The sequence below is a fragment of the Apium graveolens genome, chromosome 9 (genome assembly GCF_009905375.1).
Source record: "Apium graveolens cultivar Ventura chromosome 9, ASM990537v1, whole genome shotgun sequence".
NCBI classification, from domain to species: domain Eukaryota; kingdom Viridiplantae; phylum Streptophyta; class Magnoliopsida; order Apiales; family Apiaceae; genus Apium; species Apium graveolens.
In genome coordinates, this window is record NC_133655.1 from 249238298 (window position 1) to 249299836 (window position 61539).

Below are 61539 nucleotides of genomic sequence, written 5' to 3' on the forward strand. Positions count from 1 at the left end.
TGAAAACGATTCTTTTGATTCCCATTTCCAGGATTAAACTTCTAGAATTTCTGACCAGTATTACTAACATTTTTCCAAATCTTCCTCTAAACTTAGAGCTTCCTTGGTCTTGTTCTGAATCCTCAAACTTCCTTTTCTTCCCTCCATTTTCCCTCTTCGTTGCTTCTCTTTTTCCTTCTACAATCATCGCCTTCTGTACCACAGCAACATATGTCCTTATCTCGAGAAGATCCACTTGACTACGAATCTATGGCTTAAGTCATTGTTGAAATCTTTTAGATTTCTTAGCTTCTATATTCACATACTCGGGCACAAACTTTGCTAACTCAGAAAACTTCACTTCGTACTCTGCTACTATCATATTCTCTTGCTTTGTATCTAAAAACCTCATATCTAACTGGTCTTGCATATAACTCAGTAAATACTTTTCTACAAATAGTTCCGTAAACTTCTTCCAAGTAATAACTTCTCCTTCTTCTTGTAATGCTTTGGTAGATTCCCACCAATAGCTAGTCTCATCCTTCAAGTAATAACTTGTGTATTTCTTCTTCATCTCGTCCTTAACTTCTACTACCTCAAAGACTTTCTCCATTTATCTTAACAAGGACTGAACTTTAATCGGATCGGGAAAACCTACAAATTCCGGGGATGGACGGATTGAAAGTGTTTGAAGTTTCCAGATCTCGAGGGTCGAGGGTTATTGCAAAAGTTAAAAGAGTCGGTTCATCATAGGGGTGTCTTAGTTTTGCTCTTGGTTTTGAGTTTGAGTTTTCTTCTTCTTGGTGATTTGGTGAAATGGCCACTTGATAAACCTGATGAGCAGTTATTTAAAAATAATATAACATGGCTTATATAGCAATAATTATTCTTTTAGGACTAGTTTTATGATTTTTAGGTTTTACCCCTTTGCGCATGCAATCCTATTACTACATAATTCGCTCACCGGTTATGGTTCTCACATGTCATAAGATTTGTCATCACAAAGGTGTTAAATATGATTTCATGGAAAACATGTTATACAAAATAGTTTATGAAACTCAGGGATCCACAATATGGAAACAAGGTACATAGATAAATAGTTTGAGTACAACAACGTTCTGGAAACGAAATACAATAACATAGCAGGGTTAAAAAGAGGAAAAAATGGAAAATATCCCATATCTACCCCTAACTTCTACCTAGCTACTACTGATACAACCGACACTAAGTTCTAAATCACAATACAACATAAAGGGATCCCGGCATCTGACCAAGTATCCCAAAGCCTACCGGTGCTGAAAAGAAACATCAAAAACTACTACTATAGGCTCTATCAGATGTCCCATCTGAACTCACACCAAAACTACACATGGCGATCAAGAACCTCCCTCAACAAAGAAAGTATCCAACACAATATCTTATGAACTTTGTGGGCCTCAACATCAGTATCACTGCAAGAAGGTCCCTCCTCCAACCGTCTACGAGCAACCTGCTCCACCATCTCAATACGAACACTCCACTCGGGCTCTGGAACCAACATCTGCAGCCTAGACTCTCGGGACAACCTCGATGCTACATGAAAGGGACCTAATATGTTCATTCCCATCGCAAAGGGGATGGGAGAGCTAGTGGACATGAGCCTCTCCAGGGGTTGTCAAACTACAGGAGCATGCCTCTAGCATCTATCACACTTCTTTACATAAGCCTTTGCATTGGCTAACATTTTTGGCCAGTAGAACCCCAATTGGATTATTTTGTGAGCGAGGGCCTTGCCCCCCAAGTGCTGCCCATAAATCCCTTCATGGGTTTCCTTAAATGCCTTCTCTGCATCGTGAGGTCTCAGGAAGGTCAAATATGGGATCACGAAAGTCCTTTTATAAGGAAAGTCTTCGATCAGAGAGTATCTCAATGATCTTACTGACAACTTGTGTGCCTCTTGGGCATCATCCGGGAGCCAACCTGTCTCAAGGTAGTTCTTGATGGGATCAATACAACAGCTAGTTAAGCCAATTGGCGTTATCAAGTTTATGACATGAATTGTTGAGGTCCTTAGGACTTGGAAGTAGATACTTCTTTGATAGCTCTTGATTTCAGATGAGGCGAACAGGGCTTTGGATGTAGTGTTCTCCTGTCTCGGAACATGTTCTACGTACCATTCATCAAATAGAGTCAGTATTCCTTTCACGGCCCTTAGGTACTTGACCATGGAGTCATTTTTAGCTTCAAACTCCCCATTGACTTGGGCAACAATGATCCTTGAGTCTCCATAAATTTTAAGACTCTTGGCCCTCACAACTCTAGCTAAGCCTAAGTCGGCTATCAATGCTTCGTACCATGCTTCATTGTTAGTTGTTGGAAATTCCAATTTCAAAGCATACTCAATTACAAACCCCTTGGGGCTTTTCAAGACTAGGCATGCACCACTAGATTTTATTTTGGATGCTCTGTCAAAATGGAGAACCCAAAACTCTTTTAGAGTCAAGTTTTACTCTCTTTCTGGGGTTATTGTCTCTTGTCCCTGACTTTTTGGTTGTTAATGGTGCATTCGACCATGAAGTCTTCTAATGCCTGAGCCTTGATGGCTATTCGAGGCTTGTACTTGATGTCAAATTCATCCAACTCAATCACTCACTGATGAGCCTTCCACTGGCTTTCAGTCTATGAATGATGTTCCTTAAATATTGGCCCGTTTGGACTTCAATTTTGTGGGCTTGTAAGTATGGTCACAACTTCCTCAAGGCTATTATTAGAGCAAGTGCAAATTTCTCAGTGGTGGAGTAGTTCAACTCCTCTCATTGGAGCACCCTGCTCACATAGTAGATAGGTTTTTTAACCTTCTGTTCTTCTTTTAGAAAAATGGAACTCACGAATTGCTCAAAGAATGCGATGTACAAGTTATGAATGTCCTCCGAACTCGGTTTGGCTTTCAGATATGCATTCAAAATTCTTCACTTTCTTCAAGGTATAAAATAAGTGTAGGCATTTGTCTCTTGACTTGGAGATGAACCTCCATAAAGCTGCAATCCTCATACTCAGCTTCTGAATGTCCTTTATGGAATGTAGTGCTTTCATGTCTAGGATAGCTTTAATTTTGTCGGGGTTGGTCTTGATTCCTCTCTTTGAGACCATGTGACCCAAAAAAATTTCATACCCAATACTGAAGGCGCACTTCACAGGATTTAACATCATCTTGTGGTGCCTCAACACTTCAAATGCCTCTCTGAGGTGATTAATATGGTCGACCTTGGCTAGACTTTTGACTAATATGTCGTCAATATAGACCTTCATAGTTTTTCCAATTAGATAGGCGAATATCTTATTCACCAACCTTTGATATGTGGCTCATGCATTCTTAACTCCAAAAGCCATAAAAAGATAGTAAAAGACATCAAAGTCAGTCATGAAAGATACCTTGTAAGTGTCGTTCTTATGCATTTTAATCTGATTATAACCGATGGAGCCATCCATAAAGCTCAGTATCTCGTTCCAACAGTGGCATCGAGCAGGGTGTGAATCCTTAATAGGGGTAGTAGTCATTGGGACATGCATCTTTCGGATTAGTCAAGTCGATGCACATCCTCCACTTCCCATCGGCTTTCTTGACCATCACGAGGTTAGCCGAGCACTTGGGGAATTGCACTTCTTCAATATATCCAGCCTCTAGGAGCTTCTCAACCTTCTATTTAATGGTTTCTGGCCTATCAGGGGCATAGGTTATATTCTTCTTCTTGATAGCCTTTCGAATTGGATCGACTTTCAACTTATGAGTTATTAGGTCGGGGTCAACCCCAGGTATATCGAATGTTGTCCAAACAAACACATCACTATTCTCTTGCAAGAACGTTGTCAATCGGCCCTTCAAGGGCTTGTCCAAAGATTCTCCAATATATGTGACCTTATCTGGGTCTAAGGAGTCAAGGGGAATTGGGAGCAAGTCCTCACTTGGATTTTCTCGATATTCTACATTCTCGTGGACATCCATGTCTTCTATTGAATGGACCTGCTCCTCTTTCCCATCGGGCATAAGTGATGCTACATAAAAACTTCAGACCATTTTATGATCTATGTTCTCTTCTCCGACACCGTTTCTGGTTGGGAGCTTAAGTACCATGTGGTAAGTCGAGGGCACGGCCTTAAACACATAAATCTCAGTTCTCCCCCTGATTGTGTTGTAGGTAGAGTCTTCCTTGACTGCCTTAAATTTTAACATATGAGTGACCTATCTGGGCTTTTCCCAAATAGTCACGGGAAATTGAATCGTTCCTTCTACTTGACACTCCATTCTAATAAACCCGTAAATGGGTGCACTGAATGGAATTATTTGGAAGTCAGTGTACCCCATCCTTAGAAATATGTCATGGAACAGAATGTCTACAGAAGCTCTATTGTCAACCAGGATCCTTTTGACATGACAATTTCCAATTATCGGGGTGATAACCAGGGGTTCATCCTCGGGAAATTTTAAACTATCAAGGTCGGGGTCGCCGAATTCAATTGTCATCTCAATCATAGCACACTTGGATGCATCTCCGACTACACTCATCACATCTTTAGCATAAGCCTTTCGAGTGTTCTTTATTGTCCTAGAGGTCATTGGCCCTTCGGAGATCATATTGATCACTGGCTCTTTGGGCTGTGGATTTCGACCTCGGTTGTTACCCCTTGATCATCGTCTTTCTTGTGGCCTCCGCCATCATTGCCTTTAATGAATTTTCCACATTTTCCTCATCATAGGAGATACTCGATCTCGTCCTTGAGCTGTCTACATTCGTTGGTGTCATGACTTACATCCTTGTTGAACCTACAAAATTGGTTCTTGTCCCTCTTCTCGGGGTATCCCCTTAGTGGCTTCGACCATATGAATTCCTTGTCTTTCTCAATTTCCATTAGTATTTGGCTCTTTGGCATATTCAGCCTTGCCTATGTAATGAATCTTGGTTTTTGGTTCTTTCTGGAAGAGGGATCAGAGTTCTTGCTGGTTCGAGGATACTTGTTCTTGGCATCATACTCTTGTTCCGTCTTCCACTTCTTGTTGCCAATGGGTTCATTATTTACCATCATCTTCTTCATGCTTTGCTCCACCTTGATGTACTTTCCGACCCTATCTTGAAGCTGTAACATGCTTTTGGGGGGCGCATAGCTAGAGATATCTTGAAGAACTTGTCTTTGGTTCCTTATTATAGGGCTATCATAGTTACCTTATCATCAAGATCCGGGATCTTTAAGGCTTCATTTGTGGATCGATTCATGTAGTTTCTTAAAGACTCATTCGCTCCTTACACAATGCCCATAAGAGAAACTGAACTCTTCTTATGCACTCTGCCACTAATGAACTGCTTGACAAAGGCTAGGCTCAGTTATGTAAAAGAACCAATCGATTTGGGGTAGACGACTATACCATCTTTGAGCCATTCCAGATAGAGTCTGGTGAAAGGCCCTACAATTAATAGCGTCGTTTACGGGCTGCAGTAACAAAGCATTGGAGAATGTCCTGACATGATTTTTGGGATCTCCAGTACCATCATATGCTTTGATGGTGGGCATCTTAAACTTCCTTGAGATGTGAGAATTCAATATCTCCTCAGTGAATGGAGGGTTTGGATCATCAGGATCTTTTAGGGGCATCAAGTCATTCGGGTCATTCCTTTAGGGGACAACCCTTTTCCTTGGTGTTGGACCTTCTAGGTCTGTGACGGGTAGAAAATCCATTGGTCCTGCTGCAGGTTGGGGTCTTTGTGTCTGATGCATCTCCAAATTATGCTTCAACCTTTGGATTTCAGCTTCATGAGCCCTAATATTCTCTTTTACATCTTGGGGAATCGTCCCTTAGGTGCTCCTGGGCTATTAATAGCCACTCGGCATTGGCTCCTTACCAGAGCGTCTCCTTTTTGGTGCGGTTTCCTTGTCCAATGAGTTGAAGTCTCTAGCAGAGTAAGGTCCATAGTATTCTCGATTCTCGGTATACGGGAACCAAGCCATAGATGTATTGGGGCATCTGCCCTTGTCCTTCGACTTGGTTTGAGAGACCACTTCCTCCAATTTCAGGGTACAGTGGCATCCCATAAGGTGGGTTGGTGGTCCATGGAATCACGATCATTGAGTAATCATACCCAATAGGTTGAGAGTTTATCGTTTCTTATAATTGCTGAAGTTGGGGATTCGTCCCTTGAAAAGTTAGGGGATTCGTCCTTAGGGGCGGATCTTGGATCGGGGGATTCGTCCCTTGAGCTTGAGCATCAGATACCCCTACTGGGGTCCTCCTACGGTGATGGCATAGGTCGAGTGTGGAGGGATCTCCACCGTGGATGAGAGCATCTGCAATGGAATTGGGTCATCAGCTCCATTGTTACTTCTGTTCTGTGTGCTCAACATGGTTGTTATTTTCCCACAGACGGCGCCAAATGTTGTGGAATAAAAACTAGGCTTGTGATTGTATTTAATGCTAGGGTTGTTGAGTTTCGAGCTTTAATGGATGTTCTCGCGGTGGAGACTAGTTGTCCTCACAAGATGCCTACGTATCTTTATGTTGTAGAGAATCAAGCCAAAAATGTAGTTCTAGGTTGAAGGGTAGAGCCCTTTATATAGATGTTGACTCTATTATTAGACTAGGTTAGAGAGACTTAGCGGACATGTCTCCTACTTGGATGATAATTAGGACTTCTCTAGATGGTGGATTCTGGATCCTTCCTAAGAGGAGTCTGTTTCCATGTTAGATACAATGTTGGTGTCATTATGGACCTCATTCTCAAGTCAGCTCGGTGGGCCTATCACGTAGCTGATTTTTGGGTCATGGGAAGCACGACCCATCTTAGGTCATGGCCATCATGGTCTACTCGGACTATTAGGAATATTATCGGGTCATGGCCCTGACGACCTAATTTAGGCTCGGCATCGCGTGCATTATCCAGTCGACTTTAGGACACAATTAGTTCATCATTAGTTGCGTTTTTCAGGGATTACTTTCCATCCATATCAAGGCGTTTCCACAAAAATTTAAGACCGTCTCATACAATTTGTTTCCTTCGTTATGCATACCTGAAACTTCATTTTGTTATTTCTGCATAAACATTGTAACTGTAACTTAATTTATTATGACAACGTTAATTTACCCATGATATTTATATATTAAATGTTAGTTTAAAATAAATAATGTATTATCAATTTTAACAAAATTTTCTAATTAGTAGGTCACTTATCAACTTTTACAGATAAAATTTTTCACAAAATTCTATACTATACATATCTACATATTTTTACAATTATAAAGTTATGCTAAATATTGATAAAATATAAATCAATGTGTTTTTTATTAAATTAACATAAAGATATCAAACATTAAAGTACATCTACAAATTTTTTAGCTATAGACGGTTCGCCCCTGGCTGCGGAATATCTAGCATATTTTGTGACATCTAACTAAGTTTCATGGCTGCGAAACTTTGCCAAAAATTTGGGTATTCTGTATTATATTGAAAGTTCATTAAAGATATTTTGTGAGAATAAATCAGTAGTGCAGTATTCAAACAACAATTAGAAGAAATAAAATATATTGACATAAAGTTCTCAGTTTTTAAAGAAAAGATATATAGTTTATAGATTTCAATAAAATATAATGAGACTAACTCTATGATCTTGGATCCCGCCACTAAGGCGTTAGCATCTAAGATTTTTCACAAGCGCTTATACGAGTTTTACCTTATATGAGTTTTATCTTGTGTGACATTTTGATTTAGTGAGATTTTGTATTTTGGTATTTTATGTAAGAAATATTAAGTTGTTCATGTTTTGCAGAATACGGTTGCTGAAATTTTAATTTATTAATTGTCACTTTGTTTTTGTTCAATTTTTTTGCGGTTTAACATTGAATTGATGATATTGAAATCAATCTCACTAGAGATTGACTAAGAACTAATTAAAAATAGGCATTATATAGATCAAATTTAATATAATTTTCATGTCACTCATCCATACTTAGATTCATGTAGTTGAATATATATGTGTGGTGATCACATAAGGTTTAGTCACGTAAAGTTTTTGAAAAATGCCGCCAGAATCTCATGCATATGAAATTGACACACCGAATTGTTTTGGTGAAATTTAAGGACGATGAATTTTATAAGGGTGCACACTAGAAATTTGTATATATATAATTGATTATGAATTCATATGCAGCTTAAGTGGGAGTTTTTAATTATTATTTTTAATAAGAAGTAATTTTGTCAGCTACATATTATTATATCAATTATATAATTTATTTATTTTTATTGGGTTAATTAAGTGATCAAAGAATTATAATTCCTGATATATCATGCATACATAAAGTCATTCTCTACCCATTGGAAGAAGAAAACTCATCCTAAGAAGTGTTCGGTTGAAAAATACAATAATCAAGAATATAACTTTGAATCAAATACCATCGCAATCATCACTTAATAGATTCAAGTATGCTTCTTGTTAAAAAATATAAGATCATGTTGAGACCTTCCTCTACAAGCTTAATATTTTAGACGAACTGGTTACTTTTCATGGTATCAAAACTCGGCTTAGGAAGGAACTCGAGTTTGAGTCCTCCCATCCCCATTTATTTAATTTAAATATTGGTTGTTGGTATTAGTATTGGTATTGGTTGTATCTGTTGTGATCAATCGTAACGAAATGTATCGTACGATTAAGGGGGAGTGTTGAAGAGTATAAGATCTTGCTGGGAACTTCCTCTACCACATTAAAGTTTTAGTGTAACAGGTTACTTAACACTTTCTCTTACGATTTAATTTTGCTAATTTATTATGATGTTACGATCCCTATCTCTATTAGAGAAAATTAAGATTATGTAGAATTTTTGAATGTTATCGATAAAAAAGCTCATATTCTTCAAAAAAAGAGTTTTAACAAAACTACACTTCAAACTTGATTCTTATATATAGTATATGTAGTCATGAGCATCTCCAATAATGTGTACTTGTTAGGTATAATACTAACGTGTATAAAAAGACCACTTCAACGAAGTCACCTGTTAGCTATAGTTTTAGATAACGAAACAGACGTGCGATCATATTTATTAATTCTTCTGTCATAATATATATTACTTCACGTCATCCCATAAACAGACGTGCCTATATTTTGTTCTAAATATTGTTTTTATTCATTTAAAATATATAACATACTATCTTAAATCATTTTTTCAATATTTAACTTAAAATGTTTAAGGTACTTTTAAATATGTAATATTACAATGTACAAATTATATATATATATATATATTATCATTATTATATGTAGATAAGGTACTATTTATATTTTTATTTATAAAATAATAATGTTATGTAATATTAAGTGTAAAAAAGTTATTTTAGTTTTATCCAAATTTATAAAAAAATCTATTTTTTTTTGAAACGCAAATATATTAAAGGGCCAAGCCCAGACCAACTTATATAAAAACCAGCCCAATTGGAAAAAGGGCCAGCAGATAATCCAAACCAACTTTAAACTACGGTTCGTGCGATACACGTGTTTTGATTAATATTTATATATATATTTTTTTTATTTTGTATAATTTTATTAAAATTCTATATAAATATTAAAATACTAAATAATAATTATATAATTATAATTTCATTATGTATAAATTCAAGTAAGTTCAAAAAGTATAAATAGTATATGATTGATAACATCTTATTCATAAATAATAATGTAAATGTTTGTTCTTGGTAAGATTCGAATTTAAAAAGTTATATGTATCTTTATAAATATTTGTTGTTAAGAAAATTAGAACATGAGAACTTATATGTATCTTAATAAATAATAATATAAATATTTGTTGTTGACGGGATTCGAACCTGAGAACTTGTGGAGTGTAATTTTTTAGTATTTGGATCTAACGGCTCTGATTATTTGATGAAGAAGATCTAACGGTCGTGATGGAAAATGATAACCAAAATAGGGGTTAACCAAACTACAAATTATATCTCATTACAGTTATTATAGTATAAACTAGCTTTACAACCCGTGTGATGCACGGGTCTTCATTAATATTTTTATATTACTTAAATTTATAATAAAATAAAATTTGGATCATTACCTTATTAGTATATTTATAAATAATAATATAAATATTTGTTGTTGGCAGAATTCGAACCTGAATCTTGGATAATGTATAAATAATAATATAAATATTTATTGTTGATGGGGTTCAAATATGAGAGTTTTAGTAGTGTGTAAATAATAATATAAATTTTGTTGTTTTCGAACATGTGAGTTCGAGTAGTGTATATTCATTTAGTATTTGAATTTAACGGTCATGATCACTTGATTAAAAAGATCCGACGGTCATAATTTGGGATAACTAAATGTTATGGATAAAAAGCTAAGGTTATTACTTGCTGTATTTATTACTAAGATTCGGGAGCTCAAGGCCTTTAATGGCTGCTCTCGTGTTTCGTAGCTTAATTCTGCCTTTACGATATGCCTACGTATCTCTGTGAGTTAGAGAATCAAGCCAAAAAACGTAGTTCTGATTTGTGGGGTGAGACCCCTTATATAGATGTTGGTGGTCCTTGAATTGGACTTGGTATAGGAGACTTGGTGGGCAAGTCTCATAATTAGAATGGACTTTGGAGTCCTAGATAGTAGGAAACTGATTCCTTATCCTTTTAGGTCCCCTTGAGGCTTATCTATAAGGATTTATATTCTTATCAGGACTCTTCTCAACAGCTGATTTTTCCCTTATTAATTAATTACGAAATTAATTAATAATCAGGGCTTTTGGGCCTTTTTTATTCGACCAGACCTGATCTGGTCCATCGGGCTTAACCTTTCTGGTCTGAATATCAAACACCTTCTTATTGGGTCCAGCAGCCCATTATCAGGATTTATTTATCCCTATCATTTGCCCCCCAACTTTTGGGAAACATTGATTATGTTTCGCAGAAGTTAAGTCTATTCATTCCCTTACAGGGTTTCGTTCTTGCGTAAAGTGTGGAGCGACCTACACGTTTATAACGAATTTTTCCTTTTAGGAATTATTTTGATTTCCAGGAATTTTTCCCTTATTTCCGGGATTTTTCCCTAATTTCTGGAATTTTCCCTAATTTTTCTGGGATTTTTCCTTATTTTCCTGGGATTTATCCTTAATTTCTGGATTTTTCCCTTAATTTCTGGATTTTTCCCTTAATTTCTGGGATTTATCCTTAATTTCTGGATTTTTCCCTTAATTTCTGGATTTTTCCCTTAATTTCTGGGATTTATCCTGGATTTATTCCTTATTTCTGAAAATATTAATATTTTTCAGAAACTATTTAAGGAATTTCCTTATTTTTTTGTAATTTTCCAGGATTTTTTCTTCCCTTTTTCTTCCTTTTTTCTCTCTTTTTTTTTTTTTTTTTTTTTTTTTTACAATTTTCGACCAGGAATCCATTCGACCAGGATCCTGGTCGAATTAGCCCCTGCTGTGCCTTGGTCGAAGGATTTTCGAGGAGATTCCATTCGAGCAAGAATCCTGGTCGAATTTCGGCCAGGATTTCTCCCCCCCCCTTTTTTTTTTTTTTAAATATTTCGACCAGGAATTTTCGACCAGGAATTTTTTTTTCAACTTCGGTTAAGATTTTCGGTCAGGATCTCCATTTTTTGACCGAATTAACCATCATCTCTTGCCTTGGTCGAAGATATTTCGAGCTGGATCATTTCGACCAAGATTTTATCTTGTTCCCTGGTCGAAAGGATCAAGGAACAAGGTCGAACATTATTCTGGCATTTCGGTCAAAAAACAATCATTTTCGACCAAGATTTTTGGTCAGAATTAATTTCTTGACCGAATTAGCTTCTTTTATCAGCCCTGGTCGAGGGAAATTCGACCTCAGACCATTCGACCAGGATTTCTCTGTGTTTTCTATTCGAAAGGGTCAAGAATATATACATATATTTTTTTTGTATATACTTGGATTTAAGCTCTTAATTCTGGGCTAAGACTTGGGCCCATTTTAACTGGGCCTATTTTCTTATTTGGCCTACCCTTTTTTCTGGGCTTCAATAGAAAAACCTTGGGCCCATTTTTCTTGATCCAACTAGGTTTTTGCAATTGGCCCATTGTTTTAACTGGGCTCCCTTTCCACTCTTTTTTCTTAAACATCATTTGGGCCTCAAACAGGGCTTTTTAAACACTTGGGCCCTTAACCGGGCTTGATTTTTTCTAAAATTAGGCCCTTTTCTGAGATGGGCTTTTATTTTCTAAGCCCAAATTCCAAATCCTTCTAGGGTTTTTCTGGATTCTTCCAGATTCTTCAAAAACTCAAGTTTTCTTCTGATTTTTGCTAGAATTCTCTTGAATTTTCCAGGAACTTCCTGGATAATTCCAGAACCTTCTAAGTTTTGGGCCCAAATGGGCTTTTTTAAGGCCCATTATCCCCCTTCCTTGGCTATATAAAGGTGGGGTGAGAGTTTGATTTCTCCACACCTCTCATTTCACCTCTCTACTCATTCTACAACTTCTCCTCATCTTCCTCCAACTTTCTAACCTTTCCTCTCTCAAATCCCCTCCTTTAGTTTTCCAACCTCTCCTTCCTAGCTTTACTAATGGCTGACAAGAGTTCTGAGAGGGCGGCCAAGATAGCCTCGGCTTCAAAACGAGGTAAGGATATCGAGATCCGTTCTTCATATATGTCTTTACTTGATATGATTAACACTAGGGGGGATGAATATCCCTCCACTGCACATCTCGACTCTTTTAATCATTGTAATACTTGGCACAACATAGATTTCAATAAACTAAATGCTCGTTATAACGTCCTTCCTCCCCTTAGATTAGTTCCAGTCTCTGGTGGTGATCGTACTTGCCACTGGAGACCCGATACTCTCTTCATTTACACAGATGCCCTTAATGCTGGGCTTAGGTTTCCTTTTCACCCCTTTATTCCTCATCTTTTGGCTGATTTACAAATCAACCCGTGTCAGCTTCCTCCAAACGCCTGGAGGAACATTCTATGTTTTATGGTCTGCTGTCTTAGGGAGGGCTTTCCTCTTTCTGTAGCTGTTTTTAGGAAAGTCTTTCAGTGTTACAATAGTTCTTCCAGCATCTGCGGCTGGGTCTATGTCAAGCAAAGGCCCAAAAGCAAACATATCTTTAACAGTGCCTCTATTCCTGATAATAATCAAAATTGGAGGAATAGTTTCGTCGGGTTACGTTGGGAGAATGGTGACTGGGGCACACTTTTTCGATCTTCCTTTGGGAAGGTCAGTGATGGTAGCCTCAAATCCATTCACTTAACTCCTGAAGAAACTATTATTTATAATGGGCTTACTCAGGATGATGGCACGACCACTAGCTGGACTCTCTTAGAGGAGTTTTCCCTGATTCATGTGGGACTATCCTCTGTTTCTCAACAGGGTATTTTTCTTCCCTTCTCAATTTTACTTCATTTCATGCATTATTAACTTCACTTATTTTGTCCTTTGCTTTGTTTCAGCTGCTAAGGAGATTAACGAGGACAATGTTCCTTTGGTTGAGGAAACAGCTAGGATGAAGAAAGCTCGGCTCGCAGGCCTAGACACCCGGGGAAAGGCCACGGAGCCTATCTTTTTGAAGAAGCAGAAAGAGCCTATAGGGGAGGCTTCAACTGAAGGAGCTGGGGGCCATAGTGCTCCTATTACTGCTGCTGCCCCTACTGCTGCTGCCACAGGAGCCTTCCAGCCTCTCTGGGGATTCCGCCTAGGGGACACCGTGGTTGGTTCCACGAAACATGCTTGGGATTGGTCCTACCATAGCGTGACTCCAAAGGACTTTACTGATGTGGTGGCCACCCCTGACCTTGAGAGGATTAAGCTCATGGGAGCCCAATCTCTGGCTTCGGTATGCCTTCTCTCTTCTTTATTTTTCATTCTTGTAGCATTTTCTTGCCTTATACTTCGTTGGTTGCTTTGTTTCAGTCTAACGCCTATTTTCAAGGCGCCGTGAGGCAAGCCGAATCATGGAAGCGGGCTTCTGATAAGGCCGATAATGCCCTCAGGAGGCAACAGAAGAAGTATGCTACCCTGGAGAAGAAGCTCAAGCGCAAGGAGGAAGAACTCGGAGAGTCTAACGCCGAGCTGGTGGTACTTCGGGCGGAGAAGGATAAAGCTATAGACAACTATCTGGACTCGGAGGAGTTTGCCCAATCTATGAGGATTAGGGATGATTCAGTCTTTCCCGAGTTTTTTAGGACTGGTTGGGACACGGCCCTTGGGACCGTGAACGAGGCTTGTCCTGATATTAACCCGGCGGACTATATCTGCCCTGATGACGAGGCTTTGCTACAGAGGTTTCGTACCCGAGTAGTTGTCTCAGACCATGTTCCTCAGGATCCACTCCTTCCTCCTCCCGAGTCTTCTTCCAGACCTGCTGAGGACGACAGCTCTTCCTCCTCCTCCGAGACGACAGAGACATCCAGCGAGAGTGGAGAGGACGATGATATGGATGCCGAGGGTACTTCAGCTCCTTAGAGCTTTTTCAGCCCTGCGTGGCTTTTTTTATTTTCGAGACTTTATTTATCAAACTTTTGTAACATCTATCAGATCTATTTCATTTATCACCTTTTATGCTTGCATCCATGCATTTGATTTTTATTTGTTAGGCCACAAACATACTTTGAAGAACTTATGAATTTCATAAAATTATCTGGGATTCGTCCCTTACACAAGTCTTAATAAATTTCGTAATAAAACTAAAACATATAAATCCTAAGCAAGCAAAGCTTCAAGGTGCTTTTCAACCTACTCGCCATCCTGAAGAGTGAGAATCGTACTTCGACCATCTCACACGTAGTAAACCTTCAGGTTTTGTGCGTGCCAGGTTCTCGGGACTTCAAAACCATCCATAGTCTCCAGCTTGTAGGTTCCTCTACCCTGAACGCTCTTGACTCTATACGGCCCTTCCCAATTTGGAGCAAGCTTTCCTTTCTGTCCGACACCAGAAGCCTCTATTTTTCTCAAGACTAGGTCACCTTGTTTGAAAAACCTCTCTTTAACCCTTAGGTTGTAGTAGAATGAAGCCTTTTTCTGATATTCTACTATCTTTGCGTGTGCTTTATCTCGCACTTCATCGATTAAATCCAGGGCTAACTTCTGCCCTTCCTCATTTTCTTTTTCATCAAAAGCCTGAATCCTTGGAGAAGAATGTGATATCTCCACGGGAACTACTGCTTCCGCCCCATATGCCAACATGAAAGGAGTTGCATTTGTCGTGACTCTACAGGTAGTCCTATAGGCCCACAATATGGGAAGTATCTCATCCACCCAATTATTTCTTGACTTTTCGATCCTCTTCTTTAGTCCATCCAGGATTATCCGATTTGCTACCTCCGCTTGCCCATTGGCTTGCGGGTGAGCCACAGAGGTGAACCGTAACTCAATTTCATTTTCTTCGCAATACTTCTTGAATTCCTCGTTGTTGAATTGTGTTACATTGTCAGTGACGAGGATACGGGGAATTCCATATCGGCACATAATGTTTTCCCACAGGAATTGTGCAACCTGCTTAGTTGTGATTTTGGCCAAAGGTTTGGCTTCGATCCACTTGGTGAAATAATCAATGGCTACAATCAGAAACTTCCTTTGTGCTGTGGCCATAGGAAAAGGCCCTAGAATATCCATCCCCCACATAGCAAAGGGAATAGGTGAGTTGATAGAGGTCAGCATCTCGGGGGGTTGTCTGGCGACTGGTGCATGCTTCTGACAACGATCACACTTCTTTACATATTCTTTGGCATCAGCCATCATTTCTGGCCAATAGAAGCCTAAACGAGTTATCTTATGAGCCAAGGCCCTGCCCCCCAAGTGTTGCCCACAAATACCTCCATGCACTTCCTCAAGAGCTAAGCGTGCCTCATCGGGCCTGAGACACCTCAAGTAAGGAACCACGAAAGATCTTTTATATAGAATCCCATCTATCAAAGAGTACCTTAGTGCTCGAACAGTTAACTTCCGTGCCTCAATTGCATCGCTTGGCAACCAACCGGTCTGAATGTGAGCCTTGATGGGATCAATCCATGACGTCCCCAAGCCTACGGGAGCCACAAGCTTAACATCTATGCTTCGTGTCTTCAAAACACGGAAGTACACACTTCCTGAACTTTCTTCAATCTCAGATGAAGCAAACTTTGATAGCGCATCTGCTTTAGCATTTTCTTCCCTTGGAATGTGTTCAACATGGCATTCATTAAATTGGGTCATCACAGCCCTTACTAGGCGAACATACTTAGCCATCGTATCATCCCTTGCTTCAAATTCTCCCTTTACCTGGGATATGATCAACTTCGAGTCTCCACGGACCTTTAAGTTTTTGACTCTAAGTGTCCCAGCTAGACCAAGGCCAGCAATCAGGGCTTCATACTCTGCCTCATTGTTTGTGGTTGGGAAGTCTAGCTTCATGGCATACTCAATTAAGAATCCATCAGGGCTTTGCAAAACCAACCCTGCTCCACTGGAATTTGTTTTTGATGCTCCATCAAAATAGAGAACCCAATATTCTTTCTCCTTGTCCCCATTGTCGACTCCCTTGTCTTGAGGTATGGTATCTTCCTGCCCCCCGACTTCTTGGTTGGGTATGGTACATTCCACCACGAAGTCAGCTAGTGTCTGGGCTTTTATGGCCATACGTGGCTTATACTTGAGATCGAACTCTCCCAACTCTATTGCCCACTTAATCAGTCTCCCACTTGCCTTGGGACTGTGAATGATATTTCTCAGTGGCTGATTTGTTAGCACTTCAATTTGGTGAGCTTGAAAATAAGGACGCAGCTTTCTTGAAGCCATTACCAAGGCTAAAGCGAATTTCTCAATGGCTGAATAATTCAACTCAGCACCATGCAAAATTTTGCTGACATAGTATACGGGTTTCTGGACTTTCAGTTCCTCCTTAACCAACACCGCGCTCAAGGCGCTTTCTGAAACAGCCAAGTACAAGAATAAAACTTCACCCAGAACTGGCTTGGCCAACAACGGGGCCTGGCCCATATACTTCTTTAACTCTTCAAATGCCTTCTGATTTTCCTCACTCCATACAAAGTCTTTAATGTTCTTTAATGACTTGAAGAATGACAAGCACTTGTCTCCTGACTTGGAGATGAATCGTCCTAGCGCAGCAACCCTTCCTGTGAGTTTCTGAACATCCTTGACAGTTTTTGGGGGTTCCATGTCCAGGATTGCCTTTATTTTATCGGGGTTAGCCTCAATTCCCCTCTTTGAGACCATCAATCCCAAGAATTTTCCAGATCCTACTCCGAAAGCACACTTCGTAGGATTCAACATCATCTTGTGGTACCTCAGGACCTCAAAAGCTTCCCTCAAATGGGTTATATGATCAGTCTTTACTAGACTCTTGACTAGCATGTCATCAACATAGACTTCCATAGTCTTCCCAATAAGATCCTTAAAAATTTTATTCACCAACCTTTGATAGGTGGCTCCTGCATTCTTGAGACCAAACGCCATAACAAGATAACAATAAACACCAAAGTCAGTGATAAATGATACCTTTGGAATGTCATCCTTATGCATTTTGATCTGGTTGTATCCGCTAAACCCATCCATGAAACTCAGCATCTCATGTCCAGCGGTGGCATCAATCAAAGTATCAATTCTAGGCAGCGGAAAACAGTCTTTGGGGCATGCATCATTCAGATCGGTGAAGTCTATACACATCCTCCACTTTCCATTAGCCTTCTTCACCATTACAGGGTTTGCTAACCACTCCGGAAATTGAATCTCCTCAATGAAACCAGCCTCTAAGAGCTTTTCCACTTCCTGCTTTATAGCCTCTTGTCTTTCCGGGGCAAAATTTCTTTTCTTTTGTTTTACTGTCTTCCGGCTTGGATCCACGTTTAACTTGTGAGTAATTAACTCCGGGTCTATGCCTGGCATATCAGCTGCTGACCATGCAAACACATCACTATTTTCTTGCAAAAATTTCACTAACTTCCCTCTAAGGGGCTCCTCTAATGTGGCTCCAATGAAAGTCATCCTCTCAGGATTCTTGGGATCTAAAGGAACCGAAACCAATTCTTCTGCTGGCCTTCCTCTATTCTCATCATTTTCTCGAACATCCATATCTTCAATAGGAAGAACCTGCCCCCCGACTCCATCTGCCCTCAAAGAGGCCACATAACAGCTTCTAGCCATTTTTTGATCCCCTCTCTCTTCTCCAATCCCGTTTCGGGTGGGAAACTTCATGACTGAATGGTAGGAAGAGGGGACTGCCTTGAAGGCATGTATCCATGTTCTCCCCATGATAGCATTATAAGTTGAACTAGCCTTTACCACTACGAAGTCCAGCATCTGCGTTGCTTGCCTTGGCTCCGTACCTATGGTGGTTGGCAACTTGATTATCCCTTCCACAGGACATTCTACTCCAGCAAATCCATATATCGGCATGTCGGTTGGTGTTAACTGGGAGTCGTTATACCCCATTCTTAGAAAGGTGTCGTGGAGCAAGATATCCACAGAAGCACCATTATCCACAAGGACCCTCTTAACCGGGCTATTTCCTATTATCGGCGTTATGACCAGCGGGTCGTCATGGGGAAACTTCACACCCTCTAGGTCGGAATCATCAAAAGCCAGTGTTACTTCTGTCCTGGCCCTCTTCGGGGCTTCTCCAACAATATGCATAACCTCTCTAGTATATGCCTTTCTGGAATTTTTGGACAATCCAGCAGCAGTTGGACCTCCAAAGATCGTGTTTATCACAGGCCCTCGAGGTCTCGGCCCTCCATAAATGGTGTTTATAACTGGTCCTCTAGGTTGGGGATTCCGCCCCTGATCATCTTGGTCCCTCCTACGATCTTCAAAGTTCTTCCTTCCATTATTATTTCTGTCTCCTCCATCTCCAGTATACTTGTTCAATCTTCCTTTTCGAATCAAAAACTCAATTTCATCTTTCAACTGTCTACACTCATCGGTGTCATGGCCAACATCTTTGTGAAACCTGCAATACTTGCCCTTATCTAGCTTGGCGGGATCAGCCTTCAAGGGCTTAGGCCAGCGAATATCTCTGTCTTTCTCAATCTCCATCAAAATCTGACTTCTGGGAGCATTCAGCTTAGCGTATTCAGTGAACTTTTGCCCAGGTCCTCCCTTCTTGGGGGTTGAATCAGGATTTTGTTCAGTTCTAGGATATTTATCCTTAGCGATATACTCCAAATCAGTTTTTCGTTTCTTGCCTCCAGTGGGCTCATTACTTACTACGGTCTTCCTCATACTTTCTTCAACCTTGATATACTTTCCTGCCCTCTCTTGGAGCTGCAACATGCTCTCAGGGGGTCGTTTGGCCAAAAACATCTTGAAAAACTCATCCCTAGTTCCTTGTTGCAGTGCTATCATGGCTACCTTATCATGAAGGTCTGGGACTTTTAAAGCCTCCTTTGTAAAACGATTCAGGTAATCTCTTAAGGATTCCTTAGCTCCCTGCACAAGACTCATAAGAGATGCTGAACTTTTCTCATGGACTCTTCCACTGATGAATTGCTTAATAAAAGCCTGACTTAATTCTCTGAATGATCCAATAGAATTTGGGGGTAGGCGACTGTACCATCTTTGAGCCATACCCGACAGGGTTTGAGGAAAGACCCGACATTTTATAGCATCATTCACGGGTTGCAGCAGCAGTGCATTAGAGAATGTCCTAACATGATTAGCGGGGTCTCCCATGCCATCATAGGCTTTGATAGTGGGCATCTTGAATTTCCTTGAGATATGGGCATTCATTATCTCTTCTGTGAAGGGTGGAGTTGGATCATCAGGATCTCCAAGGGGAAGGAGATTGCTTGGATCAGTTCTTGGGACAGCAGCCCTTCTTCTTACCGGACCATCCAGGTCTATGATAGGAGGAGGATTTCTCCCCCTAGGAGGTATGTGGGTTCTGGTGGCTTGGTGAGCCTCCAAGTCACGCCTCAGCCTTTGGATTTCAGCCTCATGAGCCCTGATCTTTTCCTGCACTTCTTGGGGATTCGCCCCTGGGGTGCTTTGGGGGCGTTGCCTTCCATCGGCCATTGGCTCTTTTCCAGGACGCCTCCTTCTCGGGGCCACTTCATCATCCGAAGATTCGGAGTCTCTCTCAGTGTATGGACCAGAAAATTCCCGATCCTCAGGGATAGGATCCAAACCTCGTATATAGGGGGGCGACCGCCCTCGTGCTTCACTTCGCCCAGCATATCCGCTTCCTCCAACCTCAGGGTGAAGGGGCATCCCATAAGGGGGGTTAGTAGTAACAACAGTTGAATATTCATACCCGACGGGTCGAGAATTCACAGGTATATGTACTTGTTGAACTTGAGGATTCGTACCTTGAATAGTCGGGGGAGTTGTCCCTTGTGGCTGAGGTTGAGTTGCCCCTGTCTGGGCTTCCCCCTGAGTAGATGCATAAGTTGAATGGGGAGGAACCTCCACGGTTGATGAAATCACCTGGGTTGTCTCTGATGGTGTTCCTTCCTCTAGAGCTCCAATTGTTCTCCGTGTTCTCGCCATGGTTGTTATTTTCCCACAGACGGCGCCAAATGTTATGGATAAAAAGCTAAGGTTATTACTTGCTGTATTTATTACTAAGATTCGGGAGCTCAAGGCCTTTAATGGCTGCTCTCGTGTTTCGTAGCTTAATTCTGCCTTTACGAGATGCCTACGTATCTCTGTGAGTTAGAGAATCAAGCCAAAAAACGTAGTTCTGATTTGTGGGGTGAGACCCCTTATATAGATGTTGGTGGTCCTTGAATTGGACTTGGTATAGGAGACTTGGTGGGCAAGTCTCATAATTAGAATGGACTTTGGAGTCCTAGATAGTAGGAAACTGATTCCTTATCCTTTTAGGTCCCCTTGAGGCTTATCTATAAGGATTTATATTCTTATCAGGACTCTTCTCAACAGTTGATTTTTCCCTTATTAATTAATTACGAAATTAATTAATAATCAGGGCTTTTGGGCCTTTTTTATTCGACCAGACCTGATCTGGTCCATCGGGCTTAACCTTTCTGGTCTGAATATCAAACACCTTCTTATTGGGTCCAGCAGCCCATTATCAGGATTTATTTATCCCTATCACTAAACCAATCAAAAAAATGCATATCAAATTATACCATATTTCGGTTATTATAGTATACTAACTTATAACCCGTGCGATGCATGAACTAATTATATTTATAAAAATAATTTATAAAAGACGGTAATTATATATTATTGAGATTAATGAAGTTAAAATATTTATGTATTATCAAAATTTAGATAGTTAAAATTTTAAAATGCCCTTTTACTGTAGCTTATAGGTGCATTGGCTCCGTGGGTGCGGGATGATTTGGCATTATTTTTTGTAATTTTGTTTTTAAAATTTTTCATAATTTATTAATTATTTTTGTTATATTATAACTTGAATTACTAAAATTAATTTTGAAAGGTTTTTGTTCCCTTACAAAATAGATAAGAAAGAAGTTGAGTACGATTATAAATTAAATTGGATAATTACTTAAAGAGTTCGTAATTATATTAGATATATGATTTAATTTTTTAATAATTTATAAAATACAATAATTATATATTATTGAAATTAATGAAGTTAAAATATTTACGTATTATCTTGTATGTATGATATTTTTGAATAATTCAAAATTTAGATAGTTAAAATCTTAAAATGTTACTCTAGTTTATAGGTCGCTTTGCTACGCAGGTATAGAGACTACATGAAAGTGGGATTTTTTTAATATCAATTGTGTATGTGGATGATTTGGTATTGTATTGATTTATTAATTATTTTGTTATATTATATTTTGAATTACAAAAAAAAATTGGAAGGTTTTTGTTTTCCTACAAAACAGATAAGAAAGAAATTGAGTGCCATTTGAAATCAAGTTGCATAATAATTCATAGAGTTTGTAGTTATATCAGATACATGATTTAATTTTTTTTAACTAAATTATATTTATTTAGAATATTATTTCAGAAGGTGTTAGGTGTTAACCGACCGACCAAAGGAAATCGTGGTTGGCTTGTAATAGTATAGTATAGAATAGTATACATATTTTATAAGTATAGATTTATCTCTCATGTACATTAATAGAATATATTTCAAACTATTTATTATAACTCTTCTAGATAAGAGTTATAGTAAAACCTCGATAAATTAATACTCGATAAATTAATAACCACGTTAAATTAATAATTTTTTATAATCTCGAGTCGGGTCCTTTATGCTAAATTAATAATTCGCTAAATTTATAAGATAGTATTTTTTTATTAATGCATATATGTCCCATATAATATATAAATTAATAATTGCATATTACATCAAAATTATAGATTTCTAGTATGTACTTTAATAGTAAGACTCAATTGTAACATACTTCTTTTTAAAACTAATGTCGTCTTGTACTTGATCTTGAATATTTTTTAATGCATTAAGGAGTGCTAACGTACTATGTGCATATTGCAAGAGAAAATTACGTAATGTAATTGTTATTTTAAAGACATTTTTTGTGAGACTGACCGAAATGTGTAATCTTCATCAACTTCATCTTCTTTCTTATTTTCCAAGACACTGCTAATAATTTTTTCATCATCCAACAATTTACTTAAATTCATAAATATTTTTTAATGTTATTTTAAGTATTTTATAGATGAAAATAAATTATTATTCTGAGAATTGTATATGTTATAAAATTTTGAATAATATATCCAACAATTTACTTAAATTCATAAATATTTACTGTTTTCTTTTGTTAATTTTAAAGTTTCAACTAATGCCCTAACTAATGAAAATTACAAAGATATAATTAGCATGCAGGGCCTGTATTTACTTGTATGATATCGGCTTAATTTGATCTTTGACTTTTGTTATTTTGTGCTACTTTTATTCAATGTCTTAAATCATTATAATAGTAAGTCTTTGTGCATAACCAAGAATGCACTTTATCACCAAATTAAAGTAGTCGGCAGTTTCTACCAAAATAGCAAGGAGAAAAAAAAAATGAGTTGTTGACCTCTTGTCAACAACTAAGTTCAGTTTTTATTTCTTCATTATACTACATGTTGTATTAGTTTAAGCCGGAGATTAGCCGCTGCTTGCCGCCATTGGTGAATTGATGAATGCACAATGCACATTATCACCCTTTTCGATCATTCTACTAATTTCAAAGATTCCATAACATTATTTTTAAACAAATGTATACTCAATTAGTCAATCATACACAAGTAAACATAATTATTTGGCATATGTATACCAATATAATAATGTTTTTGGAATTTTTTGCCACATGGCTTTGTAAAACCAAGTATTAATAAAATACTTCTCAAGTAAAATTTGTTTCAATTTACTTTAAGAATATTGTAAGCTATGTTATCAAGACTATTTAGTTTTTCTCAAGTATCTATAATCCTAGATATTCTGACTAGCTATTTTCTCTGAGTTTTCATATACAAATTTTTTTAAGTTAAAAATCTCAACTCTGCAATTTCTAACAAAATAAAATACAGTTTATATATATATTTAAGCTGAATATCATATTGATCAAGTACCTAATAAACATCTATTATTATAATAATTATAAAGAGGAATAAGTAAGGAAGGTAGATATTCTGTTGAGACGTCTGAAGTTGCAGACCCAAGATGACGCGGAAGTCGAAATAGGACATAGCATTCACCAGGGATAAAATACTAGAACACTTATTTTAAGATAAAAATATGTAAAATTTTCAAAATATTTCTTACATACTTATCCATAAAGAACATTTTTAACCGGGGTAACATACATGGTAAGTTCAACTATCTGCTCTGTGTGCTATGGTGACTAGGTCTCTAGCAGACCATTTCATAGCCGTTTAGAGTTTAGTTATATTAATTGTTACACATGTCATAGGTAATAAACTTCCGCATCATGTTCTCTTCTCCTTGTAAATTACCCTACTACTCCCCTCATTGCTATATATAGACGTACCCCTCTCTAGCTATATATCATCCCATACTACACTCTCAACTTTCCTCCTCAGACTACACATTCGTGCCATCTTTCTTGTTTTATCAATCTTGCTAACAAAACACTACCAAATTATATATCATGTATGCTTCAGACCCAAACCCTCCTCTCCTTGCAAACTATGCTCAACTTGTATGCCGTTCGGGCGAGGCTCTTGGAGATGTTGGCCACAAACCTCAAGTAGTGATGAAAGAATGTGAGCTGCCATTGATAGATCTTGGTGCTCTAAGAAATGGAAATGAGGTTGAGAAGGCTGCTTGTATGGAAGCAATCTGTAAAGCTTCTTCTGAATGGGGGTTCTTTCAAGTGGTGAACCATGGAATAAGCCTTGACTTGCTAAGGCTGATGAGGAAAGAACAAAAGAAGCTGTTTGAGTCTTCTTTTGAAAAGAAATCAACTTGTGGTTTGCTCAACAATTCTTATAGGTGGGGTAGCCATGCTGCTACTAATCCCAAACAACTCTCTTGGTCTGAGGCTTTTCATGTTCCACTCATTAAAATTTCTGAAGAATCTTGTTATGGAGACTTTTACTCCTTGAGGTAACTCCAATCCCATTTCTTTGTTTTTCGAACTTTATATCAATGTTATTATTTACGACCAAAGGGTTGTGCAGTAGTCGAGGTCTTGGTTTCTCTAAGAGAGGTCAAGGGTCGTACTCCAAGCATAAAAAAAAGACTTAACAGCTTTGATTTGTATGTGCTTTATTCAGGGGAGTGATGGAGGAGTATGCTGGGGAGATGCAGAAGCTGGCAAAAATGCTAGCAAATGTGCTTGTGAAAAACATGGGAGAAGGAAAAGAGATGAATAAGAGTTGTGATGAGAGTACATGTTTTTTACGCTTAAATCGCTATCCGGTTTGTCCCTATGGTCCTGAGGTATTTGGTCTAGTCCCACACACTGACAGTGATTTCCTCACCATTCTTCATCAAGATGAAGTTGGAGGACTTCAACTCATGAAAGATTCGAAATGGATAGCTGTTAAACCTAATCAAGATGCACTCATTGTCAACATTGGCGATCTTTTTCAGGTAATTTCAAGCCTACAAGCTAAAAACATTGTCTCTTGTGTAAACCTCAGATAAATGTCATTTCACCAAGCCAAAAGTCAAGATATGGTGGTTATGATCCCATGTTAAATTCAGAAAAAAAATATATAAGAAACACATGAGTCGTAGCAGTAATAAGCACTGCGACAACTTTAAGCAATCTGTATTGAATAAAAAGATTAATTATTAAAATCATGTCAAAACATGTCCAAGTCAAATGCACACATCTGTCTGTCTGTCCTTGACTGCGATTTGGTACATATTTAATCACCTGCTAATATTATTTGTTAATATCATAAGTTTGGAATAATGAATTGTTTTCGCGGTGCAGGCATGGAGCAATGATATATATAAAAGTGTGGAACATAAGGTGATGGTGAATAGGAAGGTGGAAAGGTACTCCATAGCCTATTTTTTGTGCCCGTCTGGTGAGTCTGTGATCAGCAGCTACAAAGAGCCTGCTGTTTACAAGAAATTCACATTCGGTGAATACAGGAGTCAGATTCAGCAGGATGTTAAGAAGACGGGACATAAAGTTGGTCTGCCAAGGTTCCTCAACTAGAATCAGCCCCCTTAATCATACTAGCTTTATCAACTAATTGATATCCTACCTAATTAATCCTTATCCTGATAATCATCAACCTTAATACCAAGTGCCTACGTGGATGCTACAACAATTTTGACAAAGACATGTTTGCTTGCTGATGCCTAAGAAAATCAATGTATCAGTACTGCCCCTGTTCCATATTAATAGAAATAACACACACATGTAAGTGTGAGCAGCTTATAGCTAATTAGCTACCACTCTATTTAGGAAGTAAGGGGGTAACATGTAATACTAGTATGTAAATTATGCTTGCTTGAATGAAATTCGTTTATTTTTATATGTGCATAATGTGTAGTATTTTTTTTATGCAAGTACTTTAAACATGATTATTTCAAGAAAAGAAAAATACGAAATGAAAAATATTATTCAACTCGAAAAAATCGGCAATTCGGCTATAAAAGCATCATAACCGAATGTATAAGGTACCTCCCACATCTACATGCATAATCCAGAATACTCGTACATGTTATGTTTGCAGTGCACCATTGCTCTGGTGATGACTTTATAATTACTTAGCAGTTAGTTAATTTGGTATAAATTTGGAGGGACATCCATGCTGATATGTTGTTAGCAAACAAAGATTAAATATAACATGTTCTGTGAACCGGCAAACGGGGGAGGCACATGCATGTATGCTAATGATTTGCTGAATGAATTATCAAAACATATCCCAGCCCAACAGAAAAAACCTCCACAACGCAAATGTCTATATATAGATGATAAATAATAATATAATTAAGGAGGAATAATGAAAAGATTAGGTTGAGGACATTTCAAGACCTGCCCATGAGCCTCAATAATGGACTATCTCATGCTGCATCATTATTTCATTAAACGGTATGGCATTGTAATAAATTAACAAGATTTATTATATGACCGAGTCCGAGGATACTCTAATCTTCTTTATTTTTTATTATTACTATTATTTTAGAATTTTGGGAAATATTATTTTAAGAGCTTATTCTTAATTTCCATAACAAAGTTGACGTGAAAAGATAAAATTGTAAAGCTGCTAGGGAAATAAACATTATGCTCACATTCTCTTGTTTCTCATGATTTTCAAGATGAACACTCCATGATACAAACTGACACAACAAGTTGTGGTGGAGTAGCCACATATGTGTCAATGGTAAAGACCTCATTTTAGGTAGCTTAAGATATTGAAGAGAAGTCCCTACTCAATGATTTTGTGTTGAATATCTACTCATTGATATGATAGTCATAGTGCCTGCATTTATCCAAAATTTGAAGGGGACGCTGTGTTCCTAAATGTATCATATATGGTATAAAACATGTCATGTCTACCGACTCTGTGTTTTTTCAAGATACAATTGGTGTCACATCTATTTGCTAATCATAGATTAGATTGTTAGGTTCTACATACGTCACATTCCAAAACTGATAAGCAATGGTGGATTCACTATTGACCACGAGTTTGAACGTGTAGGAATAGCAAGCAAGCCAATTCATATTACACATATTTCTCTGTAATACATTTCCGTGCAAAAGTTGGGTTTCTTTCCTGTAGACAATATTGGACGATCTCAGGCGGGATATGCTCCACCAGGACCCCCACTAATAAGTACGGGACTGAATTCCGGACACAAACTCTGATCCCAAAGTTCGTTTTTCAGCGGGTGAAAACAATCACAAAAACCTTCACAAGAATACAGTCTCCTGCGTTTTTAACCAGAACTTTGACATCTTGTAAAGGGGAGCAAGGGAGATACCGTTACACCAAGAGGTGTCGAGTGAACCAGAATTTTCACAAAAGCATTCTTATACTTTCTGAGATGGAAAATGAATTTCGTCTACATCTTACCTCCGCGGGCAAAAACATGTACATCGTATCTTCTACTAACTAGACCTTTCTTCAGAATCGGATTTTGGTTTGTGGTAAAAATATCCTATATAAAATTTGAAAGGCCGCTTAGGACATGATCACTTGTGTTTCACTAAAAAGGTCTTATTATTAACAGTGGATATGATGAATTAGACAGCTTAAGCAGAATGCATCCTCGAGCTTATTTCCACAGTGACAATCTTCCACTAGTTGGAAAGGAAAAGAGGATGACTGAACCAAGCCAGTATAAACAACAACTCAACAAGAATATAATACCAAGATGACACTAACCCGGTGACGCTGCGTCATATACACCTGTTATCAAATATGTTTATTCAATATATAAACACGACAACAATCTCTTTTGCATTATAATAGAATTATGTAACATTTTGCAGCTTTGCTAGATGCATGATATAAAGCAGCCTATTCTAGATTCATCATAAATTTGCTACACTACACAATAGGCTTACCAGGATCAGTAAAAACCTATGTATTAGTCTAGGAGCATTGCTACTTTATCTTTGAGACTGGTCTTCTTTTTGGCCAAGGGGATAGCTGCATCATTAATATGAACTTTCTGATTCTGTTTTTTAAGCTGATGGGCAATTATCATCTCATCTGTTATTATGTCAGCCTTCTTTTCTTCCTTAGGGGGCTGCGTCAGCAAGGGTCCAAGAAGCAAATCCAGCATGTCCTGAGCTGGATCCCCAGTACTACTTAAATTATGACAAGAAGCTGTTTCTTCATGTGGTAATCGTTTAACAGTGTCAGATGCGATGACAGAGTCTGCTGGTTCATTTCTAGAGATAGCGGTAGGTGCACATTGTTTGTGTACTATTTGTTCTGCATACGGTTTCTTCTGTTGTCCCCCATCTTTCTCATCCTTGACAAACTGCACATGCACAAAGCTTCTCAACTCTCTTGAGTATAAAGTCATAGTGACAGCTCTACAACTGGGGGTGTTTGGGTATGTGTTCAATTAGCAAAAAATTATTATTAAATAACAATATATTGAGAAAGAATAGGTATCAATTGTGAGTGAATTAATTAAGCAATTGTATATGCTATACATAATAACTCATTGTTATCAGGACAGTTCAGGACAGCTTTATGGCATTAATAATTATATGAAAAAAAATCCATATTTGAGACCAAAATTAATAAAGATGATACTGTAAATATAACTCATCATTATGCCTTCAAGTAGAACTCCAAGTCTCCAAACAAGTAATGCCATACAGAAGTTCTAACACAAATCACAAAGTTATGAAAATGAAGTACTTGATCTTTCAATGGTAAATATCAGAAAAATCACCTCATTCGCAATGTTAAGTAGATCATCCATAGTTAAGTCTTCATCACCCTCATTTGGCAATGCAGCTTCAATATCCTCGCTACTTTGTACATTCTTACTCTCATCTTGAATATCCTCACTACGTTCAAATCCCTTGCTCTTTCTTTTTTCTCTTCTCCTACTAACAGTTTTCTGCACAGCTTTCCGACTCACATTACGCTTGCTCTTTTTCTCATCCTTGACAAACTGCAGATGCACAAAGCTTATCAACTTACTTGAGAACAAAGTCATAGTGACAACTCTTCAACAACAATATTGGGTGTTTGAGTGTGTACAATTAGCAAAAAGCTAAAGCAATTGCATATGCTATACATAATAAGTCATTATTATTAGTACAGCTTTATGGCATTAATAATTAAATACTAGCCTCATTCAGTCTTGTTCAGTTGAAAATAAATGCCCACTAAGTCTCCAAATAAGCAATGTTATTCAGAAGCTCTTGGAGCATCTCTAATAGGGATGCCAAAACCTATGTAGCATGACACTCTTGGGTGCTTCTGTATGAGTTATAAGGGTGCCAAAGAATTTGTCAGCTTTTGGCAACCTCTTGGCATCCTCTCTAAATGGAAAAAAAAAACAGAATACCTATACTTATAGTATATATCACCCAATCCTATTAAATATATCTAGGCTTTCTATTATTTATTTGGGGACCATCGAGGCACCTTGTCTGGGGTGCTAGCTATTTGAATTTGTAGTTGCCAAATATGACATCGATAGAGAAGATAACAAAATATAACGATTTAGTCATGTTTGGTACCCCTAAAGTATTGAAGATGCTTTAATACAATTACAATTACGAAGTTACAAATAAAGCACTTGATCTTTCAATTGTAAATAGAAGGAAAATCACCTCATTTGCAATGTTTATTAGATCATCCATATTTAAGTCCTCATCATCCTCATTTGGCGATGCAGCTTCAATATCCTCGTTACTTAAACCCTTACTCTCGACTTCAATATCCTCGCTACTCTCATATTCCTCACTCTTTCTTTTTTCACACCTCCTACTGACATATTTCTGAACAGCTTTCCGACCCACATTACGCTTGCTCTTTTCCTCAATCACAACTTCTTCAGCATCACTACGTGCATTAACCAAATCTTCCCTAACAGGTTTTCTCTTTCTCGTCACTCTTTGATGTTTCACCACGACATTATCTTCAACATCATCTAAATCATCCGCACAAGAAGCAACGACTTCATTATCACATTTTGCAGACCTTCTAGCACTCGACTTTTTCGCCTTACACTCAACAACCTTTTGATCCTTTTCTACCTTATCAACATCATTCGAACCCTCTTTTCTCGATTTCTTCACTTGGTCAGCACCAGAAACACCCAACATCCACGACGGCAATCGCCTCTTTTTACTCTCATCTACAACCACCCCATTCATTTGTATGCCCCTTTTGACCCAAATCTCTCTTGCAAACAAATAATCACGAAAACTAAGCCCAATTACATTACACTACAACACATAAAATACCCACCTACAAATCACATAAAGGTCAAACCTTTAATACAAGAAAGTGATCTACATCACATAATAAGATAAAATCACAACCAATTTCAAGAATTATATGATATCTTCCAAAAGAAAGTCAACAGAAAACATAAAAATTGAAGCTTTATAGCTATACACACATACCAGTAATTTGGGTTTTGATGAAATGGATATATCGTCAACGATTTTGATTAGTTTCAGACGATTCTTGTGACAAAACTTGTATAGTAAAGATTTGAGTTATGATTGTGATGCCTCTATTTCTCCGTTTCAAGATTCAAAAATTAACCATATTCTTGGGAATGTTCTTAAACTTATTTTATTTTATTTTTTTGATTTTAATTGATAATTAATTTAATTACATTAAATATTCTCTATTATAGAAATTGGTGGATTTTTTAAAAATTACCCATAAATCACTCAAAAATATTTGTCCAATTTGACCAATTTCCGATAAATCATCCAACTTTTTAAATATCGTCTCATAAATCGTAAATTAGTACATCAACCGAATAATTCCGATTTTCGAAATCTGTAACACTGTAAATATTACATATTTCTCGGATATATAAAGAACCTTTTACAAAAATTAATAATTTTATACCTGAAAAAAAATGTAATTTTTTTTTCATTTTCATAATACTTCAATAAAGTTAATTACAAATAATAATTTGTTTGAAAATTTTAAAAAAATCATGAAAAAGATTTAAAATTTACTTTTGAATCTCTTGAATTTTAAGTATATATTTTGAATATCATAAATATTGATTCAAATATTGATTTTAAAAATTATGTAATGACTATTATAATATTAATGAATATATTTAAAGATTCTAATGTTGAAATAAGCTATAAAAAAAATTAAATCTCATTTTAAATATAAGACTCTCTCTTTCGTCCGAGGTTCTCCTAAAACCTCACTCTCTATATTAGTCCCAAGTTTTCTCTAGAACCTCACTCTCTATATTAACTAGATATTTAACATTCACGGGTTTGACCTTTTTATCGATATTTTATTTTTCTAATTAATTAAGGTTCCTAATTAAATGTATGTTAAAATATTTAATTTAACCAATGTAATTTTTCTAAAAGAATTATAACTAGTTTTATAAAAAAAATTACTCTTAATCTATTTTTCCACTTTTATTAGATCAACAAAACAAAGTACTAAAAAACAAAAAAAATTAACAAATTTTACAAAAGTACGTTTTTCAAAAAAAATCGCAAGATATAAATTTTTAATATTCTTTGCAAAAAAATAATTTTGCAACTCAATGCAATCAAAAACAAACTCGAATGTAACTAAAAATAATTTTAATTATATTTCGAAAACGCTATAAAAGTTGGGTACTTTTAGTTGCAATCTTATTTTCAAAAATTATGTCCTAAATATAGTGAAATTGAAAAAAAGCCTTAAGAAAAATAGTATTTTCGTTAAATTTTTTAAAAAAAACTAACTAAAACTATCTATTTTCATTGTCGCCTTCGCAATCAATGTTTACATAAAGAATTTCTAAAATCAACTTGTGTGGTGTATTACTTTCAAAAAGTTTGAAATTGTTATTCAAAACTAATTAGCTCTTATTCTTCCTTTTTTCTTGAACAACTTTTAAAATATTAGTGAATGTATCGGCATGGTTTGTCTTTTTTCTTTTTACGGGAAAGAAATTGAAAAAATCAGAGCGAAAACTAAAAAAAAATCACTTCTCAAAACAAAAAATAAGTCATCGGGAGGTTGAGAAACCAATCACGAGGGTGAAGATTTAAAGAGGTTTCTTGCGTTATCCAATGCGTTACACCTTCGTAAGAACGAAACGAGTAATTAATGAGAAAGTGCTACCGTATTAAATAGATATAACTCATAGGTTTGATATCTTTACTAAACCACATTATGCCAGGGTGCATTAATATCAGCCGTTAGTAACAACTTTACAATATGATTCAATAATAACATGAAATAGCTTCTGATGGCTAATAGGTAAGTAAGCCTCACGGACTATCAGAATCATCTTGAAGCGGATTTGATGTCTTAACAAAACATTTACTATCATGTATTATTGATCATATGAATTTCTCTAGTCTTCATTAGTAAGAAATTTATATGATCATATATGTATTATATGCCTAATCAATCTTTGAGATACTCATATTTAACAATTAAGGGGGAGTGTTATAATAATGATTGTCAAATTTTATTAAGGAATACTCGCGATACTTGCTAAGGAAGACTCGCACAACTTCTAAGAGAAGAAATTTAGTAAGGAAGAATTTTGATTAAAATCTTATCTTATCTTTTCGTAGCACGTGCAATCCTATCTTATCTTTTCGTAGCACGTGCAATCCTATCTTATCTTTTCGTAGCACGTGCAATCCTATCTTATCTTTTCGTAGCACGTGCAATCCTATCTTATCTTTTCGTAGCACGAGCAATCCTATCTTATCTTTTCGTAATACTTGTAATCCTATCCTATCTTTCTGTAAGTATAAATAGGACTTTCAGTTATTGAAATCAGACACACTGAAAACATATTGAACAACAATTCTCTCTCTTCAATTTCTACTCTCTCTATGTGCATTTTTTAAGTCATACATTATCCAGTAATTCGAGGTTTACAACACGTTATTTACAACACAAGCAAACATCTTCCATTTTGGCTTCTTGTTAGACACTCAAAAACATCCTACTTCCTTTTGATTAATCAAGATATAACCATTCCACGGAGATCACTCTTCTCTGGACAATGTTAGAGCATATTCAGGGAGTTACTCCTTAACTTTATAATTTTTCCACACATATAATTATATGATTTCGAATCAAATTTCAACACTCCTTACCTAAAAAATTTAAGTGAGACAAAATGTTTTTTATAGGGAACCATTTTGCTTAATGATGGCATCAGAATTACAATTAACCTACAGAAATGATCGACAATATCCCAATGCTACGTGCCTTCCCGGCCGCCACCCTCCCCCCATTTGCAATGCCTCCGTATACCATATCACAGGATGAAGGACCTACGGCTTCCGAGGGCATGCCATGGACACCGAAGATTATTCATGTAAGCGTTATTTTTGTAAGCGACTAGCCCCACTTCACAGTATTATCCTTCAAACCTAACACGTGTCGTTCATATCCTCTAAACATTACACGTATCGTTCACCTGAATACCTTGTCATTCCCTTCCCCCTTCCTCACTTTCCACATGCCCCCATAGCCTGTAAACAATCATCAGGCTATTAGCCTAGGGGACAGCTGAATAGTAGGGGGATATAAAAGGAAAAAGAAAAGAAGGAAAAGGACACACAATAAGACAATTAAAAAAGAAAACAGACTCCCTGCGGAAAAACCCAGAAACCACAACCTTAGCTATCACTTACTAACTAGCATAATAACCCGTGCGAGGCACGTGTCACTTTCTATAATTTTTTTATACATCATGCAATTATAATATTCTTAGTTGTTTTATTATTTGTAAATATTGTACAATGTCTAACGTATATTAAATACAAGTTGATTGTTTATCAACATGTATTATTTTCATAGAATACGTTACCAAATTACTGAACATTTCTAATATAGCTCATTAAACAAAATATATATATATTCTTGTTTGTGTTATGTAATTTGTATTTAATGAATGAATATAAACAGGATAATCAGTGTACGTTTAAAATGAAAGGATTAAACTTAATTTGTACAATGTTGTTACTATGTTTACAAAGAAAAAATGAAAAACTAACATATATGTTCGATACAGAGTTGACCAAAAATTTTGAATTTTATTTAAATAAACTATATGTAATGCTCTGTATTATTACTGAGTTCACGACTAACTTACAATTAACTTACTCAATTTAAAAAGATAAAAAATGCATAACTGAAGTCAGAATGACTTATAATATATAATAATGTAAAACTTACACTATTGTTAATATAAAAGTTGATTCTAATGAAAAATCTTACTTTTTGAAATTCAACGTATGCATGTATAGAAAAATGATAGTTTTTTATTTACACTAGTGATAACAAAGTAAGATTAAGTTATATGTGTGGCATCATGTAAATTATCTTATGTTACATTTCTTAGTAAATTACGATGGTTTCAATTATTTATATGCTAAATTTCTGATTTATGTACATGTATATACATTATTAACATCTAGTGAGACAATCGATTACTTAAATAACATGCATTTATAATTATTCAAAAATTAAAATTATGTGATAAATAAATTGCAATAATTTATGTATGGTATTCACATTATAACTGACAAAAAATTCATAACTATTTTTTATGCAATCAAGTACCAATCATGGTTGTAACATAAAATTTAAATTATAAATTGTAATGACTTGTTATTGATTTTCATGATTTTTTTTAAGAATTCGAATAAAAAATTATAATTATATCGTTATTTAAACTATTTTTAAGTTTCTTTTATTACGACTATAATATTTCTTCATATAATAATTTGATACATTGTATCCGTGTTATAAAAATCGGAAATCGGACTAGATCGGTTTACCTACCGATTTACGATTTATCGGAAATCGGGGATTTATCGAAATACTAAATCGGAATAAAATCGGATATATTTTAATATTAATTTCATAAAATATGCATATTAAGTAAAATCGGATATATTTTAATATTATTTTTTTAAATAAAAATTATAATACTTATCACCGCACCAGTGATATAGATGTTACAAATGAGAATGAATAATTATAGATAATAAAATATACTGCTTCGCCTATGTAAAAGTTGTGATACTATTACTAACTATCATGGTTTTAATCAAAGAAGTTGACGTTCACAATTAAGAATGAGTGAACTTGAATAAAAAAAATAACTAATTGAATTGTACCCTCCTAGCTACCTCATCCCTCCGAAGTCCCACCTACCTCATCTGAGTTATCTTCAATCTCTTTCACTCCTTCATCAACAGGTTTTCATCCTCTTTCCTAATCTCATTTCTTATACTCCGACAGATTAAGCCTCGACTTCAATCCATTATATCATTTTTTATCAAATTGGTGAGACGAATCAGCGGTCCGTTTTTTATGTTAACCCAATAATCAATCAAAGTAACGTGTTGAAACATCCATCTTTAACCTCTTTTATCCCTCTTTTTGAACTATCAAAACAGGCAGATAAAAAAATTCAGGATTTTGTGAAGAATCATTGACCCGATTTTTGTGATTTTGACCCGATTTTTGACCGGATACTGTAAAAATGATTTGTTCAAAAATGTTTTGTTCAGCGATTTCCCCTAATTATATCGGGAACGTGATTTTGGCCGATATTTCGGTCGATTTATCGGTGTTTCGGCCGATTTCTGTAACACTGCATTGTATACAATTCTTCTAAAATTAAATATTTTTAATTCGATAAAGTTTTATAAATATCAGTTGAACTGGTTAATTACTTCAAATTATTATACAATATATATATTTTTTCTTTAAATAGTATAAAATGCATTGAATCAAATATTATAACATAGTATATATATAACTTTTATTTGAAATTTTTAAAATATTAAAATAATTAAAAATATTTGTACAATATTTTCTTGATCAATGAATATTGCTTATCGAAATTCTTTTTAAAAGGCTAGTCTTTTTCAAGTGAAAAATGAATAATAAATAGATTTAATATATCATCGTAGTTTTAACAAATCTCGTGAGATTTTATATCAAATTTTGATATTTTTAAAATCGGGACAACTCCCAAAAATAATAATACGTTATCAGTGAAGTTAGTAATTTTAATACAAATAATCAATTGACTTAATCCTATAAAGACCTCAAATACATTAATTTATATTAACATAAAATATTAAAATATTTCACATTATTGTGAAGATATTCTCGCTGAGTTTGTAATTTAAATTTTACTAAACGTATAATGTGACGATCTTTTTCGGTCGGGTCGTGTAGTCAAATTTTGAGTGTTTTTTTAACTATAGGCCAAGTTTTGATTTCAAATTCGGAATAAACTAAAATGCATTGACTCATTATAATTCGAACTTATCTAAATATGCAATATCAATATAGATTATTTATATATAAGCGTTCTATTTTCAATATTTAAAAATATATATATATACATTTTAATTACTTTTTGTAATAAAAATATGTTAAAAATATATAAGATATATTTTCAAACTAAAAAATGATTAATAAATAAGATAATAATTCATTTATGTACTATGCCTAACTTTATATATGGAATTAAGTTGTTTAAAATTAATGTTCAAATATTCAAGTAACTATCTTTTTTTTGCGGAATTCAAGTAACTACCTTTAAAGTTAAATAAAATACTAATTTAGCACACTTACATATTATGTGTATGATAAAAAGCACATGTGACAATATGATGTAGTGGTACGAGGTTGTATAGGTGAATGAAGTATCTTGAGTTCGATTCCCACAAACCACATCTTTTATATAAATATTAAAAATAGGAGTATTTTAGTCTTTTCAATGAGACTTTTTAATCGCATGAATATTATCCCATTGTTCTCCTATTATATAGAAGAGATTTAGGAAATGATTCGGTTTCTCAAAAATCAACGGACTGGGACCCTACCGGGACATCAAAACCCACAAAATTTGTAATTTTAATTTTAGAACATCGTGGGACTTTCAAATATTCAATATTTTATATTTTGGATTATTCATAATTTTTAGGGAATTTTGACATAATTTTTGTAATTATTTGATTAAAAATCTATTCCCTGTTAATTGTTAATTTTGGACTAATTATTTTATTAAATGGTATAATTAGGCCCTAGATTATTTTAGGGTTATTTTTGTGTAAGTATAAATATATTTTTATTTATTAATAATAATTATTAAAATTCATGTTTTTATTTTATTTTTCAGAAAAATAGAAAAATCCTCTAAAATTCGTTCTTCGTGTTCTTGAGAATCAAACTCAAATTGAAGGTGATTCTAGTCATAGATTTTGATGTTCTAGTAACCAAATCGAAGCTCTTGATCTCCTATTTCATAATCTATCATCAAAATCATCAAACGATTGGTAATTTTTCCAATTCGAATTTTAGAGTTTAAAGTCGAATTTGGGCGTTTCTTTTGTGTTGATTTTTGATTGTATTTGATGCTTGAATAAGATTTATCATGCACTGGGGAATCGATTCGTGTAGAAATTTTATGTGTTTGTATACGGGATGGTGTTAGTCGAGTTCGTCATTTTTGTCAATTTTAATGTTCGATTTTTAGATTATACAAGTTATGGATGCTAGTTTAGATAATATGAATAGGTTATATGTTTCCTAGGCTTCGTTTTTTATATGATTCGTTATTTTTGGGTAAGAAACGAAGGAGTTCATAATTCACCGGAAATGTTCGAGTTTTTGGTTTTGATTGATCGATTTTTACGTTTCTTTGTTCATTTGTTATTACCGTTGCTGGATTTCGATTTCTGAAAGGATATGGATCAAATAGGAATTGTAAACCATAAATTTCGGTATTGTTTTGACCCCAATCGGGGCTGTGGTGCTTCGCCGGAGATGACCGGATTCTGGAAAGATTCCGGCGAGTTCTTGAAGAACTCCAGTAATCCCCTACCTCCTCTTCCTCGTTTGATCGTCAAAAGACCTAGCCCCAAACCTGAAAACTGTTTTTGCATTTTCTTTTTTAAAAATTAATTCAAAATTTATTTTAAATTCCAAAAGTTAGTTTTAAATATAATTATTTATAACTAAGCCAAATAATTCCTAAAAAATATTTTTGACCTTTTAAAATTATACTAGCATAATAACCCGTGCGAGTCACGGGTCATTTTCTAAATTTTTATGCAATAATCCAATTATAATTTTCTTAGAGCAACTCCAACACTATTCTTATATAGGCTCTTAAGTCAAATTTTGAAGAAATGGAGATGAAATTTATGTCCAACAAGCTCATTGTCTCTCTCTATAACATTAGAAGTTTCGAATGCTTACTCACTTTTAGGAGTGTATACCCCCTCCTCAACTATTATTATATTATATTTTTCTTACCCGCCTATTTAACATAAATGACTTTAATGAGTAAAAGATAGAGAGTGAGTATAAGGAGAATTATTGGAGAAATTATTTGATTTTGGTTTCTAAATAATTAGAAGCTCATTTGTTTATATTATTATAATGAACATGCAAGGTGGTTGTTGGAGTTACTCTTAGTTGTTTTCTTATTTGTAAATGTTATACAATGTCTAAGGTATATCAAATACAAATTGATTGTTTATCAATGTGTATTATTTTCATACAAGACATTACCAAGTTACATAACGTTTCTAATATAGCTCATTAAGAAAAATATATATTCTTTTCTGTGTTATATAATTTGTATTTAATGAATGAATATAAACATGGTAGTCAGTGTACGTTTATAACGAAATGATTAAATTTAATCTATAGAATGCCGTTACTATGTTTACAAAGAAAAAACTAAAAATTAACATATATGTTGAATATAGAGTTGACCAAAATTTTTGAATTTTATGTAAATAAACTATATGTTCTGATCTATATTATTACTGAATTCACTACTAACTTAAAATTATTTACTTAATTTAAAAAGATAATAAATGCATAACTGATGTTAGAATGACTTGCAATCATAATATACAATAATGTAAAATTTACATTACTATTAATATAAAAGTTGATTTTAAAGAAAAATATTAGTTTTTGAAATTTAACGGATGTATGTCTGGGAAATGTTAATTTTTTATTTACACAACAATGAAAAAGGGATCCCGGCATCTGGCCAAGTATCCCAAAGCCTACTGACGCTGAAAAACAACAACAACGGGCTCAACCAACAGTCCCGTCTAATCATCCAGAATCTCTCTCAACACTACCAACATCCAGCGAATGATCTTATGCAGCCTCCGGGCCTCAGCATCAGCATCACTAGTGGATGGTCCCTCATCCAATCTCCTCCTGGCAACCTGCTCCACCAACTGAATCCTAGCTCTCCACTCCTCCATCACTAGTGAAGTCCTCCGCCTAGAGTCTCGAATCAACCTATCCACCAAAGCTCCCAACTCAGGAATACGGGAGGTAACAAAGTCTCGGTCCTGGGCTAACTTACCACCAACACTGACAGGTAGAGTCTTAGGCATCTCAGACTCTGGCTCCGGGGCAGGGGTCTCTGAATCTGGCCTTAAGGGTGAAATCTGCATAGGGATCTCACTACTCTCAGAAGGGTCCTCCTCTGGGTCTGAACTAACATATACAGGCTCCTCTGGAGAGGGTGGAATGGGGTCCACTGGGGTACCGGTCAAACTAATCTCTGAATCTGAGTCGCTACCACTACTGGGATCCTGAGAGAAAACACAAAACAACAACCAAGAAACAATGTTAGGGTTAAATAAAGCTTCCGGCTAACTCACACCCTAACTCTAGTTTCCACTTCACTATTACACATTTTCCTTAGACTATACCTAATAGTCTAACTCAACTCTATATGAGTCGAACTCTCTCGCGATATACATATATACCCAAAATACCCCTTTTTATTCCTAATTTGTCTCAGGGACTAGATCATGTAGCTCTGATACCAACTTGTGACGCCCTCAATCTCGGGGTTAGGAAATGAGGACCCACACACCTTTAATCCAATAATTAAATAAGCATAAACCCCGATTAACTACTAACATGATCAAACAGGATAAAGTATGAGACAAGATTACAACTACCAACCATAAAATATAACTTACAACCCCAAAACAATATTAAATAAACATAATCGATTCCGGCTTGGAACCGACAGATAACCCATTATATCTTTACAATTCTCTGGCTAAGCGCTTGCTCACTCATAAATACCACTACCTGCTCTGGCAACTGGAAGCCCTCAACACGATAGGGACCACCAGGTACGCTCTTACGAGCAGTACGCCTAAGCCTGACCATCTTCTTGCTTAACTGCCATTGTTAGATTAAAACAAAACATATGAGTATAAAACTCAGCAAGTAACTATAAAGCAGTTCTACGATATGAAATCCACAATATACTTTACCAATCTCAGGGCATTCTACTTTATTTGTTCTAGGTGGCAGATTTCCATCTTTTGGGTTAAGGAAGGGTTATGAAGGAAAAATGTGGGGCTTTCAAGGAACAAGGCTCAAAGCAGGGTGAAAGCCGACATTCATCACAAATTATTAAAGGATCAGAACAGATCTTTCAGAAAGGAAAGCAACAGTATTTCACTATATGAAACCAATTATATGATCAACAGATTAAGATCAGGGTTCACGAGCTTTAAGCTTCATAATATCACAATCAACTCTTTTCAGAGCGATATAAACCATTTTCATTTTCAAGAATCAATTACGGAACAGGATGTTTCAGTTCCATTTTAAATAATCAATATAGAACCCTTGATTGGATCACTTTATCTTTCCATTTCATTATAATACGGGTGATCAGCCCGTACCAACCTCCATCCGGTCTTTAAGGTACCAATCGGTATAATTTCAGCCTTAAATTGGACTAGCCCCGCTAGCCTCTTACCATGACTGGACAAGTCCTACTAGCCTCTTACGTCCCAATCCAATCCATCAGGAATTCGTTTGGAAAACCTTGAGTTGGAAAACTTAGGTTTTTCTAAATTCATTTTATCATTACCAAGAATATGAAATCATTCAGACTCTTTCGAGTCGAAACTCATTCTTAAGTCAAATATCAAGAAAACAAAGTTAAGGAAGTGATTCAAAGACAAGCAAGGAACAACTCTAAGGATTCTGAATCAGGGATAACAAGGTACTTAAATCAGAAGGATCAATATCTGTTTCAAGGATCAATAGGGTGATCAAGAAATAAGGCATCATTAAAAAGGGTTCGTAAAGGTAATTATAGGGTTCAATACAATTCATGGCTTAACAAATAACTTGAACAGAAAGGGCAGGTTACCAAAGGGTTGAATCAGTAAGCTTATCAATAACACTTTATCAAGATCAAAAACAGGGTATCTCAAATCATTAACAGTTCCATACTCTACATGGTATGAACAATAACCTCTCTATAACTATTCTCACAAGTAATGAGAGTTACTTGCCTGAAAGGTTGAACTACTGCCACCTAATACCCTTTCCTTTCCTAGCCTGAATGCCCTCACGCTCCGAATCTACAATAAAACCAAAATCTTAATCAGTTTCTCAACTCTCGTTCCCGGAACGATTACTCAATACGATAGCTCGATTATACCCTTGACTCGAATATACGAGTATAGCTTATACACATAAGCACATAGCACATCACACGTCATATACTTTACTCTTAACCTTTACACCTTTATATACTCGACAATCGACTTATAAACATCCTTATCTCAACTAGAAATCAAATCATGCTTTATATTAGTACACATAGCTCTTTATACTTGAAATTCTTATACGAATAAACAAACGACAAAACTTACAATAACGACCCTAAAGTCATCTTTAAACTAACACGATAACCATAGTTAACACAAATCAATCATCCCCTTTCTTTTATACTATAATTCGAACCAAACATAGCAAATCAAGCAAAATCTTACATACAATCCTTAACTAATCTTCATGATCATGTCAAGTATTTAAATTAGAATTTGACCTTTTTAACTACTATAAACTATTCGACCATTCTACAATCATCACCCAAAATCAAGTAAATTTTCATATCAAAACCATATAACATATAATCAATCAAACATTCACTTAATCCAACTTAATATTCTTATAAAAATAACCATATCATTCAGATTTTCAAGAACAACCAACATGCATTCAATTTTTGATCTCATACATAGCATGCAAGCATTTTTCCATGGTTTAATCATAAATTCTAATGAACCAAGCAAGAACAACACATAATTTAATTCTTCTTCATTTATCAATAAAAATTCGAACCAAGGCAACCTATAATCTCATATTTATATTCGAATTTCTCATCCCTAATTCCATTAAACACTCTATTTAACTTATCATTTTCAAACAACCATCAAACAATCATTTTTATCAACTATAATCAATCCCTTTTTGATACACCAAAGCCCTATGCGGCTTTTAAATCAAATAAACACATGCATGGTCTAATTTAGCTTTAAATTCATCCAATAATTCAAATCAAATCATAATTCATAGACTTAAACTTCAACAACTCATTCCTATTAAGCAATTATCAACTTAACTTTTAGAAATCAAAACCCTTTTTTAAATTCAAACAAACCAAGCATGCAAACACCAAAAATCAAGTTTTGTGGAATTAGAGTTCAGTTTTACCATCATAACTCACCACCGGTGGCGGTGGTTTCTCGGTGGTGCCCCATTTCGGGGTTTCCAACCTTGAAACCTCCGATTTATGCACACACAAGGCACATGCAAGACTCATTTAGCTTTGAAAATCAATTTTTAATCATAAAATCACCTCCTTAAAGCACATATTGGATCATATATACATACGTACACACGCATCAAGCATGAACACACGCACACACATCGAGCTTGCATGCAAGTGGATATACACACGTGCACACTCTAATACCTACTTATATGTGTTTATCAAGAGATTTTGAGAGGAATTGGTGAGATTTATCAAAGAAACAAGTAGTATACCAAGAGAGAAAAGAGAGCCGAGAGAGAGAGAGTAGCCGAGAGAGAGGGTGAGAAAGAAAGAGAGAAAAGAGAGAATGGTGTGCACGGGGGAAAAAAGAAAAGGAAGGGGGGAGGATGAATTTATAAATAATAAGGACAAGGGCAATTTAGTACTTCTCTAATTTCCTTTTTAAATTGATTTTCCATTCTCTTTTTACTCCCATAGAATATTGGTGGAATAATAAATATATCTCTCTCAGAAAGTTGAAAATTATAGCGATTGACAATTTTAAAACGTAGATCTCGAAATTAACTTTCCAACCATTACTCATAATAAGATTTTGAGCGAACGGTTGATTTTATATGATTTTCGCAGGTTCGCTTCAATAATAACATTTTTCCACATAAAAATCAATTTAAAATGCAATGACCACCAAATAAACCCGTTCATCATTTTTAAAAAGTCTCTAGGACTATTATGGAGATAATATAACAAATCCCATGCTTTTATCTTACTCGGATAATTTTATAAAAATGCGCGAAGGTTAAATAAACCTTTATTTAAATCAAATAATTCCCTTAAATCCATAAAAATGTCAACAGATCACGTAATCATGCATACAGACAAGTAAGCACACATACGAACACGTCTCAACTCATGTCTGATCATAAAAATTTAACCTTCTTTAATGTTATTCCTTTTTATGTGTTCCGAGTCACGTTCTACCTGACGGCCCGACGCTCAGCGTTTCAATTACGCTTCTCGATATCGACCGACACGTCACCAGAACGAAATACTTTATTTAAACATTTCATTTCACATAAAAACACATACTTCACATTTTAAATATCTTAACCCCTTTTTAGGACGGGTTCCGTTCTCCCTGACGGCCCGACAACACAGCTTAACTCCTAAGCTGACTCTTTAAATTGGAACGCTTTTATTTACGCTCCTCGACTCTAATATACAGTAAAGACAATTAATCAACACTTAATCAGACAATTATAATCACTTCACATAAATCACACTTTATTGACTTAATTACGTCGCAAAATTCTCAGTCGTCACAATCTACCCTCCTTAAAAGGATTCTGTCCCCAGAATCTAGTCTAAGCAAATAGATGGGGATACTTTTCTTTCATTTCACTCTTTAATTCCCAAGTCGATTCTTCTACTAGTGGATTTCTCCACAACACTCTTACTAGAGGTACAACTTTATTTCTAAGTGTCCTCTCCTTTTGGTCCGAAATTCGAACTGGCTGTTCCACATAAGACAAATCTGGTTGGATTTCTCCTGGTTCCAATTCGATCACATGGCTCGCATCTGAATTATACTTCTTCAGAAGAGATACATGAAATACATTGTGCAGATGTTGCATTTGCGGAGGTAGCGCCAATTCATAAGCCACCTTCTCAACTCGTCGCAGTACTTCAAATGGTCCAATAAACATAGGACTCAACTTCCCTTTCTTTCCGAATCGGGTTAAACCTTTCCAAGGAGATATCTTTAACAAGACTTTGTCTCCAGATTCGAATTGCACATCTTTTCGTTCTTGATTTGCGTACTTTGCCTGTCGATCTTGAGCTGCAACTAATCTTTTCCGAATCATTTCTACTTTTTTCTTTGTCTGTTGAACCAGCTCTGGGCCAATTAATTTGCGCTCACCAACCTCGTCCCAATATGTAGGGGACCTACATTTTCTTCCATACAACGCTTCATAAGGCGGCATGCCAATACTCGCGTGATAACTGTTGTTGTAGGAAAACTCAATTAACGACAAATGATCGTCCCAATTTCCTTTAAAATCTTTTGCACAGGGTCGCAACATATCTTCAATTGTCTGAATTTTCCTTTCACTTTTTCCGTCTGTCTGCGGATGATATGCCGTACTCATGTTCAGCTTAGTTCCCAAATGATCATGGAATTGTCTCCAAAATCTCGAGTTGAACCTTGGATCTCTATCAGACACGATAGATACAGGAACTCCGTGATGCATCACAATCTCATCCAAATATAATTTGACCAACTTTTCCAACAAAAACCTTTCATTTATCGGCAAGAAATGTGCTGACTTTGTCAACCGATCGATTACCACCCAAATCGCATCATGATTAGACTTGGTTTTAGGTAATCCCACCACGAAATCCATCGCAATATGTTCCCATTTCCATTCTGGTATATCCAGGGGCTGAAGCAATCCGCTTGGCCTCTGATGTTCCGCTTTGACTCTTTAACACGTATAACACTTATTTATCCATTCCATAATTTCCTTTTTCATGTTTGGCCACTCTCTCTTTTAAATCCTGGCACATTTTCGTACTTCTAGGGTGAATTGAAAATCTCGAGTTATGTGCTTCTTGCAAAATCTCATGCTTTAGCTCCATAACATTAGGTATCCAAATACATGAGTTAACACGGTATATTCCTTTTCCATCCTTTTGAGCTTTAATTTATTCTCCTGTCAACTTATCCTTTTCGCGATTCATCACTTGCTCTTGACAGCATCGAATCTTTCCAATATTTCAGGCTGGAATGACCTCGCATATATAGCTTCACCTCCAAATTCTGGAGTCTGCACTTCTATTTCCATCTTTTCAAAATTCTTGATCAATTCTTTCGATGACGTTAGCACATTCAACCTTTCCTTGCGACTTAGAGCGTCTGCTACCACGTTTGTCTTTCCAGGATGATAGTTTATCGCACAATCATAATCTTTGATCAATTCTAACCACCTTCTTTGTCTCATATTCAATTCCTTTTAGGTGAAGATATATTTTAAACTCTTATGATCTGTATAAATCTCGCACTTTTCCCCGTATAAATAATGCCTCCAAATCTTAAGGGCAAACATAATTGCTGCCAATTCCAAATCATGTGTTGGATACTTTTGTTCGTGCGGCTTGAGTTGCCTTGACGCATATGCTATTACCTTCCCGTGTTGCATTAACACACATCGAAGTCCTTTATATGAAGCATCACTGAATATCACAAATTCCCCTTTCTCATCTGGTAATACCAATACTGGGGCGGTTACCAGCCTCTTCTTTAACTCTTGGAAACTTTCCTCGCACTTTTTCGTCCATACAAACTTCTCGTTCTTTCTTGTCAACTTTGTTAATGGGACAACAATCTTAGAGAAATCTTGCACAAACCTTCGGTAGTATCCGGCTAATCCCAGAAAACTTCTGACTTCTCTAGAAGTCTTGGGTCTTTCCCAATTCATTACAGCTTCTATCTTGGCTGGGTCCACTTTGATTCCTTCTTTATTAACTACATGACCAAGAAATTGCACTTCCTTTAGCCAAAATTCACACTTTGAAAACTTAGCGTATTGTTTCTCTTTCCTCAGAGTTTCCAAAGAAATCCTCAAATGCTCCTTATGATCTTCTTCCGTCTTGGAGTAAATCAGTATGTCATCAATAAACACAATAACGAACTTATCCAAATATTGCTTGAACACTCTGTTCATAAGATCCATAAACGCGGCTGGCGCATTCGTCAAACCAAATACCATTACTAAAAACTCGTAGTGCCCATATGTCATTCAAAACGCTGTCTTGGGTACGTCTTCCGCTTTAATCTTTAGTTGATGATACCCAGATCTTAAATCAATCTTGGAGAAACACGAAGCTCCTATTAAATGATCAAACAAGTCATCAATTCGCGGTAGAGGGTACTTATTCTTAATCGTCAACTTATTTAATTCGCGATAATCAATGCACAACCTCATACTTCCATCCTTCTTTACAAAAAACACCGGTGCGCCCCACGGGGATACACTCGGCCGAATTACTCCTATATCCAACAATTCTTGCAACTGAGCGGCCAATTCCTTCATCTCGACTGGCGCCATACGATAGGGAGCTTTCGATACTGGTTCCGTTCCAGGAGCCAAATCAATCGTAAACTCGATCTCTCTATCTGGAGGTAGTCCAGGCAATTCATCAGGAAACACATCCGGAAAATCTCTTACTATTTGAATATCCTCGATCCTTACGGACTCTTGCTCTACATCCATAACATGAGCCAAATAAACTTCGCATCCTTGACGTATTAATCTCCTCGTCTCGAAAGCCGTTAGGAATTTCTTCTCTTGCCTCTTTCCGTTGAATATCACTTCCTCACCATCCTTGGTTCTTAACTTCACCTTCTTACTTTTACATTCTATTTGCGCCTCATGGTTTGACAACCAATCCATTCCTAGTATGACTTCAAATTCTCCTAACTTAAAGGGAATTGTCAGCAGAAAAGTGTCAACCTTCTATGGCCACATCACAATCGGGACAGACTTTGCTAACAATAACTTTCTATTGATTTGCTACCTCTATAATCAAATTAGGTTCCAGAGGGTACGCAACACAATTTAACTTATCAAGAATACTTTCAGAGATAAAAGATCTAGTTGCTCCAGAATCCATAAATACTTTTACTTCTACTGAGTTAATAACAAGCATACCTGCTACCACGTCCACATCTTGCACCGCATCTTTCATTGTCATATTAAAGGTTCTAGCTCTGGGTTGAGCTGATGGTGCTGGGAGAGACGGCGGTCCAACAATCCTAAGAACATTGGCCTTCTGAACAGGCTCTTTGCAATTCCTGGCCATATGGCCCACCTTTCCGCACTTGAAACAAGCCAAGTCAGGCTTCCTTGCTCCACTTGGGCATTCTAAAGAATAATGCCCTTTCTGGTTGCACTTGAAACATGTCACATCCAACTTATTACACCTTCCCGGGTGTCTCTTTCCACAATTCTTGTATTCTTGAATTTGAGGTCTGTTATTCTTCCCTGGCTGTCCTGCTTTCTGGAAACGGTTCTTCTGAGCTCCATTACCGGGTTTAAACTTCTGAAACTTTTGGTTCTGACCTTCACCATTCTTTCCAAACTTTCCTCTAAACTTTGAACTCCCTTGCTCTTGCTCCGAGCTTTCAAATTTCCTTTTTCTTCCTTCATTTTCTCTCCTCGCAACTTCACGCTCACCTTCCACTATCATTGCCTTCTGTACTAAGGCAACATAATTCTTGATCTCCAACAACGCTACTTGACTCCTAATCCATGGCTTAAGTCCCTGTTGGAACCTCTTAGCCTTCTTTTCCTCCGTATTCACATACTCAGGTACGAATCTAGACAACTCCGAGAACTTCACTTCATACTCCGCTACTGACATATCCTCTTGCCTAAGGTCCAGAAATTTCATCTCCAACTGATCTTGCACATAGCTTGGCAAATACTTTTCCATAAACATCTCAGTGAACTTCTCCCATGATAAGTCCTTTCCTTCCATCAACGCTTTCGAAGACTCCCACCAGAAACTTGCTTCATCTTTAAGGTAATAACTCATATACTGAGCTTTCTTGTCGTCCTTAACTTCTGCCAACTCAAAAGCTTTTTCCATTTCTCTTAACCATGACTGAGCTTTAATCGGGTCTGGAAAACCTAAGAATTCTGGGGGATGGATAGTTTGAAAGTGTTTGAAATTTCCAACTTTAGGGGCCACAAGTTGTTGCAAAAGCTGAGCAAGTCTGCTCATCATGGTGGTTTCTGGGTTTACTTCTGGGTCTTGGGTTGGAATTTCTTCTTCTTGGTGATCTGGTGAGTTGGCCATTTCTTACAAACCTGATTGAGCAATTATTTAGAAATACGATAGCATGGCATATATAACAACATTTTACTATAAAATCTCTTTTGCGGGTTTTAAGCTTTACCCAATTTTGCACATGCAATCCTATTACTACATAATTCTCATATCAGTGTTGTTTTATCATGGCACGGGATAGAGTATTACGAATGGTTGTACGGAAATATGATATTTAGAATAATTTATGAGATGTTTAGGGTGCACAATGGAAAATAGGATAATAGATTTATTTAAACAAAAGGTACATAAAGAAAAGTCTGGCTATCACAAATTCTGAAATAAGGTACAATAATATAGCAGGGTTAAACAGAGGAAAAACTGGAAAACATCCCCCTATCTACCCCTAACTTCTACCAACTACTACAACAATGATCCGAGATACAACATAATAAATGAAAAAGGGATCCCGGCATCTGACCAAGTATCCCAAAGCCTACTGGCGCTGAAAAATAACAACTACGGGCTTAACCAACAGTCCCGTCTAATCATCCAAAATCTCTCTCAACACTACCAACATCCAGCGAATGATCTTATACAGCCTTCGGGCCTCAGCATCAGCATCACTAGTGGATGGTCCCTCATCCAATCTCCTCCTGGCAACCTGCTCCACCAACTGAATCCTAGCTCTCCACTCCTCCATCACTAGTGAAGTCCTCCGCCTAGAGTCTCGAATCAACCTATCCACCAAAGCTCCCAACTCAGGAATACGGGAGTAAACAAAGTCTCGGTCCTGGGCTAACTTGCCACCAACACTGACAGGTACAGTCTTAGGAATCTCAGACTCTGGCTCAGGGGCAGGGGTCTCTGAATCTGGCCTTAAGGGTGAAATATGCATAGGGATCTCACTACTCTCAGAAGGGTCCTCCTCTGGTTCTGAACTAACATACACAGGCTCCTCTGGAGAGGGTGGAATGGGGTCCACTGGGGTACCGGTCAAACTAATCTCTGAATCTGAGTCGCTACCACTACTGGGATCCTGAGAGAAAACGCAAAACAACAACCAAGAAACAATGATAGGGTTAAATAAAGCTTCCAGCTAACTAACACCCTAACTCTAGTTTCTGCTTCACTATTACACACTTTCCATAGACTATACCTAATAGTCTAACTCAACTCTATATGAGTCAAACTCTCTCGCGATATACATATATACCTAAAATACCCCTTTTTTATTCCTAACTTGTCTCAGGGACTAGATCATGTAGCTCTGATACCAACTTGTGACACCCTCAATCTCGGGGTTAGGAAATGAGGACCCACACACCTTTAATCTAATAATTAAATAATCATAAACCCCGATTAACTACTAACAGGATCAAACAGGATAAAGTATGAGACAAGATTACAACTATCAACCATAAAATATAACTTACAACCCCAAAATAATATTAAATAAACATAATCGATTCCGGCTTGGAACCGACATATAATCCATTGTATCTTTACAATTCTCTGGCTAAACGCTTGCTCACTCATAAATACCACTACCTGCTCTGGCAACTGGAAGCCCTCAACACGATAGGGACCACCAGGTACGCTCTTACGAGCAGTGCGCCTAAGCCTGACCATCTTCTTGCTTAACTGTCATGGTTAGATTAAAACAAAACATATGAGTATAAAACTCAGCAAGTAACTATAAAGCAGTTCTACGATATGAAATCCACAATATACTTTACCAATCTCAAGGCATTCTACTTTATTTGTTCTAGGTGGCAGATTTCCATCTTTTGGGTTACGGAAGGGTTATGAAGGAAAAATGTGGGGCTTTCAAGGAACAAGGCTCAAAGCAGGGTGAAAGCCGATATTCATCACAAATCATTAAAGGATCAGAACAGGTCTTTCAGAAAGGAAAGCAACAGTATTTCACTATATGAATCCAATTATATGATCAACATATTAAGATCAGGGTTCACGAGCTTTAAGTTTCACAATATCACAATCAACTCTTTTCAAAGCGATATAAACCATTTTCATTTTCAAGAATCAATTACTTAACAGGATGTTTCAGTTCCATTTTAAATAATCAATCTAGAACCCTTGATTGGATCACTTTATCTTTCCATTTCATTATAATACGGGTGATCAGCCCGTACCGACCTCCGTCCGGTCTTTAAGGTACCAATCGGCATAATTTCAGCCTTAAAGTGGACTTGCCCCGCTAGCCTCTTACCATGACTGGACTAGTCCTACTAGCCTCTTACGTCCCAATCCAATCCATCAGGAATTCGTTTGGAAAACCTTGAGTTGGAAAACTTAGGTTTTTCTAAATTCATTTTATCATTACCAAGAATATGAAATCATTCAGACTCTTTCGAGTCGAAACTCATTCTTAAGTCAAATTTCAAGAAAACAAAGTTAAGGAAGTGATTCAAAGAAAAGCAAGGAACAACTCTAAGGATTCTGAATCAGGGATAACAAGGTACTTAAATCAGAAGGCTCAATATCTGTTTCAAGGATCAATAGGGTGATCAAGAAATAAGGTATCATTAAAAAGGGTTCGTAAAGGAAATTATAGGGTTCAATACAATTCATGGCTTAACAAATAACTTGAACAGAAAGGGCAGGTTACCAAAGGGTTGAATCAGTAAGCTTATCAATAACAGTTTATCAAGATCAAAAATAGGGTATCTCAAATCATTAACAGTTCCATACTCTACATGGTATGAACAATAACCTCTCTATAACTATTCTCACAAGTAATGAGAGTTACTTGCAGGAATTCGCTTTCCTGAAGGTTGAACTACTGCCACCTAGTATACCCTTTCCTTTCCTAACCCGAATGCCCTCACGCTCCGAATCTAAAATAAAACCAAAATCTTAATCAGTTTCTCAACTCTCGTTCCCGGAACGATTACTCAATACGATAGCTCGATTATACCCTTGACTCGAATATACGAGTATAGCTTATACACATAAGCACATAGCACATCACACGTCATATACTTTACTCTTAACCTTTACACCTTTATATACTCGACAATCGACTTATAAACATCCTTATCTCAACTCGAAGTCAAATCATACTTTATATTAGTACACATAGCTCTTTATACTTGAAATTCTTATACGAATAAACAAACGACAAAACTTACAATAACGACCCTAAAGTCATCTTTAAACCAACACGACAACCATAGTTAACACAAATCAATCATCCCTTTCTTTTATACTTTAATTTGAACCAAACATAGCAAATCAAGCAAAATCTTACATACAATCCTTAACTAATCTTCATGATCATGTCAAGTACTTAAATTAGAATTTGACATTTTTAACTACTATAAACCATTCGGCCATTCTACAAACATCACCCAAAATCAAGTAAATTTTCATACCAAATCCATATAACATATAATCAATCAAACATTCACTTAATCCAACTTAATATTCTCATAAAAATAAGCATATCATTCAGATTTTCAAGAACAACCAACATGCATTCAATTTTTGATCTCATACATAGCATGCAAGCATCTTTCCATGGTTTAATCCTAAATTCTAATGAATCCAAGCAAGAACAACACACCAATTTAATTCTTCTTCCTTTATCAATAAAAATTCGAACCAAGGCAACCTATAATCTCATATTTATATTCGAATTTCTCATCCCTAATTCCATTAAACACTCTATTTAACTTATCATTTTCAAACAACCATCAAACAATCATTTTTATCAACAATAATCAATCCCTTTTTGATACACCAAAGCCCTATGCGGCTTTTACGTCAAATAAACACATGCATGGTCTAATTTAGCTTTAAATTCATCTAATCATTCAAATCAAATCATAATTCATAGACTTAAACTTCAACAACTCATTCCTATTAAGCAATTATCAACTTAACTTTTAGAAATCAAAACCCTTTTTGAAATTCAAACAAACCAAGCATGCAAACACCAAAAATCAAGTTTTGTGGAATTAGAGTTCAGTTTTACCATCATAACTCACCACCGGTTCACCGGAGTTCATCACCGGTGGCGGTGGTTTCTCGGTGGTGCCCCATTTCGCGGTTTCCAACCTTGAAACCTCCGATTTATGCACACACAAGGCACATGCAAGACTCATTTAGCTTTGAAAATCATTTTTCAATCATAAAATCACCTCCTTAAGCACATATTGGATCATATATACATACGTACACACGCATCAAGCATGAACACACACACACACATCGAGCTTACATGCAAGTGGATATACACACATGCACACTCTAATACCTACTTATATGTGTTTATCAAGAGATTTTGAGAGGAATTGGTGAGATTTATCAAAGAAACAAGTAGTATACCAAGAGAGAAAAGAGTGCCGAGAGAGAGAGTAGCCGAGAGAGAGGGTGAGAAAGAAAGAGAGAAAAAAGAGAATGGTGTGCACGGGGGAAAAAAGAAAAGGAAGGGGGGGAGGATGAATTTATAAATAATAAGGACAAGGCCAATATAGTACTTCTCTAATTTCCTTTTTAAATTGATTTTCCTTTCTCTTTTTACTCCCATAGAATATTGGTGGAATAATAAATATATCTCTCTCAGAAAGTTGAAAATTATAGCGATTGACAATTTTAAAATGTAGATCTCGAAATTTGCTTTCCAACCATTACTCATAATAAGATTTTGAGCGAACGGTTGATTTTATATGATTTTCGCAAGTTCGCTTCAATAATAACATTTTTCCACATAAAAATCAATTTAAAAAGCAATGACCACCAAATAAATCCGTTCATCATTTTTAAAAAGTCTCTAGGACTATTATGGAGATAATAGAACAAATCCCATGCTTTTATCTTACTCAGATAATTTTATAAAAATGCGCGAAGGTTAAATAAACCTTTATTTAAATCAAATAATTCCCTTAAATCCATAAAAATGTCAACAGATCACGTAATCATGCATACAGACAAGTAAACACACATACGAACACGTCTCAACTCATATCTGATCATAAAAATTTGTCCTTCTTTAATATTTTTCCTTTTTACGCGTTCCGGGTCACGTTCTACCTGACGGCCCGACGCTCAGTTTTTCAATTACGCTTCTCGATATCGACCGACACGTCACTAGGACGAAATACTTTACTTAAACATTTCATTTCGCATAAAAACACATACTTCACATTTTAAATATCTTAACCCCTTTTTAGGACGGGTTCCGTTCTACCTGACGGCCCGACAACACAGCTTAACTCCTAAGCTGACTCTTTAAATTGGAACGCTTTTATTTATGCTTCTAGACTCTAATATACAGTAAAGACAATTAATCAATACTTAATCACATAATTATAATCACTTCACATAAATCACACTTTATTGACTTAATTACGTCGCAAAATTTTCAGTCTTCACATTGTGTATGTGTGTTAGCATGTAAATTATCGTATGGAAATTTCTTAGTAAATTACGACGGCTTCAATTATTTATATGCTAAATATCTTATTTATGTACATGTATAATCATTATTAACATCTAGTGAGGCAATTAATTACTTAAATAACAAATTAAAATTATATAATAAATAAATTGTTATAATTTATATATGGTATTCACATTATCACTTACAAACAATCTATATCTGTTTTTTACGCGACCGAGTATCAATCATGTAACATAAAAATAAATTATATATTGTAATTATATATTTTAAGACTTATTATTAATATTCATGATTTTTTCAAGAATTGGAAGGAATAATTGTAATTATATCGTTATTTAAACCATTTTTAAGTTTTTTTCATTACGACTCTAATATTTCTTCATATAATAATTTGATAACATTGTATACTACTCTCCTGAAATTAAATATTTATCAATTCGATAAAGTTTTATAAATATTAATTGAACTGGTTAATTTCTTCAAATTATTGAACAATATATATTTTTTCTTTAAAGAATATAAAATGCATTGAATCAAATGCTACAATATAGTACATATATAACTTTTATTTAAATAATTCAAAATATTAATATAATTCAAATTATGTGCAGAATATTATCTTGATCAATGAATATTGCTCTAAAAGAATTCTTTTTAAAAATCTAGTTTTTTTAAAGTGAAAAATGAAAAATAAATCGATTTAATATATCATCGTAGTTTTAACAAATCTCGTGAGATCTCATATCAAATTTCGAATATTCTTAAAATCGGGACAAATCCCAAAAATAATAATGCGCTTCAGGTGAAGTTGGTAATTTAATATAAATAATCAATTGACTTGTTACTATAAAGACCTCAAAAACATTAATTTATATTAACATAAGCTATTAAAAAAATTCAAATTATTGGTAAAATATTCTCACCGAGTTTATAATTTAAATTTACTAAACGTATAATGTGACGATGTTTTTCGGCCAGGTCATGTAATCAAATTTCGAGTATTTTTTGAACAATAGGCCAAGTTTTAAAATGCATTGACTCATTATAATTCGAACTTATCTAAATATGTAATACCATTATAGATTTTTTATATATAAGCGATTATGTTTTCAATATTTTTTTAAAAATAAATTATATATGTACATTTTAATTACTTTTTATAATAAAAAATATGTTAAAGGTATATGAGATATATTTTCAAACTAAAAATTGATTAATAAATAAGATAATAATCAATTTATGTACTGTGCCTAATTCTATATCTGGAATTCAATTCTTTAAAATTAAATGTACAAATATTCAACTAACTATCTTTTTTTTCAGAATTCAAGTAAGTATTTTTAAAATTAAATAAAATATTTATTTAGCACACTTACATATTATGTGTATGATATAAAAAGCACATATGACAATATGGTGTAGTGGTAATAGGTTGTATAGTTAAATTAAATAACTTGAATTCAATTTCCACAAACCACATCTTTTATATAAATATTAAAAACAGGGGTAGTTTAGTCTTTTCATTGATTATACCCTTGTTCTCCTATTATATAAAACTAGCATAATAACCCGTGCGAGGCACGAGTTATTTTCTAGAGTTTTTTTATGAATGCAATTATAATATTTTTAGTTATATTATTATTTGTAAATTTTGTATAATGTCTAACATATTTATCTGTGTATCATTTTCATACAAGACATTACTTTAAACAACGTTTCCAATATAGCTCATGAAGAAAAATTTATAAATTCTTGTTTGTGTTGTATAATTGTATTTAATGAATGAATATAAACATGGTACTCAGTGTACGTTTAAAATGAAACAAATAAACTTAATATGTAGAATGTCGTTGGTATGTTTACAAAGAAAAAGTTAAAAATTAACATATATGTTGAATACAGAGTTGACCAAAAATTTTAATTTTTTTTTAAATAAACTATATAACTAGTCTATATTATTAATGAGTTCTCTACTAACTTATAATTAATTTACTCAATTTAAAAAGATAAAAAATGAATAACTGAATTCAGAATTACTTGCAATAATAATATAAAATAATATAAAATTTACACTACTATTAATATAAAAGTTGATTTTAATGAAAAATGTTAGTTTTTGAAATTTAACGTATGTATGTTTGAAAAAATGTTACTCCCTTTGTCCCATTGAATTCTATACGCTACTTTTCGGCATGGTTTTCAATGCTCATTTAAAACATAACTCCACAATATTTTTTTTTAATTTTTTTTTCCTGAATAAAAGTTTCATGTTTAAACTTTTATTCAAAAAAAAAAATTTGAAAAAAACATTATCAAACTATACTTTATAGAAGCCTCGAAATACGTGCAAATAGTAAACGTATAGAATCGAACAGGACGGAGGGAGTAGTTTTTTTACACCACTCTTAATAAAATAAGATTAAGTTATATGTGTCTATGTTAGCATGTGAATTATCGTATATTATATTTCTTAGGAAATTACGATGGTTTCAATTATTTATATGCTAAATATCTGATTTATGTACATGTATAATCATTATTAATATCTAGTGAGGCAATTCATTACTTAAATAACATGTATTTATAATTATTCAAAAATTAAAATTATGTAATAAATAAATTGCAATAATTTATATATGGTATTCACATTATCACTTACAAACAATCTATATCTGTTTTTTACGCGACCGAGTATCAATCATGTAACATAAAAATAAATTATATATTGTAATACTTATTATTGATGTTCATGATTTTTTCAAGAATTTGAAGGAAAAATTGTAATTATATTGTTATTTAAACTATTTTTAAGTTTCTTTCATTACTACTCTAATATTTCTTCATATAATAATTTGATAATATTGTATACTATTCTCCTAAAATTAAATATTTTTCAATTCGATAAAGTTTTATAAATATTAGTTGAACTAGTTAATTCCTTCAAATTATTGAACAATATTTTTTTTAAATAGTATAAAATGTATTGAATCAAATGCTACAATATAGTGTAGATATAACTTTATTTGAATAATTCAAAATATTAAAATAATTCAAAATATTTGTACAATATTATCTTGATCAATAAATATTGTTTATTTAAAAGAATTCTTTTTAAAATGCTAGTTTTTTTTAAAGTGAAAAATGAAAAATAAATCGATTTAATATATCATCGTAGTTTTAACAAATCTCGTGAGATCTCATATCAAATTTCAAATATTTTTAAAATCAGGACAAGTCCCAAAACACTATTGCGCTACCAGTGAAGTTAGTAATTTTAATACAAATAATCAATTGATTTGATCCTATAAATACCTCAAACGCATTAATTTATATTAATATAAGATATCAAAATATTTCACATTATTGATAAGATATTCCCGTCGAACTTCTAATTTAAATTTACTAAACATAGAATGTGACAATATTTTTCGGCTAGTCATATAGTCAAATTTCAAGTATTTTTTGAACAATGGGCCAAATTCTGATTTCAAATTCAAAATAAACTAAAATTCATTGACTTATTATAATTCGAACTTATCTAAATAATTAATATACCAATCTAGATTATTTATATATAGGTGATTCTATTTTCAAAATTTTTCTTTAAAAATTATATATGTACATTTTAATTACTTTTTAGAATAAAAAAATGTTAAAAATATATGAGATATATTTTCAAACTAAATAATAATAATAAATAAGATAATAATCCATTTATGTACTATGCCTAACTTTATATGTGAAATTTAGTTTTTTAAAATTAATTGTACAAATATTCAAATAACTATCTTATTTTTGCGGAATTCAACTAGCTATCTTTAACGTTAAATAAAATATTCCTTTAGCACACTTACATATTATTATGTGTATGATAAAAAGCACATGTGACAATATAGTGTAGTGGTACGAGGTTGTATAGAAGAATGAAGCAACTCGAGTTCGACTCCCACAAAACACAATTTTTATATAAATATTAAAAACATGGGTAGTTCAGTCTTTTCAATGAGACTTTTTAATCTCAAAATATTATCCCCTTGTTGTGCTATTATATATAGAAGACATATTAAAAATAGGGGTAGTTTAGTGTTTTCAATGATTATAACCTTGTTCTCCTATTATATATAGGAGAAGAGATAGGTGAATCATAAGTATCATTTTGGATCGAATTCCTTCCTAGTTATAATTTGATAATTATGAATCAATTTAATTTAAAACTTTAATTTGTTTACTTGCAAAACTATTTGTAAATTATGTATTTTTATTAAATCATATGTAATGGATAAATTTTATAATAAAAATTTCTAAAATAAAGTTTATTGTAATCTAAATGAGTTTATGATAACAATTTATAAAATACATTATTTCCATAATAGAATTGTGGTAGAAAGATAGTTAGAATTTTAAATTTAAAAATATTAATTAAATATGGTTGTGACCCAAATCTAGTATGAACTCCATTTAGGGTTTAAGGTTCAATTCATTAGGAAATGTGAAAACCTAAGCTACAAGAAAAACGGTTAAATACGACCGGTTAAAAATCAGTTGTATTTAGTTAAATTCGACCGTTTTCGGTCGTATTTAACTAAATACGACCGGTTTTTGGACCGCTCGCATTCGCTCGAGTCATATTTAGTAAATCGATCGTATTTAGTATACGAGCGGCTAAATTCGACCGCCTAAATTCGACCGAAAGCCGTTGAATTTGTTTTTCACCTAAAATTTAAAAATCCCGCCCAAAAAATTGAATTTTTGAAAAAAATTAAAAAGTCCGCATAAACTATAAATTCGACCGTATATGGTTAAAAACATTGTGCTAAATACAACCGAATACGGTCGAATTAACGAGCACCAAACTTAAAAAAAAAATCTCGCCGGAAAATTCTCAAATTCCGGTGAGCTTCAAAAAATCCGGCAACCATTCCGATAAAATTAAAAATAGAAAGAAAACTAGCATACTTTTCTTGACTTAGTCACCGACCCTTTCCTTGACTCTTCCTATTTCATCAGGTCCACATATCAAAACTTTGCATGTTCATGTTCTAAGTTCAAGTTCATAACAATTTTTTAATCCTTCCCCCTTTTATCTATATACATCTCTGATCTCTATATAAACACACACTGTCACAAAAATACATCTATTCGGAAACAGTAGGAGGGCAATTTGGTGTTGTTGGAGTTTAGATCACTTACATTAAATACAGAAAGACTGATCAGATTTTTAGAGAGTGTGTTTTGATTTAATCATGTCAGATAAAGCAGCACCAACAAAGACCAAAAACTTGTTTCTAAAGTTTCTATCAAAGGCTGCATCAGCTCCTTTCAGTCCAAATAAAGAAAAGAGATCATCACAGAAATCGCATACCGGGAAAGGCAGTAAGGCTCCTATAACATCGATTATCCCAGCCGATGCGCTACGTAGTAGATCGGAAAACTCGAGCTTCGGCGCCCGTGAACCAACATCGCCAAAAATCTCGTGCATTGGAACAACTTAATCTAATGGTTATGAATCATAACAACTCAAAGGTGGTGCGATCTGATTTAGAAGGTGATGTGAAGAAAAAGAAGAAGCCTTTGGCCATGAAGAAACAGGGGAGGGGCGGGGATGCAGAGGACGGGGGTAGGGGTGGGGTGTGGGGAGGGTTAAGTTAAAAAAAATTGATTTTTAGTTTTTTTATAAAAAGTAAAATCAGTCGTTGGATTATAGTTTAGTGATTGAATCTGGCACGTTGGATCTAAATCACGTGGATCGTTGATGTGGACATGCTAAATACGACCATAATCAGTTGAATTTAGGAGTGTCAATTTATAAATTCATATATTACGTATTTTCTGTTATAAAAATTAAAATCCGGATAATTTTTATAAAAATATATTGTAATTTGTTAATCTTTTTCTTAAAATATTATAATTTTATAATTTATTTTAACAACTCATTATTTTAATAAGAAAATTAAAATTATGATTTTGATCAATTTTATGATAAATTACATTTATTTTTATGATATTGGACTAACACCAGTAAGAAGGTCTGGTCAAAATACTATTTGATTGTTAAAATAGTAAACTAAATACATTTATTTTTTTCTAAAATTTCTATCATATCAGTAAAATATATTGATATTAACATCTATAATGTTGGATCATTCATAAATATTTTTAAAAAAATCGAAACATCGTTATGAGAATAAACACTAGTAAGAAATATTGGTCAAACTACTAGTTGACTGTTAAAATAGTAAACAAGATACATTTATTTTTTTCTAAATTTTTTATTGTATCACTAAAATATATAAATATTGACATATGTAAGGTTGGATCATTTATAAACATTTTATAAAAATCAAAACATCGATATTGGACTAACACTAATAAGAAGTACCATTGTGACTACTAGTTGACTGTTAAAATATCAAACCAAATACATTTAATTTTTTCTAAATTTTTTATTGTATCACTAAAATATATAAATATTGACATCTGTAAGGTTGGATCATTCATAAAAAAAAAAATTGAAATATCGATATTGGACTAACACTAATAAGAAGTACCGGTCAAACTACTAGTTGACTGTTAAAATATCAAATCAAACACATTTATTTTTTTCTAAATTTTTTATTGTATCACTAAAATATATAAATATTGACATCTGTAAGGTTGGATCATTCATAAACATTTTTTAAAAAATCGAAACATCGATATTGGACTAACTCTAGTAAGAAGTACTAGTCAAAGTACTATTTGATTGTTAAAATAGTAAACTAAATACATTTATTTTTTCTAAAATTTCTATCATATCAGTAAAATATATTGATATTAACATCTATAAGGTTGGATCATTCATAAACATTTTTTAAAAAAATCGAAATATCGATATTGAACTAACACTGATAAGAAGTACTGGTCAAACTAGTAGTTGACTGTTAAAATATCAAACCAAATACGTTTATTTTTTTCTAATTTTTTTATTGTATCACTAAAATATATAAATATTGATATCTGTAAGGTTGGATCATTCATAAACATTTTGTAAAAAATCGAGATATCGGTATGAGACTAAACACTAGTAAGAAGTACTAGTCAAACTACTAGTTGACTGTTAAAACAACAAATCAAATACATTTATTTTTTCTAAAATTTTTATCATATCATTAAAATATATAGATCTTGACATCATTACGGTTGGATCATTCATAAACATTTTTTAAAAAATCGAAACATCGGTACGGGTCTAAACACTAATAAGAATAACTAGTCAAACTACTAGTTGCCTATTAAAATAGCAAACCATATACATTTATCTTTTTCTAATTTTTTTATAATATCACTAAAATATATAGATCTTGACATCCTTACGGTTGCATCATTCATAAACTTTTTGTAAAAAATCGAAACATCGGTATGAGACCAAAATTCTGAAAATAAAATAATATTACCGAATGCATTCATAATAGATAAATACAATTGATTTCTACTAAAATTACAATTTTTAAAAAAGCGGAAAATTTCCCCCACTTTTGCAACCAATGTTTTAAAAGTGCTGGAAATTTCCCGCCATTTCAAAATATCAGATTCGACCGAAAAGGTTGAATTTAGGAGTGTCAAAAAAATTGGTTGGCGGGAATTT

The 61539-nt window shown here is 34.7% G+C and overlaps 4 protein-coding genes across 6 annotated transcripts; 1 reads left to right on the plus strand and 3 right to left on the minus strand.

Annotated features, from left to right (window-relative positions):
* Nucleotides 1–1654: 1654 nt before the first annotated feature.
* LOC141686146 (uncharacterized) lies at nucleotides 1655–3528 on the minus strand. Its single transcript, XM_074491200.1, has 3 exons — nucleotides 3391–3528; nucleotides 2987–3261; nucleotides 1655–2423 (listed from the first exon to the last, which is right to left on the minus strand). The coding sequence occupies exons 1-3, from the start codon at nucleotides 3526–3528 to the stop codon at nucleotides 1655–1657; spliced, it is 1182 nt and encodes a 393-aa protein (XP_074347301.1).
* Nucleotides 3529–23793: 20265 nt separating this feature from the next.
* Nucleotides 23794–25866, plus strand: LOC141686466 (gibberellin 2-beta-dioxygenase 6-like). Its single transcript, XM_074491501.1, has 3 exons — nucleotides 23794–24493; nucleotides 24664–24982; nucleotides 25332–25866. The coding sequence occupies exons 1-3, from the start codon at nucleotides 24036–24038 to the stop codon at nucleotides 25560–25562; spliced, it is 1008 nt and encodes a 335-aa protein (XP_074347602.1). The 5' UTR covers nucleotides 23794–24035; the 3' UTR covers nucleotides 25563–25866.
* A 1902-nt stretch (nucleotides 25867–27768) lies between these two features.
* LOC141687211 (uncharacterized) lies at nucleotides 27769–30594 on the minus strand. The gene is made up of 4 exons (XM_074492411.1): nucleotides 30459–30594; nucleotides 29661–30300; nucleotides 28769–28993; nucleotides 27769–28345 (listed from the first exon to the last, which is right to left on the minus strand). The coding sequence occupies exons 2-4, from the start codon at nucleotides 30204–30206 to the stop codon at nucleotides 27947–27949; spliced, it is 1170 nt and encodes a 389-aa protein (XP_074348512.1). The 5' UTR covers nucleotides 30207–30300; nucleotides 30459–30594; the 3' UTR covers nucleotides 27769–27946.
* An 8423-nt stretch (nucleotides 30595–39017) lies between these two features.
* Nucleotides 39018–59537, minus strand: LOC141682795 (uncharacterized). 3 transcript variants are annotated; one of them, XM_074487491.1, is made up of 3 exons: nucleotides 59278–59537; nucleotides 40165–41459; nucleotides 39018–39653 (listed from the first exon to the last, which is right to left on the minus strand). In XM_074487491.1, exons 2-3 carry the CDS (start codon nucleotides 40243–40245, stop codon nucleotides 39159–39161), a joined length of 576 nt encoding a protein of 191 aa, XP_074343592.1. In that variant the 5' UTR covers nucleotides 40246–41459; nucleotides 59278–59537; the 3' UTR covers nucleotides 39018–39158. The 3 variants fall into 3 exon arrangements, with proteins under 3 accessions (XP_074343592.1, XP_074343590.1, XP_074343591.1); XM_074487489.1 differs by lacking the exons at nucleotides 39018–39653; nucleotides 40165–41459 and adding exons at nucleotides 48785–49526; nucleotides 50039–50131; XM_074487490.1 differs by lacking the exons at nucleotides 39018–39653; nucleotides 40165–41459 and adding an exon at nucleotides 48786–49526.
* Nucleotides 59538–61539: the final 2002 nt, after the last annotated feature.

Bases quoted from the DNA above. Each gene is read 5' to 3' on its own strand.
- LOC141682795 (XM_074487489.1), bottom strand. From the start codon at position 59,394: ATGCACGAGATTTTTGGCGATGTTGGTTCACGGGCGCCGAAGCTCGAG. The intron at 50,132-59,277 runs GTATGCGATTTC...TAACCATGACAG, and splicing joins GAGCCTTACTGCCTTTCCCG to TTAAGCAAGAAGATGGTCAG. The intron at 49,527-50,038 runs GTAGTGGTATTT...GTTTTCTCTCAG, and splicing joins GCTTCCAGTTGCCAGAGCAG to GATCCCAGTAGTGGTAGCGA.
- LOC141686146 (XM_074491200.1), bottom strand. From the start codon at position 3,528: ATGCATGTCCCAATGACTACTACCCCTATTAAGGATTCACACCCTGCT. The intron at 3,262-3,390 runs GTATCTTTCATG...AAAACTATGAAG, and splicing joins ATAAGAACGACACTTACAAG to GTCTATATTGACGACATATT. The intron at 2,424-2,986 runs GTTCATCTCCAA...CCATTTTGACAG, and splicing joins AGGATTGCAGCTTTATGGAG to AGCATCCAAAATAAAATCTA.
- LOC141687211 (XM_074492411.1), bottom strand. From the start codon at position 30,206: ATGAATGGGGTGGTTGTAGATGAGAGTAAAAAGAGGCGATTGCCGTCG. The intron at 28,994-29,660 runs GTGATTTTCCTT...GTGCATCTGCAG, and splicing joins TAATAAACATTGCAAATGAG to TTTGTCAAGGATGAGAAAAA. The intron at 28,346-28,768 runs GTGATTTTTCTG...GTGCATGTGCAG, and splicing joins TACTTAACATTGCGAATGAG to TTTGTCAAGGATGAGAAAGA.
- LOC141686466 (XM_074491501.1), top strand. From the start codon at position 24,036: ATGTATGCTTCAGACCCAAACCCTCCTCTCCTTGCAAACTATGCTCAA. The intron at 24,494-24,663 runs GTAACTCCAATC...TGCTTTATTCAG, and splicing joins GGAGACTTTTACTCCTTGAG to GGGAGTGATGGAGGAGTATG. The intron at 24,983-25,331 runs GTAATTTCAAGC...TTCGCGGTGCAG, and splicing joins ACATTGGCGATCTTTTTCAG to GCATGGAGCAATGATATATA.